Source organism: Pelodiscus sinensis, chromosome 3 (assembly GCF_052426305.1).
Source record: "Pelodiscus sinensis isolate ZL-2025 chromosome 3, ASM5242630v1, whole genome shotgun sequence".
In the NCBI taxonomy this organism is placed as follows: domain Eukaryota; kingdom Metazoa; phylum Chordata; order Testudines; family Trionychidae; genus Pelodiscus; species Pelodiscus sinensis.
In genome coordinates this window covers 9494047-9566135 of record NC_143054.1, presented here as the reverse complement: position 1 = coordinate 9566135, position 72089 = coordinate 9494047, and the positions used below count along the sequence as shown (strand labels likewise).

The 72089-nt window shown below is 45.1% G+C and overlaps 1 non-coding gene across 2 annotated transcripts; it reads left to right on the top strand.

Moving 5' to 3' along the window:
* Positions 1 to 22926: 22926 nt before the first annotated feature.
* LOC102455312 (uncharacterized) lies at positions 22927 to 67249 on the top strand. Of its 2 annotated transcripts, XR_016349091.1 has the most exons (7): positions 22927 to 23136; positions 47358 to 47418; positions 54486 to 54616; positions 57107 to 57178; positions 59210 to 59257; positions 63086 to 63120; positions 67197 to 67249. It is a non-coding gene; the product is annotated as an uncharacterized LOC102455312 (transcript). The 2 variants fall into 2 exon arrangements; XR_016349092.1 differs by lacking the exons at positions 22927 to 23136; positions 47358 to 47418 and adding an exon at positions 47693 to 52891.
* Positions 67250 to 72089: the final 4840 nt, after the last annotated feature.

The window sequence follows — 72089 nt, the reverse complement described above, 5'->3', positions numbered from 1 at the left end:
GCCATTACTTGACTTCTGCATGACCCCCGATCAACCAGTCGTCGAGGTGGGAAAACACTTGGATTCTGTGTCACCTCAGGAATGTGGCCACGGCCACCATACATTTGGTAAATACCCTTAGGGGGGCATAGAAAGACCGAATGGTAGCATCGTGAACTGAAAATGGTGTTTCCTACTACAAACTTGAGTAATTTCTTGTGGGCTAAGATGATTGAAATGTAGAAATACACATCCTTCAGGTTGAGGGCGGCGTACCAGTCTCCTCTTTCTAGGGATGAAATGATGGAGGCAAGGGTCACCATCCTGAACCTTACATTCCTCACAAAAGAATTTAGGTTCTTTAGGTCCAGAATGGGATGCAGACCTTCCTTGGACTTGGGAATCAACAGATATCAGGAGTAAAACCCCTTCCCTTCTAAACCCATTGGAACAGGCTCTATGGCCCCCAATGTCAACAGGGTCAACACCTCCTGCTCAAGCAGGGTCTGGTGAGAGGTGTCCCTGAAGAGGGATGGGGAGGAAGGGAAGTGGGACAGTCGGGACAAGAAGGGAATAGCATGTCCCTTTTCTATCAGGCCAAGAGCCCAATGGTCCAAGGTAATTTTGGACCAAGACAGGAGGAAATGGGAGAGCCGGGACTCAAACAGTGGAGTAATAATGGAGGCTGGGACACGGTCCTCGAGCATGTTTTCAAAATGACGCATTTGGTTGATGGTTAGTGGGCTGGGTGGGCCCTCTTTCAGGGTCTGACCTAGACCTCCTATGCCTATTCCTGTTGGCGTTGCCATTGAAGTTGTGTTCCCTCCTCCTGCCTTGGTCTGGTGTAAAGGGTTGTTGGAAGGATCTCTGGGCTGGCCTACAGGGAAGAGGCCTACGTTGAAAGGCTGTGGTATGAATCCTTAGAGATTTAAGAGTGTCCCTAGAAACTTTGAAGGTATGCAGCCATGAATCGGTTTGCTCTGAGAATAGTCCCGTGCCCTCAAATGGTATGTCCTGCAGGGTGGTCTGGATTTCAGGTGGTATCTCTGGGTATGTCTACACTACCACCCTAGTTCGAACTAGGGTGGTAATGTAGGCAACCGGAGTTGCAAATGAAGCCTGGGATTTGAATTTCCCGGGCTTCATTTGCATCTCGCCGGGCGCCGCCATTTTTAAATGTCCGCTAGTGCCGACTCTGTGCCGCCCGGCTACACGTGGCATGGACTAGGTAGTTCTATTTGTTCTATGTATGTGACTTGAAGTCTGGTTTCATTAACTAGTCACTGTTTCTCTTATAGGACCAAGCACGGTTCACAGATGTTTAATTGATAACCCATGCAATTCCATAATTCTTGAGGCCTTTTAAGGCATCAGGCATCAATGAGTAGCAGGGCAAGTAGCTGGTATTGCAATGGTGAGGTTACTAGTTTCCTCATTGTTGTGGGCATCTTTACTTAAATATGCTGATGTCCCACGTGCCTGTGTTGTTTCTTATAGATTTCTTATTATCTCTGGCCAAACCACTTTTATGGTTGGTGTGCAAATTTGCAGAAGCTAAATATTTCATTTGTGTAGCCATTAAAGCAAAATCAATCTAGTGGGGGAGAGGGCTGGTACCCCACTCCCAGTCCTTCTGTTCACGTGATGCACTCCTTGTTTTCTTCCACGAAACGAGGAGTAATGGTATTTCGGAATAGGAAGCCTAGTCCGAACTACCTAGTCCATGCCGCATGTAGCCGCGCGGCACGGAGTCTGCACTAACGGACATTTAAAAATGGCGGCACCCGGCGAGATGCAAATGAAGCCCGGGAAATTCAAATCCCAGGCTTCATTTGCAACTCCGGTTGCCTACATTACCACCCTAGTTCGAACTAGGGTGGTAGTGTAGACATACTCCTTGATACCTGCAGCCAATCACTGTGCTTCATGATCACCCCTATGGCCATCATACGGGCAGCCAAATTAGCAGCATCCAGTGCGGTCTGGAATGCTGTGCGGGATACCACTCTACCCTCTTTCAGCGAGGCCCCAAATTCTTGTCTCTCCTTCTGAGGAAGGCTGACCCTGAACTTGTCCACTGCTGATAGAGTGTTGTACTCATATTTGCTTAGCATAACTTGCTGGTTTGCGATTTGGAGTTGGAGCCCCCCTGTTGTGTAGGTTTTCCTGCCCAGTAGATCTAACTTTTTCAGTTCCTTGCTTTTCGGCATGGAACCTGGGGGGCCTTGTCTCTCCTTTTGGCCAGCTGCCTGGCATTGGATGGGAATAGATGTGTTCGTGATTTAGCTGTGGGATGAAGTAGGAAGTGGGAGGGATTGAGGCCAGGGTTTGCCATAGAGTCTTAGTTAACTTGGACACCGTCTTATTCAGCAGCAGTGCTACCTTCGCTGGAGTGTCTGCTGTAAGAATGTCTACCATGGGGTCCAGGTCCTCAGTCACCTCTTCCACCTGCGCCTAAAGATTAGTTGCCATCCGGCGGAGTAGGTCTTGATGCACCCTGGCATCCATGGCTGGCATTGCGGGGGCTGGGTTGGCCAGAGCTTCATCTGGTGACGACGATGAGGACTCCCATTGAGGGGGAGGGATCTGTTGCTGCTCGGTAGTTACCAGTGGGGGAACTTGTGGGACCCATTGTTGGCTTTCCACTGACCTGGACACCTCTTTGCAGGTTGAACGACCTGCTTCCGAGTCTGATGGTCTGGTTAGCGGGGTTGCTGATGGAGCATTCTGGGCTGTGTTGGGACCAAAATGTGTCCTATTTGCTATGGCCCTTGGGCCTGGTGGTATGCCCAGGTTGTCCAGAAGGGCCACTGTTGGTTAGGTTGCCACTGTGGCAGCCATGATTGTTGTGAAGTTGGGCTGTGATCAAGACCAGTGCTGGGATCTTGATCTGTAAGACGAGTGCCTTGAATGTGCTGATTTGGCCTCTGACTCAGAAGAGAAGTTTGAAGCCGACCACGGTGGTGCTGTCAACTGTACCGGTGAGCAGCGGGATGACATGTGCTTTGACATTGCTGCTAGCTTGCCCCTATGGGTCGGCACTGGACCTAGTGCCAGTGGTGGCATCGGTGCTGGTTGCATTAGTGGCACTGCAGGATAAGGCGCTCCCATGGTCATTGATGCCGGGACAAATGGAGCCATCATAGGTGTGTCAGGGTCAATAATATTTCTGCTGCTGGCAGGGTTGGTGCTGGCTGGATGTGCTGTACTGTGTACACCGGTGGTACCAATGTGAACAGTACCAATGAGAAATGTGGCACCATAAGTGGTGTCGAGACTAGTGTCGATGTCGGGATCATTGTCAGAGCCAGTGATGGTTTCGGTCTTGGTACCGGTGTCAGTACCAGTCTCGGAGCTGAAAACTATGTTGATACCAGTGTGGTCATCAAAGACAGAATCAGTACCAGTGTCAGGATTGGTATGGGTGCTGCTGTTGGTGTTAGTATTATCACCACAGATCAAAGCGACACCATGATGGGAGGCTGGATCAGCACCAAACTCGATACGGGCGCCACACTCAGGGTTGATCTTGGTTGCTCTGATGGTGCACTTGGTTCCCATGCAGGAAGTGGGACAGGTGACCTTCACCCACGATCAAACAAAGCTCCTGGGCCGTGGTCACCTCCATCAATTCCTGTGCCGTGTCGAAAGCCTCTGGTGTCAACAGCTGATGGAGGGCCTCGATTTCCAGCTTGGACACTGAACCCTATGTATGCTTCGTGCTCAACCGGTGCCAATGTGGCTTCGGAGCACTATGATGAGGATCCTTGGCCTGGTGCCCACCCTTATGGCACACCTTCAGGCCGCGTCTTACTGGGGACCTTCTTCTATGCTTCTTCCTTGAGTGCACCGGTAATTGCAAAAGGTTCCTTGATGACAAAGATCTCGTCGGTGCTGGTTGTCTCGGTGCCGCCGCTGGTTCTCTAAGTGACGCTGGTGCGCCACGGAAGCTCAGCTCCATGTCCGCTGCCGCCGGTTGGAGAGCTAACTCCATTAAGAGGAGCTTCAGACAGGAGTCATATTCCTGTTTCATTCTGGGCTTGAAGCTCCTACAGATCTGGCACCTGTCTGTGCAGTGACCCTCCCCCAAGCACTTCAAACAGGTGTCATGTGGGTCACCACAGGGCATCGGCTTCGCGCACTTCAAACATGGTTTGAAGACATGAGGCCCTGGCATTACTTCCCCTGAAGAAAGATAAGAGAAAGATGGTGGAATCCCCACTGAGAGTAACACTAAATTAATCACGATGAACTATTTACAAGTACTAATTAAGAGTTATGCAAACACTAAGGGAAGAACAATTAGACAGAGAAGCGCTCCTGCTACTGTCACGAGTGGTAAGAAGGAACTGAGGGAGTGGAGGGACAGCAGGGGTATATATGCATTGATATTCAGGCGCCACTCCAGGGAACTCCCCGGCTGGCCCGACGAGTACAGGCTGTCCCCGGGTTACATACAAGATAGGGATTGTAGGTTTGTTCTTAAGTTGAATTTGTATGTAAGTCGGAACTGGTACATATTGTAGGGGAAACTCTAGCCAAACATTTCTCCAGAGCTCAGTTTTATTCTCCCACATCTCACTTCCCTCAGTCCTTTATTCTCAAGCTGAGGTGTCTGCTGAGAAAAGCCGCTCCGCGTCTCCCTGGTCTGCTGGGGGGAAGCAGCTAGTGCGGGGTTGCCTCACGCCGTTTGTAAATAGGGATCCGATGTAAGTCGGATCCATGTAACCCGGGGACTGCCTGTACTGCTAAGGGAAAAAAGTTCCCAAGATCTGTGCACGCAGCGCACACATACCTAACTGGAATGTACATGAGCAAGCCCTCGAAGAAGAATCACAGCTGCCTTAGGCTATATCTACACTACTGAGCTTGTGTGCAAAAACAGCCGTTTTTGTGCAAAAACTCGTGGCGCATACACACCTCAAGCGCATTTTTGCACAAGAAAATTTACAGTGAATCGACAGAGCAGAGGGGTTTTGGTGGTGCAGGTATTCCTTTTTCTATGAGGAATAACTCCTTTTTGTGCAAGAGTTATTGCGCAAAAAGGTGTGTGTGGATAGGCAGCTGGGGTTTTTTGGAGCAAAACCATCGAAAGCAGCACAAGTGCCGTGGTGGCCATTCTGTGAATGGCAATCAGAGCTGTCTTCCGAGAGAGCGTCCATGAAGTCTGGACGCTCTCTTGCGCAAAAGCACATCGCTTTTCCGATGCGCTTTTGCAGTGTGGACGTGCTCTTGCGCAAGAAGTTTTTACGGAAGATCTCTTCTTGCACGAGCAGCCCGCAGTATAGACTGAGCCTTACAGACTAGTATGCAGATATTCCCCCATGGTCTTTGTGCGTTACGCAGCCCAGTCAGTAGAGGCTGTGTGGCTGTTACAGGCTCAAGCTGAAGGCTTTTGAGCATTTCGCTCTCATTCATTACACAGAGTGCTGGCCAAGAAGGTACAACAGCCCTTAAACCTTGTGCTCAAAAGCTCCTCTCCTCTGCCTTCCCCCTCCCCAGCTAACACCCACACAGGAAGAAATTTATGCTCAGTACAGCTCTTCATGTTTGCAGGATCTGGACTCACATGTTCAACAACTCAGCATTGCTGGATCTGCAGTGCTCATGCATTCATCATTTTCTCCATTTCCAATTTTTCATACTGGGCCATGCCTGGATGGAGAAAAAGGCCACACACTGAGAGGCACGACAGTTTACACGGAGTTGTTGTATCCATGCTTGGGGGTGCGGTTTCCTGCCTCATCAGATTTGATCGATGCCTCAATTTCCCCTCTTGGGTGGATGATTTAGCCCCCAGCTGAAAGCAAAACCTGCCTCATCCTGAGCAAACAAACCTCAGAAAAGATAAAGCAAAACTCTGAGCTAGAGATAGAATCATAGAATCATAGAATAATAGGACTGGAAGGGACCTCAAGAGGTCATCGAGTCCAGCCCCCTCGCCCTCAAGGCAGGACCAAGCTCCACCTACACCATCCCTGACAGATGTCTATCTAACCTGTTCTTAAATATCTCCAGAGAGGGAGATTCCACCACCTCCCTTGGCAATTTATTCCAATATTTGACCACCCTGACAGTTAGGAATTTTTTCCTAATGTCCAATCTAAACCTCCCTTGCTGCACTTTAAGCCCATTACTCCTTGTCCTGTCCTCAGAAACCAAGAGGAACAATTTTTCTCCTTCCTCCTTGTGACACCCTTTTAGATATTTGAAAACCGCTATCATGTCCCCCCTTAATCTTCTTTTTTCCAAACTAAACAAGCCCAGTTCATGAAGCCTGGCTTCATAGGTCATGTTCTCTAGACCTTTAATCATTCTTGTCGCTCTTCTCTGGACCCTTTCCAATTTCTCCACATCTTTCTTGAAATGTGGCGCCCAGAACTGGACACAGTACTCCAGCTGAGGCCTAACTAGTGCAGAGTAGAGCGGCAGAATGACTTCACGAGTTTTGCTTACAACACACCTGTTGATACAACCTAGAATCATATTTGCTTTTTTTGCAACAGCATCACACTGTTGACTCATATGCAACTTGTGGTCCACTATGACCCCTAGATCCCTTTCCGCCATGCTCCTTCCTAGACAGTCGCTTCCCATCTTGTATGTATGGAACTGATTGTTCCTTCCTAAGTGGAGCACTTTGCATTTCTCTTTATTAAACCTCATCCTGTTTACCACTGACCATTTCTCTAACTTGCTAAGGTCATTTTGAATTATGTCCCTATCCTCCAAAGAAGTCGCAACCCCACCCAGTTTGGTATCATCTGCAAACTTAATAAGCGTACTCTCTATCCCAATATCTACATCATTGATGAAGATATTGAACAGTACGGGTCCCAAAACAGACCCTTGCGGTACTCCACTTGTTATCCCTTTCCAGCAGGATTTAGAACCATTAACAACAACTCTCTGACTACGGTTATCCAGCCAATTATGCACCCACCTTATCGTGGCCCTATCTAAGTTATATTTGCCTAGTTTATCATGCGAGACCGTATCAAATGCCTTACTAAAGTCTAGGTATATGACATCCACCGCTTCTCCCTTATCCACAAGGCTCGTTATCTTATCAAAGAAAGCTATCAGATTAGTTTGGCATGACTTGTTCTTCACAAACCCATGCTGGCTATTCCCTATCACTTTATTACCTTCCAAGTGTTTGCATAGGATTTCCTTAATTACCTGCTCCATTATCTTCCCTGGGACAGATGTTAAACTGACCGGTCTGTAGTTTCCTGGGTTGTTCTTATTCCCCTTTTTATAGATGGGCACAATATTTGCCCTTTTCCAGTCTTCTGGTATCTCCCCTATCTTCCATGATTTTTCAAAGATCATAGCTAAAGGCTCAGATACCTCCTCTATCAGTTTCTTGAGTATCCTGGGATGCATTTCATCAGGACCTGGTGACTTGCTGACATCTAACTTTCCTAAGTGATTTTTAACTTGTTCTTTGTGTATCCTATCTTCTAAACTTACCCTCTCTCTGCTTGTATTCACTATGTTAGGCACACCTCCAGACTTCTCGGTGAAGACCGAAACAAAGAAGTCATTGAGCATCTCTGCCATTTCCACGTTTCCTGTTATTGAACAGAGCCGGTCCCAAAACAGACCCCTGCAGAACCCCACTTGTTATACCTTTCCAGCAGGATTGTGAACCCTTAATAACTACTCTGTGAGTACGGTTATCCAGCCAGTTATGCACCCACCTTATAGTAGGCCCATCTAAGTTGTATTTGCCTAGCTTATTAATAAAAATATCATGCGAGACCATATCAAACGCCTTACTAAAGTCTAGGTATATCACATCCACTGCTTCTCCCTTATCCACAAGATGCATTATCCTATCAAAGAAGGCTATCAGATTGGTTTGACATGATTTGTTCTCTAGAAATCTATTCTGGCTGTTCCCTACCATCTTGCCACCTTCCAAGTGTTTATAGATGATTTCCTTAATTACTTGCTCCATTATCTTCCATGGCACAGAAGTTAAACTAACCGATCTGTAGTTTCCCGGGTTGTAATAAGCAGGAAAAACTGGAAGTGCTAATAAATAGGTATAATTATGACATTGTTGGCATCACAGAAACTTGGTAGGATAATACACATGATTGGAATGTTTGTATGGAAGGGTACAGCTTGCTCAGAAAGGATAGAAAGGGGGAAAAGTGAGGAGCTGTTGCCTTGTATATTAAAAATGATCACATTTGGAGTGAGGTAGAGATGGATTTAGGAGACGGAAGTGTTGAGAGTCTCTGGGTTAGCCTAAAAGGGATTAAAAACAAAGGTGATGTCATGCTAGGAGTCTGCTACAGGCCACCTACCCAGCTGGAAGTAGTGGATGAGGGTTTTTTTAAACAACTAACAATATCATCTAAAGCCTGAGATTTGGTGGTGATGGGGGACTCCAACTATCCAGATATATGTTGGGAAAATAACACACAGGGCACAGACTATCCAGTAAGTTCTTGGACTGCGTTGGAGACAACATTTATTTCAAAAGGTTGAAAAAGCTACCAGAGGGAAAGCTGTTCTAGATTTGATCCTAACAAATAGGGAGGAACTGGTTGAGAATTTGAAAGTGGAAGGCAGCTTGGGTAAAAGTGATCATGAAACCATAGAGTTCACAATCCTAAGGAAGAGTAGATGGGAGAACAGCAAAATAGAGACAATGAATTTCAGGAAGATGGATTTTGGTAAGTTCAGATAGCTGATAGGTAAGGTCCCGTGGGGATCAAGACTGAAGAGAAAAATAGCTGTGGAGAGTTGGCAGTTTTTCAAAGGGACATTATTAAGGGCCCAAAAGCAAGTTATTCTGCTGTGTTGGAAAGATAGAAAATATGTCAAAAGACTGCCTTGGCTTAACCACAAGATCTTGCATGATCTAAAAATAAAAAAGGAATCCTACACAAAATGGAAACTAGGAAAAATTACATAGGATGAATATAGGCAAACAACACAGGAATGCAGGGGCAAGATTAGAAAGGCAAAAGCACAAAATGAGCTCAAACTAACTACGGAAATAATGAGAAACAAGAAGACTTTTTATAAATACATTAGAAGCAAGACGAAGACCAAGGACAGAGTAGACCCACTGGCCAGTGAGGAGGGAGAAACAGTAACAGGAAACTTGGAAATGGAAGAGATGCTTAATGCCGTATTTGTTTTGGTCTTCACCGAAAAGTCTGAAGGAATGCCTAACATAGTGAATACTAGTGGGAAAGAGGTAGGTTTAGAAGATAAAATAAAAACAGAACAATTTAAAAATCACCTAGAAAAGTTAAATGCCTGCAAGTAACCAAGGCTTGATGAAATGCATCCTAGAATATTCAAGGAGCTGATAGAGGAAGTATCAGAGCCTCTAGCTATCGTCTTTGGAAAATCATGGGAGACAGGAGAGATTCCAGAAGACTGGAAAAGGACAAATATAGTGCCCATTTATAAAAAGGAAACTAAGAACAACCCAGGAGACTACAGACCAGTTAGTTTAACTTCTGTGCCACAGAAGATAATAGAGCAAGTAATTAAGGAAATCATCAGTAAACACATGGAAGGTGGCAAGGTGATAGTGATCAGCCAGCATGGATTTTTAAAGAACAAATCATGTCAAACCAATCTGATAGCTTTCTTTAATAGGTTAACGAGTCTTATGAAGCTTAATAAAGACAAATGCCACCGCTGCTGGCTTGGAGCCTGGGGTGGGCCACGCCTGGCTGTGCAGGGCCCTGCGGCCATGGGGGGAAGGGCACTGCTGGCTGGTGCCGCAGGGATGGGGGGGCCGGCACTGTGGGAGCCAGACGTGCGGCACCTGATGGCAGCTATAAGGGATGCTGTGTGCTCCTTACAGCTGCCATCAGACACCCCCCATTGGTTGGCACCCCGGGCAGCTGCCCAGCGCACCCACCCCTTTGTCCGGCCCTGGTGGGACCCCTTGGTACCAAGTTCTTTTCTACTGTCCAGCAAAGATATGCTCCCTGCTCCAAAGAATTTATAATCCATATAAGACAAGAGAGGGACCACGGACAGATAGGTGGATCACAAGGAAGCAATGAACAATACAAGTTCGCTCTCTGCCTGATGTCTGTGAGCAGTGGAAACTTTTAGGATAGCAGAGCTCAAATTTCATTTAAAACATTCTAACCTTATGTATCTTAAAGGACATGTTGGCTGTGTCTACACTGGCCCCTTTTCCGAAAGGGGCATGGTAATTTTCAACTTCGTAATAGGGAAATCCGCGGGGGATTTAAATATCCCCCGCGGGATTTAAATAAAGATGTCCGCCGCTTTTTTCCGGCTTGTAGAAAAGCCGGAAAAGAGCGTCTAGACTGGCCCGATCCTCCGGAATAAAGCCCTATTCCAGAGGATCTCTTATTCCTATCTTCAGGAAAAGGGGCCAGTGTAGACACAGCCTTGGGCTACATTCTTAAAAGGAATGGCCTGCCAGTCTGACCAAACCTGGCCAATGATCATTTTAGAAAAATATCCCCAAGTGCTAAGTCTTCACAAAACATTTGTGCAGTCTCAAGAGACAGTCAGGTGTTCAGACAGGGAGGTTTGTTCAATAGTAGGTCAGTTCAGAATTCCACAAGGCAGCACAAGGTAATTCTATTGGGTTGCCTAGGGAGGGGGTGGAATCTCCATCTCTAGAGGTTTTTAAGTCCCGGCTTGACAAAGCCCTGACTGGCATAATTGAGTTGGAATTGGTCCTACTTTGGGCAGGGGGTTGGACTTGATGACTTCCTGAGTTCTCTTCCAGCCCTAGGATTTTATGATTCTAAGGGTATGTCTACACTTCATTCCTATCTCTTAAGATGAATGCAAATGCAGACTCCCAAAATTGTAAATGAATCAGGGATTTAAATATCCCATGCTTCATTTGCATAATTGCGTTATGGCGCTATTGCGAAATAGCGCTATTTCAAAAGAAAAAACGGGGTTATTTTGAGATAAAACCCTTCCCTCAAAATAACCCTTACTCCTCAAAAAATGAGGAGCCTCATAGCCCTCTGAAATATAGGCTTGTGAGGGGCTTCTGCTTCTTTTTGGGATGTCCTTTTGGTAGTCTAGACAGAGCCTCAGTTTGCAACCTGCTCGTTGTCACTTCCAGGTTCAACCAGAATGACTCAGTATGAAAAATTAGAAATGAATAAAATGATTAATAAGTGGGAACTGCAGATCCAGAAGGTGTAGCAGACCAGTGGTTATCAAACTTTTTTCTCATGATCCAGTTGAAGAAAATCATGGATGCCCGCGACCCAACGTAGTTTGACTGGCGTGTGGGCTCTGGGGTGGGACTGAGGATGTGAACTTTGGGCTGTAGGAGGGGGCTGTAACATTAGGGGTTGGCAGGACTGGGGCAGGAGGGTCTTAGCTTAAGCAGCGCCCAGTCAGCGGAACAGTGGGGTGTGCTAAGGCAGCTTCCGGCCTCTGCTGGCACCGGAGACCATTCTGCACCCCAGAAACAGCCAGCAGCAGATTCCCAGCCAGGGGGAGTGTGGCGATAATGCTCAGGAGAGGGCGGTGTATGGAGTCTTGTGCACTCTCTCCTCTCTCTCACCTAGGAGCCGGGGCCTGTTGCCAGTGTAGGGGAGCCTGGACGGCCTTCCCTTGACCAGAACAACGTCTGCCTTGTCAGGCCTTGCCCTGGCTGTGTCCAAAGTATGGAACTCTAAGAAAGCAAACCCAAGACCTGTCTCAAGTCTGGTGTACGTAAGCACACAGACAAGGCGGGGGAAGCTGTGAGAGGCAAAAATGCTTTGCACAATCATGCAGAGACTGCATAGTACTGCGAGACCAGGCTAAGAAGACCAGAAATAACCTGGGACTGGTGCATCCCATTTCTGATAAGCGAAAAATTCTAGCTACAGCCATAGAACTGTTAATTAAGCACTTCGTCTTGCAGCATCCTGGATGTACCCCAAATATGGGCATAATAGGCATTTTACACAATACAGCCACTCTCCGAGTCACGAACAAGTTACGGACCAACACTTGGTCCGTAACTCGAATTGTTCGTAACTCGGACCCCACTGAGTTACATGCGACCGCGCTGTTCGTAAGTCAGGGACTGCCTTTACAACCGCTCCATGGGAGCTTTGGTCGTAAGTGCGAATGGTCATAACTCGACCATTCGCAACTCGGGGTAGGCAGTTGATTGGTAGATATTATTAGAACGACCAATTCTCGCTTTGCTATAAAATGGGCTTAATAAAAAGAATCGATGGGAGGGTGGGAACAGGATTGACCCACAGGTTCTGCTCATTGTAACTAGAACTAATAGACCCCTTCACAATGGTGACCTCAGTGCATGCTCTTCCGACGCATGGGAATCAAAGGAACCACAACCTCCTGCCTGGTACTGTAGGTAGCATATAGGTGAAGTGTAAGTGAACTAGGTTTAATTATATTATATTATATTATATTATATTATATTATATTATATTATATTATATTATATTATATTATATTATATTATATTATATTATATTATATTATATTATATTATATTATATTATTATAACAATCTTCTATTAATTGCTTTTGCATTGTTTTACACTGTATTAACTGCTTTACAATTTAAACCGAAAATACTATACATTTTATAGTAATTGTTTTTAAGGCTTATAAAATTTAAACAACTATATTAACTGCTTAAAGGTCACAATGAATAAGTAAGTGGTTAAGACTCTCTGGAATGTCCTGCAAAAGTGGCGAGGAGTCCTGTGGCACCTTATAGACTAACTGAAGTGTAGGAGCATAAGCTTTTGTGGGCAAAGACCCACTTCGTCAGATGCATGTCTGCAGTCGGTCTTTGCCCACGAAAGCTTATGCTCCTACACTTCAGTTAGTCTATAAGGTGCCACAGGACTTCTCGCCGCTTTTTCAGATTCAGACTAACACGGCTACCCCTCTGATGGAATGTCCTGGTTTCCCTTGGATCTAAAAATTGAATCACACAACAGCTGGCTGCTTCTGGGGTGCAGCACAGTCTTCAGTGCCAGGACAGGAGGGTAGCTGCCATAGCACTCCCACTGATCACTTCATCCTGCTGCAGCAACAAGACCCAAGGCCTGACATTCCACGTCCCAGTGCTAGGTGGTGACCTCTAGTTTGAAAACCACTGGCCTAGAGCAGTGTTTCTCAATGCAACTACTCTTAGGGGTACTCGAGAGAAGTCTGGGGGGGCAGGGTATGTCAAAACAACTGAACTTAGGAGAAAACTACATTTTATTATTTGGGTATAACTTTTTACACTCAAAAATGTTATCGCCTGCCCAACTACGATTAAGCTGTTTGAACAAATGTGTTGCAACTGTAGAAACAAATTGTGTCTGAAAACTGTAGGTACTGGGGGTACTTATACTTTTTTTTTTAAAGGGGTACTTTAAACCAAAAAAAGGTTGAGAAACACTGTCCTAGAGCACTCACACAGCTGTGTTGCAGAACATCTGGGTCCAGATTCTGCAAACATGACACGCTGCATTGAGCATAAAATTGCTCCTGTGCCTGTGTGTGCACATGTTTGTCCCCTGCCAGCTGGTAGGGAAAGGACGTGTCCTATGGGCTGGAAGAGACTCTCTGCTCTGTCCTCATGAGGGAGCTGCTGTTGTTGCTGAGGGAGAAGTGATCCCCACCGCCCTCCAGCTAGGCAGCTCCATGTGCAAGCCCTGAGCTCCTGGTGGGGCTCATTAAGCAGCTGCTGAGATGTGCAGCTTAGATGGAACCTTGCTGGCCAGGTCCCCATCTGTGGCCCCTTACTGCCCCACTGTTGTCATTATACCATATAACTGTCCCTGCTTCCCCTGCCATAGCCTCTGCTGCCCCCATGTGGTCATTATATGGTATAACTCTCCCTGCTTTCTATCCCATAGCCCCTGCTGTCCCCACATGGTCATTGTATGGCAGAGCCCTCCCTTTCCATTTTATGAGACACGATCCCATTCCAGGCACATCCCGTGTTTCTGGCACAACCAAGCCTTTAACTTGATAGGAAGAAGCTGTATACCAAATTTGGTCATCCTAGCTATTTAGGAGGAGTTCTTGAAGGGACAGATAGATGGATGAATGGATGGAGTGACTCTCGCAAATCTATAGTAGATATATAAATCTGCCTTTCCTACTAGAAAGTAAGGTATAAAGAATGGAGAAATCCATGTTTTGAAGTTGAGGATATTTACCTGGTAAGCCAGGTAGGTTGCCCACTGAGCTCTATCTATCTTCATGAAAGCTCTGTAGAAGAATGATGCAGTACAGAAATCAATCCTGTGTTCCACATTTAAGCAGGGATATCTTCATTCACCATTCAGTGACTGCGAAATTCCTGCCCTGCCTATCATTTGGAAGTAAAGATAACAACGTCTTAGTTAATGGACATGAACACAGAATATGAGAGTTTCTTTTCCTTTTTTTTAGATGTGAGTGATGGTTAGATGTGAGTGATGCTGAGATTGACAATAAAGGATGGAAAGCAAATTGTTAGCTGGAAAATTATTCATGGGGAGCCCTTGAATCATGCATAATAATTTGTTATCATGCTTTTAATAAAAGGAACTAGTGTGTGGTAAACTGGCATGTTAGTGGTTTGATAGAGGCATGGGGGCTGTTTTGCTATTTCTTATCCTTAATATTCCCTTTCTTCTATTTTTTTAAGACAATGAATATACGTCATGCTCGTGTTATCTAAGTCTGTTTCTAGGTTTGGGGACATACATACATATTAGGGGACAAACATATGAGGGTAGTTTACATGGGTAAATTTTTACTTATTTGTTCCTCCTTTAACAAATCCATGTGGTTTGTGCCGTTGTCGCAGGAGTTGTTTTCACTCACAGTGTTCCTGCACAGTGTGTAAAATGCCCTTTTAAATATTCCACAGTATGTCGACACTGTCTCTGCCTCCATCTCTCCCAAACTCTTCCCTCCATGAGGTCCCCTCCTTTATACTTGACTTTCTATACATGACCATGTACCGCAGGTTCCTGTGACGAAATTAAGATGGCGGCACAAATCCCAAAGAATGGTGCTTCTAGAAACCTGGATAAATGTGCAAGTCTGTATTTCACTGAGACAGCAACATGGGATCCTCTCCTGTTACCTCCAGGTTTTCTCCACAAACCGGTTCCTTTTATCAGTGCCCCCTGACCTGCTCCCAGCTCTCCATCAGAGCCCTTTCCATAATCTCCGCAGGGACCAGCCATGGAGGGACTTGTCTTTACTGGGAAAAGGCATTGTGTTAGGAAAGCTGCTAATATTTCAACAGGGAAGGCAGTGCAGCCTATTGGCTAAAGCACTGGACTGGGACACAGGCAAGCTGGATTCTATGCCTATCTCCAGTGGTGCTGGAATAGTTTTTAGAGTGGGGGTGCTGAACTGTGCCCCCCTTAACCCTGTTGATGCCCCTAACCCCAATGGTGCTGGGGTTGGGAGCAGAGCAGTAGCTCTGGCAGGAGAGGGGGAGTATGCAAGGAAAGGTAAGGGGGGAGGGGAAGCTGGTGCCACAGCTGGGGGAGGAGTAAAACCGTGGGCTGGGGCCAGTGGTCAGGATCCACGCAAAACCAGGGGGTACTCAGAACCCATCACACTTCTAGTTCCCATGCCTGTGCCTTTCTCTGACCTGTTGGGTGACCCACGGTCCTGCCCCACATGTGAGGTCCAGTAGTTAGGGCAAGACTCAAGGGAGATATTGGCATGTACCCATAAGCAAGAGGTGTCATGTGATCTGCCCTAAGAGTTCCTCCCACTGCTCTTTGCCTATCAGAGTGGGGTTTAGCCATATTGCACTGCCCACAGAGTGGGTTGACTAGATGGTTCTGACTTGGGTTGACCAATAGGGAACAGAGTCACGTGACTCCTTCCAGGAACTTCTCCTTTCATTGTCTGCAAACTAGAATGGGCTTCAGTCCCATAAGACCACCCAAGAATCATCATCAGCATCATCATCAACAACCATGGGCTCAATGCCCATTGGTGTCTGATGTCTCCCTCACTATTTCCTTCCATCTTTCCCTGTGCAGTGCGGAGTGGCTTAGTTTCTGTAGACTAGCTCTGCACCAATCTACTATATCATCTACCCATTCTCTGTGGGATCTGCCTCTCCTATTCAGACCATCTATTATGCCAAATAACAGGGTCTTTATTTTTCGCTCATCGTTCATTTTGCAGATATTCCCAAATATTTATTTATTTATTATTTATTTAAATATGTTACCCCGTCTTTCTATTTAAAATATTCAAGGTAGCTTACAAGAACAACAACAAAAATACAAATATATATAAACATTTAAAATATGAGAATGTAAAATATGAGAACTCAGAGGGACATAACCAGCTAAAAACATAAGAGAGGAGGAATACACACATACAGACTCAAACATTAATAAAAGCATAAGTAAAAAGGGTGGCTTTAGCCTGACGCCGGAACAACACTAGCGTTGTTGCCATGCGAATATCCCGAGGAAGAGAATTCCACAGCCTGGGAACAAAAGCTGAGAATGCCCTGTTCCGCGTAGATGTTAATCTTATCTCTGCAAGTGGGGAAACATGAAGCAAAGCCTCCCAGCTGACCTCAATCCCCGGGCAGGTTCATATGGGAGAAGACGGTCCTTCAGATACCCTGGACCCAACTCATTTATGGCTTTATAGGTCATAACTAAAACCTTAAATTGTGCCTGGAAACATACTGGAAGTCAGTGCAGCTGCCGAAGCACTGGCATAATGTGCTCCGTATAACTAGTGTTAGTTAAGACTCGAGCAGCCGCATTCCGGACCAGTTGAAGTTTCTGAAGGCTCTTTAGAGGCAGCCTTACATAAAGTGCATTGCAGTAATCCAGTTGGGGTGTAACAAGAGCATGGATCACTGTGGCCAAGGCATGTTTGTTCAGTAAGGGTGTGTCTAAACTACATGCCTCCGTAGACGGAGGCATGTAGATTAGCCAGATCGGCAGAGGGAAATGAAGCCGCGATTAAAATAATCGCGGCTTCATTTAAATTTAAATGGCTGCCCCGCTCTGCCGATCAGCTGTTTGTCGGCAGATCGGGGCAGTCTGGATGCGACGCGCCGACAAACAAGCCTTTCTTGATCGGCACAGGTAAACCTGCTTTCATGAGGCATACCTGTGCCGATCAAGAAAGGCTTCTTTGTCGGCGCGTCGCGTCCAGACTGCCCCGATCTGCCGACAAACAGCTGATCGGCAGAGCGGGGCAGCCATTTAAATTTAAATGAAGCCGCGATTATTTTAATCGCGGCTTCATTTCCCTCTGCAGATCTGGCTAATCTACATGCCTCCGTCGACGGAGGCATGTAGTTTAGACACACCCTAAGGGTCGCAGCTGGTGGATTAAACAAAGTTGCCCAAAGGCACTCCTGGCCACCGAAGAAATCTGATTTTCAAATGTTAAAACAGGGTCCAGGAGGACTCCCAAGCTGCGTACCTGTTCTTTCAGGGGGAGAGTAACCCCGTCTAGAACAGGTGCCATGTCACATTCACGAACAGATGGCCTCCTGATCCACAGGACCTCAGTCTTATCTGGGTTCAACTTCAGCTTTTTTGACTTCATCCAAACCATCACTGCCTCCAGACACCGATTTAGATCAGTCATTGCCACACCTGGTTCTAATGTCACAGGGAAATAGAGTTGGGTGTCATCTGCATATTGGTGGCACCATCCTCCAAAACTCCTTATGACCTTTCCCAGCGGCTTCATGTAGATATTAAACAGCATAGGGGACAAGATGGAATCTTGCGGGACCCCATAGCACAATCACCACGGGATCGAATAGAAGCCCGCTAGCTCCACCTTCTGAAAGCATTCTGACAGGTAGGACTGGAACCATTGCAAAACAGTGCCTCCAATACCCAACTCCGCCACGCGTCCCAGAAGGATATCATGGTCAATGGTATCAAAAGCCACTGAGAGGTCTAGGAGAATCAATAAGGATGCACTCCCCTTGTCTATCTTCTGGTGTAAATCATCTACCAGGGCAACCAAGGCTGTTTCAGTTCCAAAACCAGGCCTAAAGCCAGACTGAAATTGATCTAAATAGTCTGTTTCTTCCAAGAAAGCTTGGAGTTGCAATGCCACCGCCCTCTCGAGTACCTTGCCCAAGAAGGGATTATTAGCAATTGGGCGATAGTTATTTAAGTCATGTGGGTCCAGAGAGGTCTTCTTGAGTAATGGTTTTATCACTGCCTCTTTCAAGGCAGCAGGAACCATACCAGATCTAAAAGACGCATTAATAATCCCCTGGACCCAGCCAGTTATCCCTTCCCAGCTAGATTTAATAATCCATAAAGGGCAGGGGTCAAGTAAGCACGTGGTTGGTCACACTCCTCCAAGCACCCTGTCCACATCCTCTCTGCTGAAACTGATCCAGAGAAAAAAGACTGGGTGTTGCACTCAGCACATTCTGTGCCCCACTTACACAGCAACCAGAGTCTAAATCCAACCAGATGCGGGCAATCTTATTAGCAAAATGTTTTGCAAACAAATTTCAGCCAGGGGCCAAAGGCTCCTCTATTTTGTCACGAGTGCCAGACTGCAACAGGCCCCACACTACTCGAAACAATTCCACTGGATGGCATTGTGCGGACGTGATACGGGTGGAGAAGTAGCTTTTCTTCGCTGTCAGCACCGCCACAGAGTAAGCTCACAGTTCAGCTCTAACCCGCAGTTGATCAGACTCAGCTCTAGTTCTCCTCCAGCGGCGTTCTTGCTGTCGCACAGACTGTTTTGCTGCCATCAGCTCCTTAGAAAACCAGGGAGCAAACGTGGCTCGACTGGTCTGAAGAGGGCGCTTAGGAACAATCATATCAACTGCCTGGGCTACCTCGGTGTTCCATATATCAATTAGGGTATCTACAGGACTATTTGCCATAATGGCTGAACAATCCCTCAGGGACCTCAGAAAACCCTCCAGATCCATCAGCCTCTGAGGACAGAGCATCTTAATTGGTCCTCCGCCTCTGTGGAGGGGAAGGTCAGCAGACCAAGTAGTGATCAGTCCATGACAAAGGGAGTGTAGCCACATCTCTTATCCCAAGAACTCTATCACCTTTAGTCCAAAAACCAAATCGAGCGTATGACCTGCAACATGTGTTGGGTCAGTTATTTCTTGGGATAATCCTAGGGTGGCCATGGTATCCATAAAATCTTGGGCCGGACCAGACAGAACAGCCTCAGCATGGATATTAAAGTCCCCCAAGACCAAAAGCCTCAATGCCACCTCCGAGACCACGTTGGCCAGCTCGAGCAGAGCATCTGCCATAGAGTGAGGTGGGCGCTACACAAGCAGCATACCCAACCTATCCCGGCCACCCAACATCAAGTACAGACACTCGAATTTGACACTTTGTTGGAACACAACCCTAGCCAGTGAGATAGTATCTCGATAGACAATTGCCACCCCACCTCCCTGACCATTAAGCTGTGGCTGATGCTGTACCGAGAACCCAGCCAGGCACAACTGGGAAAAGTCAAGGCCTCCCTCCACTCTCAGTGATACAACCCAGGTCAGCCCCTTCATTCAGAATTAAATCGTGGATGACAGCTGTCTTCTGGGATACTGACCTGGTATTGAGCAACAGCACCCTCAGGGCTGATGGCCAGGTATTAAAGTTCCCAAAATTTTTAAGGCTGGGAATAGAACTGGAAAAAGGAATAGCACATAACTGTCTAAACCTCATTCCCCTTGGCTGGCCAGTCCAGATCTTACTTCCATATCTTCCTCTACCTGTCACAACTGCCACGATGCCATCTGAGACCCTCCTCCTTAGGCACCCTATCTGTGCTAAACCACATATTGGCGGTGGGGGTGGGATGGGTAGCAGAACAAACACACACCTTCAATTTGGGTAGCTAAAGGGAACTTCCTCTCACCAAGAACCCTCACCTGCCCTCCCTGCTCTCTCCAGGGACTGAATAGGCCACCACACAACCAAATGTGTTGCTCTCACCAGCACACACAAACACACATGCAATTACAATCTACCACCACAGCATACACCCCTGCCCCTGAAGGACTCCCCCAAGAGGGTGGCCCGCCGGCAGCGGCCCGCCACCAGGGGCGGCCTCCTGGCTTTAAAGCTGCCCCTGGTAATGGCTGCAGGCAACACCTGCAGCTGAAAGGTCTGAGCCCTACCAGACAGGCCTCTCACTCAGGAGCTAGGTGGTAACAACTGTGCAGCAAGAGCTCTGCCTTCTGAGGTCTCGAATAGCTGTAACTTCCATTGTATAACCTTCTGCAGTAGGTTCTCTTTCGGCTGTATCTTCCTATATCATTCCTTGTTGGTGACTTTCTACATCCATCCTATTCTCAGGATCTTTCCAAAACAACTCCTCTCGAACACCAGTATCCTTCTTTTCAAATCTTTTGTTATCACCCATGTCGTGGACAAATTTGGTGAACTAACCCATTTGGAAAGGGACTTGTGACCTCTCTAAGAATTCCTCCTGCTACCCTCTATCAACCGCATTGCATTTTGACCTGTAGGACCTTCCAGAAAGTCACAGCAGGTTGAGCACACAATGAAATTCAGCAAACAACACTTCAAGGTTGTACATTTACAGAAGAAAAACCAAACACACGAACACTTGAATGGGGGGAAACTGACGTGGCAACAGCACTGCTCAGACAGATCTGGAAAAGGCGTGATGGACCACAAACTCAGCATCGGTCAAAGGTGAGATGATGCTGAAAAAAAAAATGTAATGTTGGGGTTCATTAGCAGATGCACAGCATTAACGTTACATGCAGTGATATTACTGCTATACTTGTTACCGATTTGGTCTCAGTGGGAATGTGGTATCCATTTTTGGCACCACTGTATAAAAAGGATGTAAAGAAACAAGAAACAACGCAGATGTAAGTGAGAAAGATAATAAAAGGGAGGAATCCAAGCCTTATGGGCAAAGTCTGTAGGAAATGGATATAATTAGTTTGGAGAAAAGAAATCATTGTCCACTATGTGCTTCCTCTGCTGTTTTTGAAATTCTGGGAGCAGCCCTGGGAAAATCTTACCCTATTTTAACCGCATGGGTGCGGTTAGTCATCAAATTCATGTCCTTCATGTCCCAGATACTGTCGACAAAGCTTTTGTCGACAAAGAGCGTCTAGACTACATCCAGGTCTGTCGACAAAGCAAGCTGCTTTGTCGACATAACAGTGTGGACGCAAAGGACAGTGTAGATGCAATAATGCCTTCTATCAACAGAACTCTGTCGACAAAAGGCGTTATTCCTCATAGAATGAGGTTTACATATGTCGACAAAACTGCTGAGTTATGTCGACATAACTCAAAGGCAGTGTGGACACAGGTATAGTTTTGTCGACAAAAGTCCACTTTTGTCACCAAAACCCTGTAGTCTAGACACACCCTTAGTCTCTAAATTGCCACAGGACTTCTCATTGTTGCTCCAAAAGTGAGGGCATTTAGCAAATCTCTCCCACTCTCTCTCATTTTCTTTGGTTAAGAAACACTCACACATCATAGCCCTCCTCCCTTGGATTCCTTTCTTGCAAATCCTTTGTACTGGGATAGTTTCCCACTGGGATTTTATGACTCTTGATATCTTCAGATAAATTTCCATCCTTATGCCATAGGACCAGATAGACAGACTCATACTTGGCGTGAAGGCCAGGATTTTAATAGAGTTTACAAAAGAGCTAGATAGATTCATGGAGGATGGATCCACCAATGGCTATTAGCCAGGATGGACAGGGAAGGTGTCCCTAGTCTCTGTTTGTCAGGAGCTGTGAATGTGTGACTGGATAGATCACTTGATGATTCCCTCTGGGGCACTATCAGAAGATAGGATATTGGGCTAGATGGACCTTTGGTTTGACCATGTATGGTCATTCATGTGTGTGTGTGTGTGTGTGTGTGTGTGTGTGTGTGTGCGTGCACGTGTTCAGTTTGAACACCACAAGAATCAAGAAAGAAATTAAAACAATCTGTTTATTGTTTTTATTATTAACAAATACTTTATCTTTTTAAATACTACACTAACTTGCATTAAACATCTACAACTTGGTGGAAAATGCCAGACCCGGCACTTTTAGAAAATATACAACTTCTTGCTGCTAAAGGAAGAGGGGGTCCTATTCTTTAGAAGAAATTGAGGGCCTCTGCAGATATGTCTAACTGCACACTTATTTAGGAATAAGCTATTTCAGAAGAAATACTCCAAAATAGTTTATTTAGAAATAGGGTTTCTACACTATTGGGAAGCCTCGAAATTAGTCCAAGATAGGCTCCCCTAATGTGGATGTGCTAACTCATTTTAGAGCTCAAGGAAGTATTGGGGAGTGATTACTAGGAATGGCTCTGGAGAGGAGCTATTTAGAAATAGTAGCAGTGGCGTGTCCACACTACCGCTATTTTGAAATAGCTATTTCAGAAGAGGGGTTATTCCTCGTGGAATGAGGTTGGAATAAGCCGTCTGTTCTTTTGAAATAACAGAATTGCTGTGTCGATGCTCACATTGTTACTTAGAAATAACATCAGTTATTTCAAAATAACTCTGCTGTGTAGATGCACACTACGAAGGACTAGCCAGACCTCTAAAATGGTGGGAGGAGGAGCAGGCTGCCAGCTACTTTCTGGAAAATCAGCCGAGCAATGTCCTGTCACCACAAAATACCAGAAGGGGGGATGGTAAGCAAAGAGGCCTTCCTTAACAACAGAGCACAAAGCAAAGGAGAAGCAAAAGGCTGTTGGGAGGGACACCAAAGGAATATTTAGACACCCGCCCCATCAGACTGACTGAGGAAGGCTGCTGCAGGATGGGTGGGTGCCACGGGGAGACAGAATCCTCTTCTAACTTCAGCCAAGGTTCACTCCAGCTTCCAGTAGGTTCTGAAAATAAGTCAAGGTGAGTGTGATGGGGCGGCCCAGCCCTGCACTATAAATCAACCTGTGGGCAGGGTCCAGCTGGCTGAGAGCGCCCCACCCCCACGGCCTTGCCAGACATGCTCCCTGGTGAGCCGCATTATAAAAGAGGCTCACTTGGGGCTGACGGCCGAAAGGGAAGGACCTGCAGAGCCAGCTCCTCACTCAGAGGAGTCCCCGCAGCCGGAACCAACGCCACAGCCATGACAACCTCAACAGCAACTGCCGCAGCCCCAGCCGTGGCCACAGTCGTGGCTCTGGAGACAGGGGAGAGGTACGACCGCAGGAGAACTGCGGGGAGGCAGGAAGCAGCCCAGGGCAGGGAGTGATAGTTCCTGGAGTGCTTGGCCGATTGAGGGGAAAAGCCCCCTGGCTGAGCAAGCAGTGGAGCGCTCTACTGTCAATAGGGCCCTGGGCTGGGACCTGGTGGCGTGGGAGGACCCGGGTCCCCCTATCCTCCCCTTCCCTGCTGAGGCACTCTGAAGCAGGGGAAGCAGGAGCGGCAATCCGTGCCCCCGCCTGCACGGCCATCAATGGCTGTGACATCATCATCAAGTGCCTGGGCCAGCGGCACTTTAGGCAACTGCCTAGTTCGCCTACGCTCATGGGCCGCCCCTGAGGGGAAGGCCGACTGCCAGAGGACTAGGCCACAAGGCCGTATGTATTCCAAGAGGGGAACCTGTAAAGACTGTACTGTAGGGCCGTAGTGACCCCCAAGTGGTGGAAACATATAAAGACTGAGACCCAGGGGCAGAAAGAGGGAATTCCCAACCAAAGGGCTGCACCCCTCGATAGTGAGGTTAACTCAAATTTGACAATAAGTGAGGTTGGCAGATGATGGGGAGGAGCCAGGTGCAGTCATCAGGGTGGTGGTGAGGCAGCAGTTAAGGCAGATCTATGGTTTTATTCAGCAGCTGGAATAGACCCAGCTGGAATGTTGTCAGCTGTGGGGAATGCAAGCTGTGTTGAACACTGTATGATAATTGTATGCCAACACATTAAATGCTACAGCTCCTGCTCACAAGGCTAGAGAAAGACTGATTTGATTATGAGCAGGGATTGAGAAACAGGGATGATCATGTGAGGTGATCATATTTCTTTACTTATTTTGGTACACAAAAGAGGTGAAATTCCCTTTATCCCCACACCTGGAAAATTCTAAAATCCAAAAAGATAGTAAGGAAGATTTTCTAACATTTCTGATTTACATTAGCAGTTCCTTGACTTAACAAGAAGCACAGGTCTCAGGTTTCAGTGGGGAAGTCTACATTAGATATTAGGAAAACCTATTTCACTAGAATGGTGGTGGAGTATTGCAATGGGTTGCCTAAGCAGCTGATGGAATCGCCATTCCTAAAGATGTTTAAGCCCTGAGTTGACAAAGTCCTGGCTGAGATGCTGTAGTTGGGATTGGTCCTGCTTTTGGCAGGGGGTTGGACTCAATGACCTCCTGAGGTCTCTTCCAAACCTAATCCTCTATGGCTTTGTCTACGCTGTGAGTTTTGCTAAAAGAGGCAATGCAAATGAAGCATGGATGAGCATTTTCTCATGCTTCATTTGCATACTCTCTTTTGGTCTGTTTTTGTGCAAAAACAAGCAGTGTGGCCGTGGCCGTTTTGCGCAACCCCCTCTTTTTGTGCAAGATCCTTATGCCTCTCCTTTGCGCAAAACAGACCAAAAGAGAGTATGCAAATGAAGCACGAGAAAATATTCCTCAGCACTTCATTTACATTATCTCTTTTGGCAAAACTCATAGGCTGTGTCTAGACTGGCAAGTTTTTCCGCAAAAGCAGCTGCTTTTGCAGAAAAACTTGCCAGCTGTCTACACTGGCCGCTTGAATTTCTGCAAGAACTCTTACTTCCTACTGTCTGAAATCTGTGCTTCTTGCAGAAATGCTATGCTGCTCCCGTTCGGGAAAAAGTCCTTTTGTGCAAAGCTTTTGTGCAGAAGGGCCAGTGTAGACAGCTCAGATTTGTTTTGCGCAAAAAAGCTCCGATCGCGAAAATGGCGATAGGGGCTTTTTTGCGGAAAAGCGCATCTAGATTGGCACGGACACTTTTCCGCTCTTTTCCGCAAATGCTATCAACGGAAAACTTTTCCATTAAAAGCATTTGCGGAAAATCATGCCAGTCTAGACTTAGCCATAGTGTAGATAAAGCCTAAGAGTTTATGATTGTAAGGAACTTTACAATATCTACCTTTACTAGCAATAGACTCTGTGTCTTGGAATCCCCTATTTGGGAATGTGCCTTACAAAAATGGGGATTTGATTACTCAGTATAGTCACTAATGGAAGGACCCTATTTTCCAATAACTAGCTGAAGTCAGATTCAGCCATGACATTTCTTTAGTAGTAACACTCACCTTAATGACAGCTGAGAACCTGATCCATTATGACCTCTCCTGAAATCCTTGTTCATATCTAAAAAGATTTCCTTTCTGGAGATCATTTCTGGATTTGAAAGGCCTGCTGTCCTCAGACGGATCAAAGAGAAATGCTTAAAAACAAAGCCTGAAAAAGTCCATACAAAACGATGCAGTGTGAAAAACAGGAAATGGAGAAAATGAATGAATCTGTAAGAAATGCAGATCCAGCAGATGTATTGCAGCATTTTGGACCCCTCTGAACACAGCCATGTAAATTTAAATGAAGCGGCGATTATTTAAATCGCCGCTTCATTTCCCTTTGCCCAATAAACAAATATACATGGATCTGTCGACGGAGCCATGTAGTGTAGACGTACCCCTAGTGCCCATGGGTATTGGCAGTAGCAACCTTGGGGACTGAGGCCTCAAACTCTGACATGGGCCATCCTGGGAATGAGAGGGACCCCACCATGGAGCAGGGGGCTGCTGCCTGAGGGTATGTCTGTCATACCTTGGTGTCTTTGTACCTCGGTACCTTCAGTGGTCTGAATTGTCAGTATCAGCATCGTCTGATCAGGGTCGTCCTGGCGTGCTCCTGACAGGACCTCTACTCCGTTGGTGATGATAAACTTTTGGCTGTGTGCATAACAATCAGCCCGCCCTTTATCTAGAATGTTAGACCCCGTGCACTTGGGTCAACACAAGAGATCTCTGAGAGGCCCCGGAAATGACAGATGCAGGCAAGGTTTGAAATCAGTCCAGCAGGTCTATTGTCAAATGCGAAGCTCTACCAGTTGGTAACAGAGATCAGTACAATGTTACACCACTGGGCACTATGGCCCGCGTTGACAAGGTACCAACACCGGGCAGGCCTATTGCCATATAACAGATATTAACAGCAGTCAGTCAAAGTTAAGCTACTGTGCACTCTGTAAGTTTAGGCAATGACACCTACAGTTTAGGTGCCTAGTGCGCCCCCTTTGGCTTACAGTTTGTTCTCGGTGGCTCCCTGTGTCCTAACTTACACAATCACACAGTTATCAGTAAGGCCTCTTTCTTGGCTCCTATGTTACTGAACCAAAGTCTTGCTCGCTAGATTGCTAGGCCTGTTGCTGTTTTCATGTTACAGGCCTCTATTCAGGCCTGCTGACTCCATGTTACTGACCCTCAACTTACTACAACGTCTAGACTGCAGAGTTTTTCCGGGATACCAGAGGTATCCCGGAAAAGCTCTTCCATGTCCAAAGAAAGCGTCTGCTTTTCCAGAAAAAAAAATTCGGAAAAGCAGACATGTTTTTTCAGCATCCCTGTAAACCTCATTTTACAAGGAAGAAGGGATGTTCCGAAAGAGGCATTTTTTCTGATATTTGGCCCCGTGTAGACAGGCCAATTGTCAAAAAAGCCTCTTTTGGAAGAAAAGTGGAAAAAGATATGCAAATTGAGGTTCGCAATTTGCGTATCTTTTACCAATAGAACTTTGTAGTCTCGACACAGCCTGAGGGAGCTGGGTGATTGGTTGGTATGGGAATGTGGATACTGGGGACTTGTGGGTAAAGAGGCTGACCCCTTGGTTGGGGGATATAGTGTGAAGCTGGTGCTTGAAAGGGGGAGATTTCTTTGAGCAGGGGGGGAAAAGCAACATTAGAACTGGGTGACCAGGTATTAAAGGGATTGGATGGCATGGGGACAAAGGCTGTGCTAATGTCTTTCAAAGAAACCGCGCCCTTTAAAAACTCCCCACACTTAATAATGAAAGGCGGGGTCCTGGTCTGTTTACTTGGGGAAATGGGAATTTCAGTGAACACATGGCATTGCTCCCCAGCTAGGCCGTAAATGCTAGCTCCTGTGGCTCTGGTCTGCCAGCCCAGGCATAGCTTGAATGCCCCTGTGTGGGAGGGCACATGTTCCCCAAATGAGGTGTTTACACAGAAGGAGAGGCACAGAGAGCGTGGGATGAATGGGGGTGGATATTTGGATAATGTGGTGTTTTGAGAGTGCTTGAAATGAGAGTGGGTGTGGGACGAATGCTAATGGGCTAGTTATCTACTAGTTTAATTAAGTACAGGTATGGCAGGATCTGCCTTTGTGTGGAAATGGAGTTATGTTGAAAGCCGCTCAGAACAGAGGTAGCTGTTAATTGGATTCTGTGTGTGGGAAGGGGTAAGCTACTCACATGTTGTATTTACCTAGATCAAGGTCTGGTGTTTTGTTAAAGAAATCCCAATGGATGTCTGGGAATTCTTCAGATCAGAGCAAGAGAAACCTTCAACAGTGAAGCTATTTACCTAACCTCTGCACTTAACTACATTTAAATATCCCCGGCTTCATTAAAATAAAAATGGCCGCCACATTGTGCCGGCTCAGCTGATCATCAGCACAGTGCATGAGTCAAGACGTGGATCAGTTGATAGGGGAAGCTTTTGTTGACTGTTCCTGTAAACCTTGTTCCACGAGGCATAAGGGAGCGGTCAACAAAGGCTTCCCCTGTCGACCAATCCACGTCTTGACTCACCGCTGTGCCGACGATCAGCAGAGCCTGCACAACGCGGTGGCCATTTTTATTTTAATGAAGCCGGGGATATTTAAATTCCCGTTTCATTGACTATATTGGGTAGCCTATTTTACATGCCTCTGTTGGCAGTGGCATGTAGTCTAGACATACCCAGAGAGAGAGAGAGACATTGAGAGAGAATGAGAAAGAGTGCAAGCAGTGACAAGATTAAGACATCATACTAAGGGAGAATTTGGAACTTTGTTTTGGTTTTTATTATGAACAAGTGATTCATTCAGACTATTTAATCAGGAGAAAAAAACTGATTAAAAATTCCACAACCTTTCCCCCCTCATTGCAGATTTGAGAAACGTCACAGACTTTTCTCTGGGGCCTGCAGAGCCTTCCAGTAAATGCAAAAAGTCAAGGCTTGATTTTCCTAATATTCTAAGGCAGAGAATAGGGAAGTGGAATACAAATAAAACAAAAATCCACACATGTTAAAAAGAAAAAAAAAAACACTTCTGGTCTTCTCCTAATAATAAAGAGTCAAAAAACTCTATTGCTAATACTATATTCTGATTTACAATTAACCTGCATTAACCAGGGTTGTATATCTATAGTGCATTAGAAAATGCCTGGTCTGGTGCAGAAAGAAGAATGGTCGTGTCCTGCTACTAAGGGATGAAGGTGCATATTCCTTTGAGAAAAATGGAGGCTCCAGTCTCTGCAATGGACTGACCAGAACCCTAGACAGCACAAGGAAGAGAGGACCACTAGCTGTGGTCTGGAAAGTCATCTTGCTGATGGGCCGTTTCCTCAACATAATAGAGGGGAGGGGTAGGAGGGAGGTGGAGCTCCCCTCAAGAACAGAACACAAAGCAAGGCAGAAGGGTAAGGATGTTAGTAGGTAGGGTTTCCTACAGAGCCTACTGAAAGGAAGATGGATGGGACACAAGGAGACTATTTTTACACCCCACATCTCCCACAGGGAGTTGGATGAAAGGTAGGTGGGAGACAGTGGGTAAGTGAATCTTCCTCAAACTTCAGCCAAGGTTAACTCCAACTTTCAGCTAGTTCAGAAACGCAGCCAAGGAGAGGTTTGTTGACAGCCAGGCTACGTCTACACTGCAGGCTTCTTGCACAAGAACTTTTTGCACAAGAGCTCTTCTTGCACAAGAAAACCCCTATCTGGTTGTGTCTACACTGCACCCCTTTTCCGGAAAAGGGATGCAGATGAGACAAGTCAGAATTGCAAATGCAGTGGGGGATTTAAATATCCCCTGCTTCATTTGTATAAACATGGCTGCCGCTTTTTTCCGGCTCGGGGCTTTGCCAGAGAAAAGCGCCAGTCTAGACGGGATCTTTTGGAAAATAAAGCCTTTTCTGAAAGATCCCTTATTCCTGATTTTAAGAGGAATGTCTACATTGAATTTATGTATGTATTTATGTATGAGTTGTTGCTTAATTTTGTAGAATTTAAAAACAAAATATGGAAATTGCTTTTGATTAGAGTAGGAGGTAAAGGGAGGGGAGATCTGTTTCCAAAGTGGAATATATTTACTTGGAAAACCAGGTAGTCAGAGAGCTTATAGAATCATAGAACACCAGAAATGGAAGGGACTTTATGAGGTCATCAAGACCAGTCCACTGCACTCATGGTAGGACCAAGTACCATCTAGATCAGCATTTCCCAAACTATGGGTCGTGGCCCGGTACCGGGCTGCAGGAAAAATATACTGGGCCTCAGTGTGGCTGCTGGGAGGGGAGCAGAGCAGGGTGGGCTGGGAGGAGGTGTGTGTGTGTGGGGGGGGGGAACCGGCTCCAGGAAGCAGGGCTGGGGGCAACAGGGCTGTCCCGCGGAGATGGGGGAAGGTGGGTGGGCGGCTGGCAGAAGCAGGGTTGGAGGCAGTGGGGCTGTCCCGTGGAGATTGGGGCAGGCGGCAGAAGCAGGGTTGGGGGCAGTGGGGCTGTCCGGTGGATATCGGGGAGGGCAGGCGGTGGAACCAGCGTTGGACGGGAGAGATCAGGAGGAGGAGGATGGGAGAACCAGCTGTCAGAAGCAGGGCAGGCCGGGAGCAGTGGGGCTGGTAGGGGAGGTTGTCGGGGGAGCAGGGCTGACCGGGGGAGATTGGTGGGGTGTGAGGTTTACCGCCGTCGACAAAACTGCCGAGTTCTGTTGACGTTATGTCACCAGAACTTGGTGGTAGTGTAGACACAGGTGTAGTTTTGTCGACAAAAGTCCACTTTTGTCGACAAAACTCTGTAGTCTACACATACCCATGGGGTCCTTCCCTCACAACAGCCTGACCATTTCTGTTGTCATTTTTTAGAGGCCTCACCCACGATGAGAGTCCCATAGTGTTAACTACAATAAAGGATGGTCTCTGCTGCAAAGTGTTTACCATTGAAATGACAAAGCAACTGCTATTAACTCCACTGTACAAATGAGGAGACAAGATCCAGAGAGATGAAATGATTTGCCCAGGGTCAGGCAAGAAGTCACTGGCAGAACTGGGAACTAAACTCAGATTTGTCAACCCTGTCTTGCAACTGAACCATAAGAGCATTCTTTCTGGTTCTGCTTTGCGGCTTTACGCTGATAGGTCAGCCAAGCGACAAGCAGCTCTCCGAGTTAGTCTCATTGATATTGCTCAGGTTTGCTGCTGATGTGAGGTTTCCTCATCATGCAGATGGGGAAATTCCTTGAGTAGAGAGGATGCTACGGGTAGAGATTCAGCACAGGTGAGGTCACATCTGGAGTATTGAGTCCAGTTCTGGGCCTCCCACTATAGAAAGGATGTGGACACATTGGAGAGGGTCCAGCAGAGGGCAACAAAAATGATTAGGGGGCTGGAGAAATGACCTACGAAGAGAGGCTGAGGGATTTGGGTTTATTTAGTCTGCAGAAGAGAAGAGTGAGGGGGGATTTCATAGCAGCCTTCAACTTCCTGGAGGGAGATTCCAAAGAGGATGGAGAGAGACTGTTCTTAGTAGTGACGGATGGCAGAACAAAGAACAATGGTCTCAAGTTACAGTGGGGGATGTCTAGGTTGGATATTAGGAAAAACTATTTCCTAATAGTGACGCACTGGAATGGGTTCCCTAGGGAGGTGGTGGAAGCTCCATCCCTAGAGGTTTTTAAGTCTCGTCTTGACAAAGCCCTGGCTGAGTTGATTTAGTTGGGATTGGTCCTGATTTGGGGAGGGGGCTGGACTTGATACCTCCTGAGGTCTCTTCCAGTTCTATGATTCTATGATTCTATGCCGCCTTACGGCCTGGGGACGGTTCTGTAGGCATCCTGACTCCACTTCCCTCTGACTCCCATAAGTAATTGGGGGGGAGGGCAATTTATTCAGATTACTTAGCCCCCTTTCTGGTGTTAGGGATGCACAGCCCTTACCCCACCCCTCCTTGCCTGTGACATGGCCTCCCTCATCCTTAGGCCCTTCCTTCAGGCGTGGGGTTTTCACAGCTCATCTTCTTGGGCCTATCTTCTGACTGAGTGCCTTCCTCAGCAGCTCCTTCAGCAACTCTCCTTGCCTGGGCTTGGAGTCTCCTGTTTGATTCACCCACCTTCAATCCTCTGACCAGACGGGGTGGATCTAATTTTCCCAAAATCCTGAGTGCGCGAGGTGGAGGGAGGATCCTGGTCCCAGGCTCTTAACTAGCTATCCCTGGGGCCATCATCCCCTCACTCAGGGGGTAGTTCCAGGATAAATGAAACAAAATAACAAGCCCTTGAGGCTGTACAAGTGGTCCGGTCCCCTACTGAACAATGCAAGCGGGTGGAGGAACTCCATGGCTAATAGGCCTGGAGCTGTGGGCCCGGACCTCGTCAGAAGGTGGACAGACGGCATCCCTTGCCCTCTCTCTGTGCATTGGGGGCTCTCAGAGACTGCAGACGGGGGTCAGACAAGAGACCGGAGGGCACAGGAGATCATTGTGGCTTTTCCTAGAAGGTTTCGGTGACAGGAGAAAAAAGCCAGAGTTTTTGCTCTCCAGGGATGGATGTAAAGGGGGCAGAGGCATCTGAGGGGTTATTGTGTTCCAAGGGAGCTGGGGCATGGAGGAAGGTGGTGTGGGATGGGGCGGGTAGAGGAGTATGGATGCAGAGGCATACAAAAGGAATCAGGGTTTGGGGTCCCCTGAGAACAGTCACCTTGGGATTGGCACAGGCCTCGCTGGCAGTGATCCAGACCTTTCTGTGGGATGGAGCAAAGATCTGTGGCCTGAGGGGGCTGGATGTTTGAGTGGTGTGGGGATATGTGTGCTGGGGATTTGGGGGGAATCAGGCTGAGCTGACTCCTTGGCTGAGAGAGATAGAGGGGAAGTTGGGACTTTGAAGGGGCTTTGTTTCTTTGACCCAGGAAAATGGAGCCAGGAATTAGAACAAGGATACTGGAGAGAACTGATTTTACAGGAATAGTGGCTGTGCTTAGTGTCTTGCCCAAGAAACCAGAAAAAGCAGTAAGTGGTGGTAGGTTATTGTGGCTTCTGTACTGGCACACAAGGGACTATTAATGAACATGTGGCAACTCCAGCTCTCCCTGGGCTTGGCTATAAATGAGAGATCCTGGTGGGAAGATATGGATGCCCAGAATGAGTGTGTAGGCAGAACGAGTGCATATGAGAGTATGCAATGAACGGAGGTAGGCAATGCATTAAGTTATATCTTGGGCAATCTACTGTAATGAGGGTGGAGAAGGAGGAAGTGAGCGTGAATATGGGATGAACGCTAAGGGGGATATCGGGTTTGAATACACTGAGTAGGCATGAACAGCTGAATCAAGCACTGTGCCACACATTTAGATATATCTTTATACAAATCAGTCTACTGGCTTGTTATTGCTGGGAGCTGGTACAGTTGGAACCTGATACAATCTTTTGGGATTGAATAAGTCTCTCAGACCAATATTTATCATCCTGGAAATTTTCAGGGGGAATTCTTTTCAGACCCTTTTTGTAGTTTCTCAAAAGTAAAAACGCATTGAATTTCCCCTCTTTCCAACCTTGTCTGGCTACGTCTAGACTTCAGTGCTTTTCTGGGATACCTCTGGTACCTCTGGTATCCTGGAAAAGCCATGCCCTGTCCAAGGAACACGTCCACTTTTTTGAAAAAAATTTCAAAAAAGCATATGCGCTCTTTCACCATCGCTGTAAACCTCGTTCTATGAGGAAGAAAGGGATGTGTCAAAAGAACATGGGGTTTTTTTTTCAAAATGTGGCAATGTATAGCTGCGCCAAATTTTAGAAAAGCCTTTTTCTGACTTACCTTTGTAGTCTAGATGTAGCCTCTATGGTGAAAGAATCAGCTGCTTTTCCGGAAAAACTTGCCAGCTGTCCACACTGGCCACTTGAATTTCTGCAAAAGCACTGACTTCCTACTGTAAGAAATCAGTGCTTTTTGCGGAAATACTATGCTGCTCCCGTGCTTTTGCAGAAAAGCATCTGTGCCAATCTAGACGCTCTTTTCCAAAAATGCTTTTAACAGAAAACTTTTCCGTTAAAAGCATTTCTGGAAAATCATGCCAGTCTAGACGTAGCCCTTGTGTTAGATAAGTTGCACCAATTGCTCTTGGGGGTGAATTCTGTGTGAAAAATATCAAAATTCTGCATATTTTATTTGTCAAGATAATGCCATATAACCTCTCGAATTAAAACTGTTTTGATAATTTTTTAAAGTACAATACAGAAAAAGGTAATAATAACTATTTAACATTATCTAAACACATGAAAGTTAAGTTACAAACACTTAGTAACTAATACCCTGCATGCCAGTGGTAATTCTGGATTTTCATTTAAATTAAATTACAATACAGAACACCATAAAACAACAACAGAGGAAGTAGAATGTCATTTTAAGTGGCTCAGACTTTCACTCATGAAAATCATACAGTATTGCTAATATTTATCCTACATTTCTATGCAATACAGTGCAGTGTTTTCATTTAAATTATGGTACAGAAAACAAAGAGCCTTCAAGTTTTTCTCATTGAGTGATTTCCTTATGTTATAAAACATCAAATTGTACAGTGAAAAACTTCTCCCTGCTTCTGGACGGGTTTAAGTTGGGGGCTATAGGTGATGATAAGTGGTGTTCTATTGTTGGTTCTCTTGGGTCTGTCTTGAAGTAGATGGTTTCTGGGTATTCGTCTGGCTCTTTCAATTTTTTTTTTTATTTTTCCAGGTGGGTAATTGAGGTTTATAAATGCTTGGTAGAGATCCTGAAGTTTCTGGTCTCTGACAGTGGGATTAGAACAGATGCGATTGTATCTAAGGGTTGGCTATAGACGATGGATCGTATGGTGTGTCCAGTAGTGAGCGTGCTGATACCTGAGATGATGGGGCATTTTTACATCCCAACATCAGTTTCAGCCTGGACATTCTATATGAGAGATCCATTTCCTGGACACCACAGTACAAATCACCAATGGTAAATTAGACACGACTCTCTACAGAAAACCCAGAAAATCCTATAGCCCCCAACTTAAACCCGTCCAACGCATTATCAATCAACTACAACCTATACTGGAACAGGATACTACACGCCGAGAGGCTCTGGGAGACAGACCCATAGTCTCCTCTAGACAACCACCTAACCTCAGGATAATTCTTACCAACAACCACAGGACATAGCACACTAATACCAACCCTGGAACTTTCCCTTGCAACAAACCCCGGTGCCAGCTTTGTCCACATATTTACTCTGCTGACACCATTATTGGACCTAACCATGCCTATTACAAGATCAAAAACACATATTCCTGTTCATCCAGAAATATAATTGATGCCATCATGTGCCTAAAGTGTCCGTCTGCCATGTACATAGGACAAATGTCTCAGACACTTTGCCAAAGAATCAAGGCACATAAAACAGATATCAGACTCTCTCACAGAGAGAAAGCTGTTGCTTGCCATTTCAGCCAGACTGACCATTCTGTCAATGACCTTAAAACATGCATATTGCTTCAGGGTGATTTTAACTCCTATCACCCCTAATGTCATTACCTCACAGACACTAACCTTCCCTCCCCCCTTCTTTGTTCTTAAACCTGATTCGTCATTTTTATATGTGTTCACATTTTTTTTGACTGTATCACTTTGGTATATATGGTCGTGCCAATTTTCTTCCACATATTGATCTGAGGAAGTGGGTCTGGCCCACGAAAGCTCATCACTAATAAACCATTTTATTAGTCTTTAAAGTGCTACAGAGTTCTGTCTTTTGTTTCAGCTAGACAAGACTAACACAGCTACATCTCTATCACCATCTATTCCTAATACACTAAGGGCATGTCTACACTACAAAGTTAATTCGAAATAACAGCAGTTATTTCGAATTAACTTTAATAGCGTCTACACAAGGCAAACCGCTATTTTGAAATAAATTCGAAATACTGGAGCCTTTATTTCAAATTTGGTAAACCTCATTCTACAAGGAATAACACCAAGTTCGAAATAGCTATTTCAAATTAAGTGCTATATAGACACTTAATTCGAAATAGGGAGCCTCCAGCCCTTCCCAGGGAGCCCTTGTTGCCACTCTGAGCACAACCAGGAAAGCTTACTCTCTTCTCCCCCAGCCCCGGAGCCCTTAAAGGGGTTGACTCTGGCCACAGTGCCTGTGCCAGCTCCAAGCCTGCCAGCCCAGAACCAGCAGTGGCCACTGGGGCCCCTGACCCAGAGGCCCCAAAACATGAGCCAGCAAGCCACTGGCAGCCAGCCCTCCACCGCTCCCCAGGAGCAATCTGCCTGCTCCAAGGAACCTGACAGGGGCCAGAGAAGGTGGGCGCCTTCCTGGTCCAGGGTAGAGATCATGGACCCTATTCAGGTTTGGGGGGGATGCCCCCAATGGCCATGATCTCCGCACTAGATGGAGGAATGTGGCCATCTATGGCAGGATAGCTGCCAGCCTGGTCACCAAAGGCCACATGTGAACCCAGGAGCAGGTTAGCATGAAAGTCAGGTTGGTCCGGCGAGACCCCTCAACCCTGAGCCCTGAGCTTCCCCTCCCCCTTCTTCCCCTTGCTTCCCCCTTCCAGCTCCCTCCTCCCAGGTTTCCTCCTCCCCTCTTCCACCCTCTCTCTTCCCCTCTCCCACCCTCTTTTCCCAGTCTCCCCAGAGGTTCATCCGCCCCCCCCCCTCAGTTTTGTTCAATAAACCCAGTTTCTATTTTTGAACATACGTGTCTTTTGTTTGACATCAGAAAGGTGGGCTAGGGAGAGGTAAGTGGAAGGATGTGAAGGAGGAATGGGGCAGGAGCCCCCGGTGGGGAGGACCAGGGAAGCTCTGAGGGCTTCTCTGGGTGGACGCTCTCCATCAGGGCCTCCTGGATCCTGACAGCCCCCCGATTAATCCCCCGGATGGCAGCCTGTAGCAAGTGTAGCTGGGCTGATGGCAACGACCCCACGAGATGCGTGCTCAGAGGCAGCTCTGGCTCCATGAGGCCAAGTGCTGTGGTGTCCCGAGTGCGGGCACTGAGGGCTCTCCAAGATATGTTACCAGATTTGCCCAATACTCTGGGGTATGCTCATTTATCAGAGTTACTCTTATGGGACTGGGGGGAGGTTAACAATTTGATCAGTGTGCTGTTTGTGCTTACGTGTGCTCTCATATGGAGCTGAATTCTCCCTGCTGCCAATTCCCCCTCCCACTGGAGATCTCCTGCAGGAACTAGGTTCCTCAGGATGGGGTTCTTACCACCTTAGGAACACACACAGACACTCAGACCCACTAACAGAGCACGTCTGAGAGGACTGGGTACTCAGCACTCACAAGCTGACCCCCTCATCTGTCCCTGGACTCAGATGGCTGGGTTTAACAGCAATGCCACACTGCACCCTCATGTGCCTTTGGACTCAGTGGGCTGGATTAAACAGCACTTTAAGCTGCCACCCTCATAAGCCCCCAGATTCAGCACCACAGTCATTCACAGGTAAACCACACGATGAGCAAACCCGACAGGATTTTGGGCACCTCAGGGATCTTTAGCTTGGGTACAAGAAGCGTTGTTGCAGAGCGAATGGGGAAACCAAAACAACACCCCTTAAGGAAGAGTGAGCAAAAGAGAAAGAAAGAGAGAGAGAAGCAACCAGCTTAACAATGAAAGTTATTTATTTCTGAGTAGTGAATAGATATCAGAAAGTTACAATATTAAATCTAAATTGAAACTGATTACAAATGTTAGGAAATCATATAACAGGGCAGGGTCAGGAGGCTATGCTTAGAGAGATAGTTGATGGGAGGGAGAGAGAGACCTCACCACTCCACAGAGCTTGCACTGATTGGGATTCCCAGATGATGATGCTAGCTGGGGGTCCAGAGGGCAGGAGACAAGCAGAACAGAGCCCGCAGCATGATCAGACAGGAGATGAAGAAGTCTCAATGGAACTGATGCAGTTTAAATCCAGGTATCAGAACAGTTTTTCTTGGGGCAAGGAGAGGAGTTTTTATAGGGATAGGACAATAGTTCAAAGAGAAAGAGGAGAGACAATAGAGACTGATCACCCCTGGTTATGGGTGATGTTCCTTGAACGAGCTCACAATGCAACTAGGCAGTTTCAGTATTTTAGATGTCAATAGGATCGTTACTAGAATTGGTCTGATAATGACTAATTTGGGTGTGAGCAGGCCTGGATTCATTAGCATCTGGAGCAGAGATTTCCAATCAGGCAGTGCTTCTCTGCTTTCGGTATCCGATAGTTCACTGCGGTTCCTGCCTTGGAAGAGCTGGTTTCCATTCTGTATGCTAATGTGTTCTATCTTCAATGCAGATGAGGCTGGGGTGTTTCCTTAATTTGTTTAGGTGTGTCTTCCCTGGCCTTTTCATTGCTTTGTCTGATTCCAGCAAAGGCTTAGGGGAAGGGGCGGGAGGATGGTTTTCCATGAATGTCACTCCCTGGCTCCCAAAAGCACAGGGCTGGTAGGTAACAGATAGGACTGCTTTGCTGTCCCTCATCAAGGTAGACAAGCAAGCGGGAAACCCTGAGAACTGTCTGTCCGGGGTGGCTGTAGGGACCCTTTAAGCACAGAGCTCAGTTAGCCTCATGCAGCAGCCCCACACACTAAGTCCTAACCTGATGCCCTGCCAGCACTGGTTCCAGCCTGCCTTAACTTCGGTTCAGGGTCCACTCAGTGTGGACGTGCTGTTTTGAAATAGCAAAATGCTATTTCGAAATACTTTTTGTATTATTTCGAATTAGCTTAATTCAAATTAAGTATTTCAAATTAAGTTAATTTGAAATAGCACGGTAGTGTAGACATACCCAAAGAAACTTATTACATGCAATTTCTTACCTTAACAGTTATTCTAATCAGCTCTTTCAGAAAGTAGGCAGCCTCTTTGCTTGGGCCCAGTCCTTATTTCTGTTCAATCATACATATTTTTCCCTCAGGCATCTTGGGTGGTAATTGGGAGTTTCCTGACATCTGGCTTCTGCTTCTATTGTATGATTGTATTATAAATTGTATTGTAAATACAGTGCCCATCTATAAAAAGTGAAATAAGAACAACCCAGGAAACTACAGACCAGTTAGTTTTACTTCTGTGCCAGGGAAGATAATGGAGCAAGTAATTAAGGAAATCATCTATAAACACTTGGAAAATGGCAAGGTGATAGGGAACAGCCAGGATGGATTTGTAAAGAACAAATCATGTCAAACCAATCTGATAGCTCTCTTTAATCGGATAACGAGTATTTTGGATAAGGGAGAAGTGATGGATGTGGTATACCTAGACTTTAGTAAGGCGTTTGATACAGTCTCACATGGTATTCTTATCAATAAACTAGGTAAATACAACTTAGATGGGGCTACTATAAGGTGGGTGCATAACTGGCTGGATAACCGTACTCAGAGAGTAGTTATTAATGGTTCACAATCCTGCTGGAAAGTCATAACAAGTGGGGTTCCACAGGGGTCTGTTTTGGGACCGGCTCTGTTCAATATCTTCATCAACGATTTAGATATTGGTATAAAAAGTACGCTTATTAAGTTTGAAGATGATACCAAGCTGGGAAGGATTGCGACTAATCTGGAGGATAGGGTCATAATTCAAAATGACCTGAACAAATTGGAGAAATGGTCTGAGGGAAATAGGATGAAGTTTAATAAAGACAAATGCAAAGTGCTCCACTTAGGAAGGAACAATCAGTTTCACACATACAGAATGGGAAGCGACAGTCTGAGAAGGAATATGGCAGAAAGGGATCTAGGGGTAATAGTGGACCACAAGTTGAATATGAGTCAGCAGTGTGATGCTGTTGCAAAGAAAGCAAACATGATTCTGGGATGTATTAACAGGTGTGTTGTGAGCAAGACACAAGAAGTCATTCTTCCGCTCTACACTGCGCTGGTTAGGCCTCAGTTGGAGTATTGTGTCCAGTTCTGGGCACCGCATTTCAAGAAAGATGTGGAAAAATTGGAGAGGGTCCAGAGAAGAGCAATGAGAATGATTAAAGGTCTAGAGAACATGACCTATGAGGGAAGGTTGAAGGAATTGGGTTTGTTTAGTTTAGAAAAGAGAAGATTGGGGGGGACATGATAGCAGTTTTCAGGTATCTAAAAGGGTGTCATAAGGAGGAGGGAGAAGACTTGTTCATCTTGGCCTCTGAGGATACAAGAAGAAGCAATGGGCTTAAACTGCAGCAAGGGAGGTTTAGGTTGGACATTAGGAAAATGTTCCTAACTGTCAGGATAGTCAAACACTGGAATCAATTGCCCAGGGAGGTTGTGGAATCCCCATCTGTGGAGATATTTAAGAGTAGGTTGGATAAATGGGATGGTCTAGACAGTATTTGGTCCTTCCATGAGGGCAGGGGCCTGGATTCGATGACCTTTCGAGGTCCCTTCCAGTCCAAGTATTCTATGATTTTATGATTTCCCCCTTTATATTCCTTTTGCACAAGACAGGAATTCTTTGTGCTCAAAAGGTTGAAAGTTCAAAGGGCTGCTTTTTTTTTTTACCTTGAGTGGAAAATTACCTGATCTAAAATATGTTTCAGCATCAGGTGGCCTTGCCATGTGATCTGGTCTAACTAACCACAGTCCAGGCTTGCAGGAAAAAACCAAAACCATTTACAAAGTGTTACCCTGAGCACTGGACCAAATTTACAGAGTACCAATAATAGCCCTCATTAGGACATTTAGAATTATAAACCGGTCCACGCAAGATCCCACACAAGGATGATACAGGCACACAAAAGGGTACATCTACATAGCAACATTATTTCAAAATAAGTTAGTCCGTGTATACATATCAGCAGGGCTCGCCGAACCACGGCGAGCCCCGCTCGCCAGCCACGCTGTCCGATGATCTGCCCATGCACAGATTGTACTGCGCATGCACAGATCGCCCGAACCCAGCTCTTCCAGGTTGCAATCTACTTGCTACAGGCGATTGCATTGTATTATTTGTCGAGCCCTGCACATCAGGCAGTTATTTCAAAATAATGTTGAAATATTTAAAGCTGCAGGACTTCTTACTCCAACTCCTGTAATCCTCATTTTACAAGAAGTAGGAGAAGTCAGAGGAAGAGGGCTCTATTTCGAAATAAGTGCTGTTTAGATGCTCTTTATTTTGAAATAAACTGTGCAATTGACATACCTCGAAATAAACTACGTAAATTGAGCTAAGCCCTGCTGTATAGATGCACCCAAATGGTTTGCCATTTCCGTGCAGCCACAAAAATATTCTTACCTGAAAGCATTCTCCTCAACCAACTCCTTTTCTCAACGCCTTCTGCCCTGGTCTCAGATCTCCCTCACCATCTTTCCCATGACTTCTATAGGGACCAGCCATGGAGTGACTTGTCTTTGCTGGGAAAAAGACGTTGTTTTGGAAAAAAAACAGTTTCTTGCCATTTCAACCAGAAAGGACATTTTCTCAACGACTTGATTACCTGCATCCTACTTCAAAGGCCTTTTAAGACTTCACTTCAAAGAGAATCCTCTGAACTGTCATTCATGCTTAAATTCGACACTTTACACTCAAGTTTGAATAAAGACGCTAATTATCTTACCGATTACAAAGATAGCTTCCCCAATTATCATCTCTAATATCATTAGCTCACAGACATTTACCTCCCCCCCCCCATCCGCCTTCTGTTCTGAAATTTGATTTGTCTTTTTCATATGTGTTCATTTTTTTAATTGTATCGTTTGGTATATATGGTTGTGACAATTTTCTTCCACTATTTGATCTGAGGAAGTGGGTCTGACCCACAAAAGCTCATCACCTATTAAACCATCTTGTTAGTCTTTAAAGTGCTACATAGTCCTGTTTTTTGTTTCAGCTACACCAGACTAACACGGCTACATTTCTATCACTATTGTTTTGGAAAAAGCTGTTTATGAACAGGAAGGCATTGCCACCTACTGGCTATAGCATTGAACTGGGACATAGTAATCCTGTGTTCTACAGCTGTCTCTGTCCAAGAGTGAGTTTGATCAATAGGATATATTCCAAGGTGGGAGTTGAGATGTAATTGAAAGTAAGAGATGGCATATATCCCTCAAAGACCTCGTCCTACCACCCTCTACCCACTGGAATACATATTTGAAAGTAGGAATAAGAAAGCCTCCGGAAAAGACTTTATTTTCCGGAGAATAACGTCTAGACTGGCGCTTTTCTCCGGCTTTTCCCTAAGCCGGAAAAAAGCGGCAGCCATGTTAATGCAAATGCTGCAGGGGATATTTAAATCCCCCGCGGATTTGCCTATTCCAACGTGCTACATTAGCATCCTTTTTCCGGAAGGGATGCCAATGTAGACGTAGCCACAATATATATTTTTTTGCACATATAAATACTTTCAACTGCTTTTCCTCCAAGGACATCACCCTCTGTATCAAACTGCAGTAACTGAAGACCAAAATGCCCATTCCTAAAGTATTGTTAGGAATTGAAGTGTGCTTATTAGGGTGCCCTCTTGTGGCCTAGGATGGCGGAGTTTCCCTCTAAATCCTAAACATATTTCACATACACTCAGTTTTCATCCCCATGTCTCTCCTCAGATTATTCTGCTTCCCTTTCTTTGACTCCCAGAAATGAACCCAAGCTAGCTGGTCCCAAGCCAGTATCCCTAGCCTTCATGCCAATGCTGTAATATTGAGCCGCTGCACCTCATGGACACACGTAATGTAAATGACCTACCGCCTCCCAGCAGCCACATGCATTGGCTAGACAGACAACATCTGCATTGCAGTCCGTGCTTATATAAAAACCTCAACAGGTAAGAAAGCCATCTGAGGAATAGGTCCAGCCCTTCCTCCCATTAGTACATTGCCTGACCTTGCTTCCATAGCCTTAACCTGGGACTTTGGACTGTATCTTCCAGGTACTGACCTCTGTGAGAACTCAGATGCCCAAGTGCCTAGAGCACCTCTGATCCTGATTGTCTTCCTGGCTGCCAGACCACTTGATACCAGATTCCTGCCCAAAAATCAGAAGACAGGGATAATGGAGCAGACAAGGCATGTGTTTATTATAATGTCCACTAACGAATAGCAACCACAGCCGTCTCTGGACTTCCCTATACATGCTAAATCATTTCTAAAGTGCAAAGTGGTGATGTGATGTGCGCAGAATGATTGTGCAGAGTAAGCATGTGAGTGTGGAGAGGGGGCATGGGTGTTCAGAGGAGTGTACCCATATCCCAATCTATTGAATTAGTGTACAGAGGATGAGTGCAGATCAGTGCATATGGCAGTGTGGAATGAGTGGAAAGGGAAAAAAGCCTCTTTCGAAAAAGAGCAACTAGACTGCAACCAGTACTTTCGAAAAAGCAAGCCGCTTTTTCGAAAGAGAGCACCCAGGCAGTCTAGATGTTCTCTTTCGAAAAAGCACAGTTTGCATTACATAGCGCCTTTTGTCGAAAGAGCACTTTCGAAAAAAGGCGTTATTCCTCGTGAAATGAGGAGTACCAACGTCGAAAGAAAAGTCGCGTTCTTTCGATTTAATTTCGAAAGAACGCGGCTGTAGTCTAGACGCAGGTGAAGTTTTCTCGAAAAAAGGCTACTTTTTAAAAAATAAAACCCTGCAGTCTAGACACAGCCAGTAAGTTTGGCGTTGTGGAGTAAGAAGTAATGAGTGTGTGGATGGAAAGACAGGTTGGAGTGAGTGTGTGTGTGAAATAAAGGCACTCAGTGGGTGTAAGCGGGACACACAAGTAATGGATACACAAATTCATAACACATTTATGGAAATTAACGTCTCCGGAATGTTGAGTGTACCTGCTGGTAGCAAATCATCCGGCAGTTGTCAGAGATGGAATGAGGTTCAGTCCATCAGGTTTACCTGCACACATCTGGGAATGAGACTCTTGATCCTTGAGGGCATAGTTACATTCCCCTCCACAGTGACTGTACACACCTCTGCTTTACCACCATTACAGTTGCCTCTGCTGCTGGTACAGAGACAAGTCTAGAGACTAGGGTGGGAGCACATATTTTCTGAAGAAATAAGTCCTGGCTAACCTTTCTTGAATATGGAGAGATACATGTGCAATGCACCCGGGGGCAGGGCCGGCCCCGATCACTCAGCAGGCGCACAGAAATGGCCTGGTGGGCGCCATGGCACCCGCAGGCACCGCATTGTGGACCACTGGTCTATATATTATGGAGTTGCAAGGTTGGGGTTCCATTTACAGGCAAGCTGTGACTTTGCGCATCTCCTCAGAGCACAACATGAACCAAAAGAATTTGTTTCATTTACGAAACAGATGAAAGTATCAATACTATCTCATTTCTCAGAGGGGTAGCCGTGTTAGTCTGAATCTGCAAACTACATGCATGACTACATGCATCTGACGAAGTGGGTCTTTGCCCACGAAAGCTTATGCTCCTACACTTCAGTTAGTCTATAAGGTGCCACAGGACTCTTCGTCGCCAATACTATCTCATTGTCACACAATCAGTTGCATAGAGGCTGGTGGTTTAAACATCCATGTATCGATTAACATGCCCTTGTGGTTTAGTATTCCCTTTAGTTTAGGTCTACTTTTAAAAATGAAAAAGTGGAATTTGATAGCAGAAAGTGATAGAAACAGAGCCCTGTCGTCACCAGAAGACACATGCTCACCTCTCTGCAAGGTGGTTTAACAATAGCTTGCTTTTGTTAAAAGGAGATATGCAGTCTGTTGTCGGTAACTGCTGTTTGCCTTTTGGAGTATTCCAGCAGACAGCTCTCTACAGACCAAATGTATGGTGCTTCAGGCTTCCATTGAAGCAGGAGCCAAAGATTTTAGAAACATGGGAACTTCTCCCAGATTCTCAGGGTATGTCTACACTACAGAGGTGTTTTTTTTTCAGAAAAACAGCATTTTTTCCAAAAAAACTTCAATTACGTCCACACTGCAATTGTGTTCTTTCAAAAAAAATCGAACAAACCGAGGTTTTTTTCTGATATTGGTAAACCTCTTTCTACAAGGAAGAAGCCTTTTTCTGAAAGAGCTCTTTCGGAAAAAAGCGTGAGTGGATGGGGAAGAGGAAGTTCTTTCGCAAGAAGAGGAAAGAGGAAAAAGCACAGGTGCCCTGGTGGCCATCCCACACATAGTAATATCAGCATACACATGAGAGAGCGTCCATTCAGTGTGGATGCTATTTGTCGAAAAAGCAGATCGCTTTTTTTATGCGCTTTCTCAGTGAGACATAGCCTCAGAGATGTGTCTTAGAAAATCAACAATCTGGAATACCTTCTTTCTTAAGCAAAGAGACCCTCAGATTGCATGTTTATATCCACAGAAATGGGAATTTGGGTTGATTGATTTCAGATCAAAAGTTGCGGGTGGAATTTCCCCATTGCTGAATGATGACTGACACAGTTTGGCTAATGTAATGTAGTTGTAGCCATGTCAGTTGCGGGATATTAAAGAGAGAAAGTGGCTGAGTAATTTGAAAGCTTGTCTCTCCTTTCTCCCACCAACAAAAGGCTGACCCAATAAAGATTTTATCTCACCTAAAAAACATTAACAAGCACCTTAAGTAGGACGCTTACCTTTCTCATCAGCAAAGTGATGACAATACTACTGCCCTGATTAAGAGGTGTGGTGACATGACAAAATAAATTAAGGTCTTTGATGTGCTCATGTGTTTCATGTGTGCGGGCCTCATATAAACTCTATATAAATCCAACACTGGGGGTTTATTTTGCCCATTGCAACAATGCACTGCAGCATTTTAATAGGAATAGTTGGATGTAGCTCAAGACAAGAGGGAAAAACTGGGTTAACAGGTAAAGGCTAGATTTTTAAACAAGGGCCAGGGGTGTAGCTTCACTTTACAATAGAGTAGAGGCACTAATAAAGAGGGAGCTGTAGAGTCCTTGTGTTATAGAGGTACAATAACCCCACTAAATATTATCCCTTCTTAGGTGAGACTGTCTCATATAACAGTTTTGCTGGTTATCTGCCACTTTAATTAAATCTTGGTGTGTCCAATTTCTGAGTGGTTCTCAACATAACTCCTGTGCGTGGAAGTGGAGTTGTGTGGAGAGTTACGTGTGTGGATTGGGGGAGGGAGGAGTTAAAACTATTTTCATATTTTTTTTCACTTAAATGAACATCTGCTGCTTGGTTAAGGAAATCCAAGTGGGTGCTAGCAGTTCTTTAAAGCACAGTAAGAAAAGCCTCCAAAAATCAGGCCATTTAATCCAGCTCTGCCTCTTTCTTTCACTTCCTTTGCCTGTGCTTTGAAATATCCCAAGTCTCTGCTTCCCAGAACATAGGAGTGGGTGGTAGGGGATGGGTCACTTGATCATTCCCTGTTCTGTTCATTCTCTCGGATGCACCTGGCTGCCATTGGCCACTGTTGGATGACAGGTTACTGGGCTAAATGGAACATTGGTCTGACCTTGTATGGCCAGGGCTGGCCCTACCATGAGGTGAACTGAGGCGGCCGCCTCAGGTGCCAGATTGTGGGGAGGCGCCACTAGGACCCAGAGTGTAGACAATTGTGTCTGCTGCTGGTGCATATGTAGGTAGCAGAGCAGTGCCGTGAGAGGAGTAGAACAGGAAGAAGGCAGAATTAAGATCTTTCAAGGTTTTGGCCCAAACGAGGAGCCTGGGGGCGTCATTTGAGCTCCCCGTCTCAGGTGCCAAAATGTTGTAGGCCAGCCCTGTGTATGGCTGTTCTGGTGTTTCTTAAGAAATACATACACAAGAAATAATAATCTCCAACAAGAGGCCGGAATTCCTTCTGTCCATGTACTTTCCATTTATTTTGAGTTGTAATAGGGACAATTGGGCTTTTCTGCCTTCTGACATCTTCAGATAAACAACCCTCTATAAGTGATAGGACCAGACCAATAGACACATACTCTGGTTTGGAGGAGGAGGGAGGAGAAAGATAGGAGGGGCTTGTTAAGGGAAGGATACAACATGTACTAAGGAAGAATTTTAAACCATTTTCATTTTTAACAGTATCAATTATTAAAAGTATTTTCAGGGAAAATTTCTCTGGTTATAGATTCAGAGACCCCTTGGCTTTTCAGCTCTGTGGTTGAAAAGTCTTCTAGCAAGTGTGCCTACCAGCAAAAGAAAGAAGATAGGACTTGATTTTCCTGATGTTCCTAAGGAGCACAATCAACAATACATGAGTAAATGAATAAAAACAAGCCCTCCCCAAAAGATCATGCTTAAAATACCCTTCCAATCTTCTCCTCACTGTAAAGAGGCAGAAAAGAGCACAGCCCCAATGTAATTTTCTCCTTGAGAACTTTCCTGCACTGTCTTGGGTTAAATATCTACAGGGAATTAGAAAATATGTGACCTCATGCATAAAGAAGTGCCATGTCAATCTACTAATGGAAAGGGGCTCCTATTCGTAAGAAGATATCAAAGGCTTAACTCTCTAAGGGGGGCTGTCCAGGCCTCTTTGAGAGTCAGAGGAGGAATTGTCTACCAGCCACCCCATGGAAACTTTGCAGAACCCATCTCCTCAGGATACTGTGAGAGAAGGGTGGGAGGTTTTTCCAAGGATGGGAATCCTTTGTGTTTAGTTTAATTTTTTTTCACAATTCCAGTGGAAAAATGCAAGATCCAAAATGGATTCCAGCATCAGGGGACCTGGCCACACATGGTTTGGCAGGACCAACTTCAGGCTTACAGGAGAAGCAAGACTGTTTACAGATCCTTGTCTCAAATACGGGGCCCATCGTGTTCCTAGTGGCTCTCATTTAGCAAGTCTAGATTAGTGAACAGGTTTCATATTACGAATTTCTAACTTCCAGTATAGGAATGATACATGCAGTTTCAAGTTTTCCTGTGATATTTTACGTGAAATATTTTGCATAGAGAGTTCTCCAATTATGTATATTCATAAGCATATTTTCATAAAGCATGGAGAGTGGGCATGACGGGAGGTATGTTTGATTTTTGTGTAGGAGAGTGTTTATTTTTTCTGAAGCACTTCACACAGACACACACACACACACACATATTCTCCAGCTTCTCTCAAAGTCAAGCCAGGTCCTCAATCGGTCAACTAGGCACCAATTAAGACAGATCCTTGGGTTCTAGTCAGCAGCTGGGGAGCGATCCAATTGAAGCATCACAAGCAGTGGGGATTGTGTGGTCTACTAAAACCATTATTACAATTGTAAACTTTCACTGTAAATACTCTTCGTCTGCCTACAACCCAGGAAAGAGCATTATCTGGACTAATCAGCCGGTCAGCATACTGCCTGACTACAGTGAGGTGGGGTGAGTTGTATCTGTTATTACATTGCCACCACCCTGCAATTAAATGTAATCTGATTTTAAATGGTTTTTGTGAATGCACAAAGAAACATGTTAATTAAACCAACCACATCCATGTTGTCCATTAAAATACATATCAGACCCTAATAAAACACTTCGGGCACGTCTACACTACCACCCTAGTTTGAACTAGGGTGGTAATGTAGGCATACCACATTTGCAAATGAAGCCTGGGAAATTCAAATCCCGGGCTTCATTTGCAAGTGCGGTATGCCTACATTACCCCGCTAGTTCGAACTAGCGGGGTAGTGTAGACATACCCTTCTTCAGCACTAGTCTTAAACGGTAAAAATTGCCATCAAATTGATTATGACCAAGGGTTGAGAAAAAAACTAGAAATGTGGTGATACCCACTGGCTGAAAAATTCTAAAATCTAAAAGGGTACTTCTACACAGCGGGGCTATTTTGGGATGCTGGAACTATCCCAAAATAGCTACCCTATGTTTTTTGAACGCGCCCACTATTTTGAGATAGGTCTTGAAATGGCAGGCATGCTATTTTAGCATCCCTGTAACCCTCATTCCACAAGGGTTAAGGGATTTCTCAAAATAGCAAGTTATTTCAAATTTTGGCGCTGTGTAGACTGGCCAGATTTCAAAATATGCTATTTTGTAATTAAATTGAAATAAGATACACTATTTGCATAACACAAATTGTGTATTTTATTTCAAGTTTAGGGGAGTGTGTAGAAGCACGTAGAGAGAATGAGGTAGATTTTCTAACAATTCTGATTGAAACTGGAGGGTGGGGGGAGAAGGGAAAGGTGAAGGAACTTCCCTGAATTAATTCTCAGAGGGTATCTTTAGGGGGAAAAGTCAATCTTCATTTAAAATTTGTCATGAATGGGAACCCACCACAATCTTTATTAAGTTGTTCCGTTGGTTAATTATTGTTATAGTTCAAAATATGCACCTTGTTTCCAGTCTGAATTTGTCTATATTTAACTTACAGCCATTAGATTACATCATGTCATTTGCTATTAGATTGAAGAGTTGATGGTAAAATAATTGTTCCTCACATAAGCATTTATGAATTGTGATTACATCAACCCTTAACCTTGTTTAGCATGAGGAAACCTTTTGAGCTCTTTGAATGAATCACTTTATGGCATGTCTTCAAATTTGTTAATGATTTTCATGATTTCTCCAGCTGACTAATGTCTTTCTTGACTTATAAACACTGTAAATCCTTATGTAATTTTATGGAAGATGGGCCTTAAGATTTGCAATTCTAATTAAGTGCCTTGCAGAAATGAGTCTTTGATAACCCATTCAAGTATCATTCAAAAACATGAGCTGTCTTTGAAATAGAGTATCCAGCTAAAATTAATGAATCTTCATTTGCCTTTTGATTTTCTATTTGGATATCTGTCTCTCTCTGGCTGAGTAGTTGATTATATAATGTGTTGACAAGAAATGAATAGTAGATAAACACCTTCTAGCTATAATAAACTGGGGGTTCTTCTGCTGTGGAAATAGACTGCACACATAGTTCCTCCATCCCCTGATAGAAAAGTTAGAGTAATCTAGAATCCAGTAGAGTGCAGATTTCAAACCAAAATTTAAGAAAAGTAATACAAACTCTACTAGCAACACAAATTAACGCCTGTCTTGGCTTGTGAAAATGAGGCATAATAGAACTTATGAGCCGTAAAAAGCTCCTCATAAATTAAGCTGGATGATCTCATAAGAACATAAGAACATAAGAACGGCCGTACTGGGTCAGACCAAAGGTCCATCTAGCCCAGTATCCTGTCTACCGACAGTGGCCAGCACCAGGTGCCCCAGAGAGGGTGAACCGAAGACAATGATCAAGCGATTTGTCTCCTGCCATCCCTCTCCAGCCTCTGACAAACAGAGGCCAAGGACACCATTTTATCCCCTGGGTAATAGCCTTTTATGGACCTAACCTCCATGAATTTATCCAGCTTCTCTTTAAACTCTATTATAGTCCTAGCCTTCACAGCCTCCTCTGGCAAGGAGTTCCACAGGTTGACAACACGCTGTGTGAAGAAGAACTTCCTTTTATTAGTTTTAAACCTGCTACCCATTAATTTCATTTGGTGTCCTCTAGTTCTTCTATTATGGGAACTAATAAATAACTTTTCTTTATCAGCCCTCTCCACACCACTCATGATTTTATAGACCTCTATCATATCCCCCCTCAGTCTCCTCTTTTCTAAACTGAAAAGTCCCAGTCTCTTTAGCCTCTCCTCATATGGGACCCGTTCCAAACCCCTAATCATTTTAGTTGCCCTTTTCTGAACCCTTTCCAAGGCCAAAATATCTTTTTTGAGGTGAGGAGGCCACATCTGTACACAGTATTCAAGATATGGGTGTACCATAGTTTTATACAGAGGCAGCAAGATATTCTGGGTCTTATTTTCTATCCCTTTCCTAATAATTCCTAGCATCCTATTTGCCTTTTTGACCGCCGCTGCACTCTGTGTGGAAGTTTTCAGAGAACTGTCCACGATAACTCCAAGATCTCTTTCCTGATTTGTCGTAGCCAAATTAGCCCCCATCATACTGTACGTATAGTTGGGGTTATTTTTCCCGATGTGCATTACTTTACACTTATCCACATTAAATTTCATTTGCCATTTTGTTGCCCAATCACTCAGTTTGGTGAGATCTTCTTGGAGTCCCTCACAGTCTGCTTGTGTCTTGACTATCCTAAACAGTTTGGTATCATCTGCAAACTTTACTACCTCACTGCTTACCCCTTTCTCCAGATCATTTATGAATAAGTTGAAAAGGATTGGTCCCAGGACAGACCCTTGGGGTACACCACTAGTTACTCCTCTCCAATCTGAAAATTTACCATTTATTCCTACCCTTTGTTTCCTGTCTTTTAACCAGTTCTCAATCCAAGAAAGGACCTTCCCTCTTATCCCATGGCCATGTAATTTACACAAGAGCCTTTGGTGAGGGACCTTGTCAAAGGCTTTCTGAAAATCCAAGTATACTATATCTACTGGATCCCCCTTGTCCGCATGTTTGTTAACCCCTTCAAAGAACTCTAATAGATTAGTAAGACAGGATTTCCCTTTACAGAAGCCATGTTGACTTTTGTCCAACAAATTATGTTCTTCTACATGCTTCACAATTTTATTCTTTACTATTGTTTCGACTAATTTACCCGGTACTGAAGTTAGACTTACCGGTCTGTAATTGCCAGGATCGCCTCTAGAGCCCTTTTTAAATATTGGTGCCACGTTGGCTACCTTCCAGTCATTAGGTACGGAAGCCGATTTAAAGGATAGGTTACAAACCACAGATAATAGCTCAGCAATTTCCCATTTAAGTTCTTTTAGAACCCTTGGATGAATGCCATCCGGTCCTGGAGATTTGTTAACATTAAGTTTTTCTATTTGTTCCAAAACCTCACTTCAATCTGGGACAGTTCCTCAGATTCTATGTCAGTATCGCTGTCCTGGTCAGGTGGTCGGTAATATATCCCTACTGCTAATTTCTTATTATTGGAGCATGGAATTTCTATCCATAGCGATTCTATGGAACATGTTGATTCACTTAATATTTTTATTTCATTTGATTCTACATTATTTTTCACATACAGTGCCACTCCGCCACCCACCCGGCCAGCTCTATCCTTTCTATATATTATAGACTTTATACTAGGACTCTTAGATATTTAAAAAACAATTTCCTGGCAGCGATTTAAGCTGCATCACTTCTTCTCTCTTTCCTGAGAGAAATCGAGTAAGGGCATTAGAAACTTGAAATGCCACCGGCTTCCAGTTCTTTGATTCATCAACATTTGATGTCTGTTCTTTAGACAGGTAAGGTAAAGGCTAATGTTTTTGGTGGAGGAAAAGAAAGAGAAAACTCCTTTCACTAACTGTGAAATTCCTCAGTTTAGATATACATGAAAAACAAGCAAAGAAAAATACCCGTTCCTGGCTTAAAGTGTTTACAATGTTATTTCGTTCGTTTCTCATTTTAAAAAGGATGTTTACAATTTTATATGTTGGCAAAATAGTAACATTAACTATATACGAGTAAAATATCGATAAACATACAAAACAGATACACAAATGCCAACCCCTTCTGCCAACGTCTCACATTACACGTGTGTTCTCCAATTGCAGTCTGTACTAGGGACCTCATTTCAATGTGATAGGTATCTTTCCTTTGACTTCAAAGTGCTTTTGACCAGGGAGTTGTAAATACTCATATTGTAACACCGTAAGCCAATTGTTAATATTAATATTTGATTAATGTTTATAATTATTAATATTAATATTTAGGTCACTTTCTTATTACCAGATGGCAACATACACTTAATAAATTGGATATGTTTCAAAACAAAATTTCACCAGATCTGAATTTCACAATCCCCAGCAGCCCATAAATAGAGACTCTGCATCACCCGTGTATCTTGGAGTCTCTTCTCTCTGGTGACGTTGAGTTCCCAGCCAAACATCAGTCATGAAGATGCTCCACCTTCTCTTTGCTGTCTTCTTGCTGGTTCTGCAAAGCGCTCCAGGTAAGAGCATAATGATATGAAGAGACTGTCCTGAGATATCCTTATATTTTGTATGATATTTTTTCAACTGCCCCCCCCCCCCCCTCGCCCATTGAAGGGCTGTAGGGCTTACACGTTTTGCAGCAGAAAAAGTCTTGGGATCAGAAAGGTGATCCAGATCAATTCTGTTTGGCTGAACTATAACCAGCAATAATACCCCCAACAGTTGACCTAGCGGAGTTCCATTGGGATTGGTTCTTGCTGCTACAATATTCAACCTTCTTATCAAGGACCTTAACCCCTCCCCCCCCCAAAAAAATCATCAACTATAAAGTTTGCAGGTGACAAAAATGAAGGAAAAGGTCAGTGATTCAGATTTTTCTCAGCTGGTAAACTTGACATAGGGAAATAATATGTGTTTTCATATAGCTGAATATAAATATTTGTGTAAGGGGACTGTTACCCCTTACTAAAACTCTGTGGGAGTTTTTTGGTTTGCCAGCTTCAGAAGGGGAAGGATTCATGAGACTGACAGACCCCAGAGACAATGGAAAGCAGTCAACACTCCAGCTCAGCCTGACTGACAGGTTGTACGCGGGGATTGTTCTGGCTCTCTCTGAGCAAACAGAGAGCTGAAATAGTAGTGCAAGCTGTGTGAAGAAGTCCTGCAGCGACAGAACCAGACACAGACAGCCCAAGGAGTGCAAGCTGTGTGCAGAAGAAGTTCTGCAAAAACAGAGAGCTGAAAGAGTAGTGCAAGCTGTGTGGAGAGACAGTCTTGCAACAGTAGAGCCAGGCATACACAGCTCAAGGAGTGCAGACCCTGTGTTGAGCAGCAGACTGGCAGTGTTCAGAGAGCCAAAAGGAACAGAGAAGCAACACAAGGAGCTGGAACTGGCCAAGCAGCACAGCCTGCAGCTGGATGTGGTGAGCAGCTGGGAACTGCAAAGTGTGGGGAGAGGCTCTGGACTGGGAGAGGGGTCTGGCCACTTAGAGTTTGAGGCTGTGTGGTCACTGCCAGAGCAAGCGTGTACAGCCTGCAGCCCCCTCCCCTGCAGCACATCCAAGGCCTCTAAGGGGCCTCTAAGGAAGAGACTGTGGACTGTCCTTACACTCTGCAGGCTGCTGTTTTGATGTCCCTGTGCTACAGAGCAGGGCTGTGTATTCTCATTTAACCATTCTCATTTTTTCTTATTCTATTCTCTTTAATCAGTTGGGCTACGTCTACACTGGCCCCTTTTCCGTAAGGGGCATGTAAATTTCACCTATCGTCGCAGGGAAATCCGCGGGGGATTTAAATATCCCCCGCGGCATTTAAATAAAAATGGCCGCCGCTTTTTTCCGGCTTTTAAAAAAGCCGGAAAAGAGCGTCTAGACTGGCCCCGATCCTCCGGAAAAAGCGCCCTTTTCCGGAGGGTCTTATTCTTACTTCAAAGTAAGAATAAGACCCTCCGGAAAAGGGCGCTTTTTCCGGAGGATCGGGGCCAGTCTAGACGCTCTTTTCCGGCTTTTTTAAAAGCCGGAAAAAAGCGGCGGCCATTTTTATTTAAATGCCGCGGGGGATTTTTAAATCCCCCGCGGATTTCCCTGCGACGATAGGTGAAATTTACATGCCCCTTACGGAAAAGGGGCCAGTGTAGACGTAGCCTTGATGTTTAATAAATTGTATTTGCTTTGAACCTTATGAAGTGATCACTGGGCCAAGAAGGCCTGCAGTGTAAAGAGAGCACCTCGGAGTGGGGACACCCTAACTCCTGCCCCTAGTGACTACAAGGTCGGGGATTAAGCCCCAGGAAACCTGGGCCCAGCCTTGTTGGGGTTTCGAGGGCTCTGCTACTCAGGAGAGTGGAGGGGGAGCCCTCAGGATCAGGGAGGCCATGGGGTAAAGGAAGTGGGAGCGGGGACTCAGATCCTTTCGCTGGTCCATTTCACCAGGGTGGTATAGAAGCCAGGAAAGTTCCCCACAATAGCGGGACCATTCCCCCGCTTACATTTGAATATTGGGGGGAAAGCATATCACATGCATTTACAGGATGAGACACTGCAAAGATTTGGGGGCTGGGGATAGATAATCAACTGAACATGAGCTCCCAGTACAATGCTGTGACCAAAGGATTAATTCAAATTTTGGCTGTATAAAGAGGGAAATCTTAAGTTGGGGTAGGATACTTTTCCATAGCAGGATGTGTATTTGCCACATCCTATTATGACTACTTCGAGAATACTGTCTCCATTTCTGGTGTCCACAAGCCAAGAAGGATGTTGATCAGCCGGAGAGGATTTAGAGAAGAGCCATGAAAATTATTAAAGAATTAGTATATATGTCACATAGTTATTAATTCAAAGAGCTCAAAATGTTTACATCAACCATTAACCTTGCCTTTCATAAGGTAATCACAATTAATAATGCTTATGTGAGGAACAATAATTTTACCACCAATTCTTCTAGAGTTAATGGGAAATCTGTCTCTTATTTACCCTGCTGTGGGAATGAAAATCAAAAGTCTTTCTCTCTCCACAGGGTGCACCCACTGTCCTCCTGTGAATGTCAAGCAATGTGTACATTCTGGGGGCATTTGCTACGGAGTATGTTCTCCTCCATTTACAGATTTTGGAAGCTGCGGTATGGGGATCTCTTGCTGTAAATGGTTGGTAAGTGCAGGACCCACCAGGTGGCTAACATGGAGCATAGAGAACATTTGGGTCTCTAATCTTGACAGCTGTTTAGTGAGCTTGAAGGCTCAGAATAGAGAACCCTGGGGCAAAGGAAAATGTTATGCTGTGCTGATTCTGATCCATCCGGGATTCACATATTAGAATGACCTCCCAGCTGCTTTACCTTTGCTGTCTATGGCCTGCGCGCTTCTAGAAAAAGTCACCACAATTCTCACCCTATAACACCCAGCCTCGCCCCTGGACAGTGCTTACACGGAGAGTAGCATACAAACAATTATGCATGCCACATGCATCCATGTATTGCTGTTGCTCTCCTCCATGTGCTTTTAAAGCGCTCTCTGTTACCAGCTTGCCATCACGTGAACAAGGTCTATGAACAGATTCTGCCATATGGAGACATTGGCGTTTCATTTTAGAATGGGCAAATCAACAGGGAAGGACAAAAGCAAAGCCCCCAGGAGAGAGCGTGAAGGGTGTGTCTCCTTTCTAGCAGGCTGTGTCTACACTGGCATGAATTTCCGGAAATGCTTAAAACGGAATACTATTCCGTTTTCAGTTATTCCGGAAAAGGAGCATCTACATTGGCAGGCTGCTTTTCCGGAAAAGCGTCTGTGGCCAATGTAGACGCGCTTTTCCGGAAAAGAGCCCCGATCGCCATTTTCGTGATCGGGGCTTTTTTCTGGAAAAGACTACTGGGCTGTCTACACTGGCCCTTTTCTGGAACAGTGTTTCGGAATAAGGACTTATGCCCGAGCGGGAGCAGAATAGTTTTTCCGGAATAGCGGCTGATTTTGTACAGTAGAGCATCGTTGCTTTTCCGGAAATTCAAGGGCCAGTGTAGACAGCTCGCAGCTTATTCCGGAAAAGCGGCTGATTTTCTGGAATAAGTGGCCCAGTGTAGACACAGTCTCACTGTGTAGCACCTTTCTAACACTGTGTAGAGTGTCTGGTGTTGAAATGCGAATGAGTTTGCAGCTTTGTTACACTGGGAACTAGCAGATTTACCCAGCGTTGCTCGGGTATCTAACTCGAGAAATAGTTAGTTGGATTTTGTTGGGATATCAAAGGAGGAGGGAAGGAGGGCACAGCCTGGTCCCATCAGGAGCTGCATGGGGGCGGGGGGGGGGGGGAAGGGAACCCCCAGGCCTCAAGAAGAGTGGGGCAGGAGGAGAGGAGGGAAGGAGGACATCACTAGGCCCTGTGAGGAGCCAGCCACACAGGAGGGTGAAGGGAATCTCCATGCTCCAGGTGACGTGTCAGGGAGAGAAGGGAGACATTGCTAGGCCCTGTTGGAGCCTCATTGCAGGGGTGCGGCTCTCCCCAGTGCTCACTCTGCAGTATCCCAGCCCGGCACACTGCCCCCAGTGGTGAGTGTGAGGATCACGCCCAGGGCTGGCCCGAGCCATTCTTGTGCCCTGGGCAGCAGGCACATGCATGGCCCCGCCCCGGGCATGCGGCACCTAATTGACGTGTATGGGGCGCCGTACCTCCAGGTGTACGGTGCATGTGTGGCCCCACCCTCGGGCAGCAACCTATGGGAGGTGCCTGATGCGGCGCCCAGTACTACTTCAAGCAGGCGCTCCCCATAGGCAACAGCCCTGTTGCCCCGGGCAGCTGCCCGGCTAGCTCCCCCCTCTTAATCCGGCCCTGATCATGCCCCTCCTCTCTCTGCCCCTCCCTTTCCATGTTGGGGGGAAAAGCCTCCTTCCTGCCACATCCCTTGTTCCCAGCACAACCAAATGCTGGCTTTGCATTAAGCAAGGGTAAGAGAAAGCTGCCTACCAAAGCTAGGTGGCCCTAGCTGTTACTGTTTAGGAGGAGTTCTTGGACAGACAGAGAGACAGACAGATAGACAGACGTTTCGTTTCTAATATACATATAGATGGTTGTGTTTAGGGGGTGTATGATCTGTCATAGTTCAATATGAAACAACTGAGTCTATCAAAATAAAGCTAGAATATCTAGTGGCACATTGGCTTTTGGTTGACACTTCTATTATTAAAACTTTCAGGTTTTGTATATCATTGACAGAAGGATCCTATTTTCAAAAAATATCTAGACACAGACTCAATCATGGTATTTTCTTAGTGCCCTCACCATATTAATAGAAGCCAATCTGAGTCCATTATAACCCCTTCTTCTCACAGGCTTGTCCATCCCTGGAGAGGACTCCTTTCTGGATACCATTTCTGGATATGAAAGGCCTCTTGGCCTCAGACTGAGGGGAGTTGGTAGGACCTGTTGTTGAGTTTCTCTGGCAAGAGACAAAAGTATGGAAGAGCAAGAGAAATGACCTTGACAGAAATAAATGGCTCAGAAATGAACCCTGCAATGGAGTTTGGTAGAGAAGATTTTGAAAGTCCTGTATAAAAACAGCCAAGGGGGAGAAATGGTCATTTAGCCCCAAAAGAAGTAGCTTTAGGCCAGAAGGATTTGGGTTTTTATTTTGACTTCTTTTCTCCTTAGATTCAAGAGGTTTCTGATCAAACGGGAAAAAAAGTCCCACCTCAGTCACCTTGCAAATCTGATCCAGAGAAGGTAAACTGCACCCTCTCAATGTGCATATCACAACTTCACTAAAACAAACGGGTGGGAGGGGGCAGCACATTGAAAATCAATTTCTGGCATGGTCTTCACTACAAACTCCATTGAGAATGATGTAGTGGGAAAAAATGGAAATCAGCAGAATGCTGAATATGTGAGAACCACTGATCCAACAGGTGCCGGGCACCATTCCCACAACTGGGCTACCGAAAATGTGGGACCAGATCCTGAAAACACAATGAGCTTCCTTGAGCATAAAGTTGCTCTGATGTGTGTTTGTGGGATAGAGGTATAATCCAGGCACGTAGTGTGGTTCACTGTCCCATGTAAAAGCAGTGAGGAGTCCTGTGGCACTTTATAGACTAACCGAAGTGTTGGAGCATAAGCTTTCGTGGGCAAAGACCCACTTTGTCAGATGCATCTGACGAAGTGGGTCTTTGCCCACGAAAGCTTATGCTCCAACACTTCGGTTAGTCTATAAGGTGCCACAGGACTCCTCGCCACTTTTGCAGATTCAGACTAACACGGCTACCCCTCTGATACTTGTCACATGTCGTGGCACTTGGGCTATGTCTAGACTGCAGGCTTCCTTTGGAAGAAGCTTTTCTGGAAGAGATCTTCCGGAAATTTTTTTTTTGAAAAAGCATCTACACAGCAAAAGCACAATGAAAAAGCGATCTGCTTTTCCGAAAGATAGTGTCCACGTTGATTGGACGCTATCTCGCTTTTCAGTTGTGATTACTGTGGACCGAGTGGCCACCAGGGCACCTGTGCTTTTTCCTGGAGGCCTCTTCTTTTGAAAAAACATTCTCTTCCGAATCCACACACGCCTTTTTCCAAAAAAGCTTTTTTTTTTGTTGCTCTTCGTACCTGCCCACAGCTGGCGACAGACTTTGATGGGCCATGGGTGGGGAGGTCTTGCTTCCAGGCTCCCAAAAGAGGCAGGACCTCAGGTGGAAGGGGCAGGCCCAGCCAACCCTCAGCGCCACCCGGACAGCACTGTGTGGGGCTCCGGTGGTGATTTAAAGGGCATGGAGTTTTTAATTCACAGGGGGTATGTCTAGACTGCATCCCTCTGTCAGCAGAGGGATGCAGATTAGGCAGGTCGACATTGCAAATGAGGCAGGGATTTAAATATCCCGTGCCTAATTTGCATGAAAATGGCCACCGCGTTTTGCCGACTCAGCACTGCAAACCTCCTTGCAGGAGGCATATGGGATCTGTTGAAAAAGTCTTTCTTTCTCGACAGATCCCCCTCTAGACTGCCGCTTTCTGCGGACAAAGTGCTGGGTCAGCAAAAAGGTGGTGGCCATTTTAATGCAAATTAAGCACAGGATATTTAAATCTCTGCCTCATTTGCAATGTCGACCTACCTAATCTGCATCCCTCTGCTGACAGAAGGATGCAGTCTAGACATACCCACAGTGTCGAGACAACTTCTCCCTTTGCTCCCACCGCACTCCATTGGCAACCTTGCACCTGCTGGATCTATCCTTAAATGATGCATGTCCAGCCCAGTCAAATTCATGTTACAGGAGGGACAGGACTCAGAGGAGAAGTTGGGAGGAGTGAGACACTTTCCCAGACATTGTGGGCTTGTCTTCACATAAAACCCCTAGTATAGCACGGGGCATTGCGGCTGCTTTCCCAAATTGCTTCAGTGAAGAGGTTGTCTACAGCAACCGAAGACTTTCTTCCACCTTTGTTGGTATTCTATCTCCCAGATAGGCAATAGTTAGGTCCAGGGGAGAATTCTCCCATCCACCTAGTGCTCTCTGCTCTATTCGTGAGTTTGTCGGAATTCTGACAATCAGGGGTGTCAATTTTTCTCACTCCTGAGTGACAAAGATATACAGATATAATCTCCTACCGTGGACAGAGTCATATACCACGGAGACATGCTGAAGTCAGGGGATGCGAGTCTGGGATCTCTAGGCTAACAACTACAGTGTTCCTCAAGGCAAAGTTTAAGGCATTCTTTAAACGTAATGCATGGATTATGTAATTATGTATTTCTTGTTTTAGTTTTGCTACCAAGAAAAGAAGTGTTGAATAGAAAAGCTGGAGATGGAAGTGAGTCACATTGTTCTATACTTTCAGGACTCTTGGTACTACTCTTATAGGTCATGAAGTTAATCACATTTGGTATAGCTCACAATTTTGGTTAAAGTGTGCAGGACACTTTAAAATGTGACACTTGAAAAGTTTTCATGCATGTCGGAGTGAAAAATTGGTACAGTAGTTAGCACAGTTCATACATTCATGAATCATATGGCCTTCCCTTTAAATGTATCTAATTAATTTGGTTGTTGCTTAACTTTTTAGAATGTTAACAGGAAGGGTTTTGTAAATTAATCTGGCTGTGTGACAAGAGAGGAAAGTGTAAAGGGATAGGTGGTGGATGTTCTGAACTTGACAACACTTACCATTTCAACCAGGAAATGAACTCTCTCAAAGATTTAGCAATATCCAAATATCTTGACTAAATCTCTGTAGAAAAATGTTGTAGGAGAGAAATGAATCTCCTACTCTAGAGTTAACCAGAGTTATCTGGTTACTGGGGGGCTTTGCTTTTTATTTGAAATGGCTGACCATATTTTCCTTGTTTTCATGGATACAGATAGTCCCCGACTTACAAACAAGTTATGTTCCAAGCACTTGGTCATAACTTGATCTGTTCATAAGTCAGACCCCATTCATTTACATGTGACTGCACTGTTCGTAAGCGCGGATCGTGTACATAACTCAGGGACGTGCTTAATGGGAGGTTGGTGGTAAGGACGAACGGTCGTAAATCGATGTGTTCGTAACCCAGAGACTACCTGTATAAACATAGAGCATGAGAATCTGTTCCCTTTTCACAGTTCAGTGAGTGATGAACATAAGAACGGCTGTACTGGGTCAGACCAAAGGTCCTTCTAGCCCAGTATCCTGTCTACCGACAGTGGCCAGCACCAGGTGCCCCAGAGAGGGTGGACCGAAGACAACAATCAAGCGATTTGTCTCCTGCCATCTCTCTCCAGCCTCTGACAAACAGAGGCCAAGGACACCATTTTATCCCCTAGCTAATAGCCTTTTATGGACCTAACCTCCATGAAATTATCTAGCTTCTCTTTAAACTCTGTTATAGTCCTAGCCTTCACAGCCTCCTCTGGCAAGGAGTTCCACAGGTTGACTACACGCTGTGTGAAGAAGAACTTTCTTTTATTAGTTTTAAACCTGCTACCCATTAAATGGTAGCAGCAGTTGTCCATGCAGGATTTCTGGGAATCTTGGAGATGATGCCTTGCTTCTTAAATCCTTTGTATCCTTTTCATCTGGACTGTGAAGAATCTTGAGAGCTGGAAAAAAACCCACAAGGGAGCCCTTGTATCACCCATAATAGCTTGTTCTTCACCTTTTAATAAAAGTAACTGGCTGTGGTGGGGTGTTGCAAACATGTGAGGGAGTGTTTTGATTTACATGCAGTGGCTGTTTTGCTATTTCTTTCCCATACAAATTCCTTTACTCTTTTATTTTAAATTAAATATAAATGTAACCCTTCTGCCAGGGAATGCCAGCAGCAGCCAGGGCCGGGTTCAATGTCTAGGGATCCCTTTCCATCCACCTCACACAGAACTGGTTCGAGCCCCCACCCAGTAGCCTGGGAAATTCACACACCCCTTGGCGCCTCTGAGAGGCAATGCTTCCTCACTGACAAGCACAGAGTCTGAGGGTAGAAAATTTAATGAAAGAGGGAGAGAGGTTACATGGCATTAACTTGGGAAAATACCACAAACTTAGTTCCTAACCCCCCATGAGTAACCATCCCAGCTCAAATGGATTGAGCAATGTCCTTTGCTCCTCAGGCTTACTAGTCCAACAAGGTAAGGGTTCCATTCATTTACTCAAACTTTCTCTGTACCCCACTTCAAACACCCCACTTACAGCTCTGTCCAGTCAGTGTGGACCCTGACACATCACCCGGATGACTCCACTCATTGAGCCTGAGGCCATGCCACCTTTGTGCTGCTCCTGTGGTCTGCTGGTGCCGCCTGCCGCCACTCTTACCAGCTGCCCACCGGTCGTTCCCACCAGCTGCTCCACTGGCCGCCTGGCACCGCTCCGACTGCCTGCCTGATGGTTGTTCCTACCAGCTGCTCCACTGGCCGCCTGCTGCTGCTCCTACAGGCCGCCTGCCAGTCCTTCCCGCCAGCCACTCCGCTGGCCACCTTCTGGTCATTCCCGCCAGCCTCTCTGCTGGCCACCACTCCTACCGGCCACCTGCCGGTCGCTCCTGACAGCAATCTTGCTGGCTGTAATGGGTCTGTCTCCAGGCCAAACAAGAGACTTCAGCTCTTAGGGTATGTCTACACTACCACCCTAGTTCGAACTAGGGTGGTTAATGTAAGCAACCGAAGTTGCAAATGAAGCCCGGGATTTGAATTTCCCGGGCTTCATTTGCATCTTGCCGGGCGCCGCCATTTTTAAATCCCGGCTAGTTCGGACTCCGTGCCCGCGGCTACACGCGGCACGGACTAGGTAGTTCGGATTAGGCTTCCTATTCTGAACTACCGGTACACCTCGTGCCAAGCCTAATCCGAACTACCTAGTCCGTGCCGCATGTAGCAGCGGGCACAGAGTCCAAACTAGCGGGGATTTAAAAATGGCGGCGCCCGGCAAGATGCAAATGAAGCCCGGGAAATTCAAATCCCGGGCTTCATTTGCAACTTCGGTTGCCTACATTAACCACCCTAGTTCGAACTAGGGTGGTAGTGTAGACATACCCTTAGTGATTTCAACTTATTAGCCACCACCTAGGCTGGCAAAAGATTCTAGCTTCCACTGGACTAGCAAAAAGACTTCTGATTGAGTCTGCTTCAGGTCTGTTTTTAAAACAAGGGGGACAGTGGCAAGTTGAACTAGGCTTATAGCTCACACCTAACAGGCATGAAGCAGGCTGACTCAAGCCCTTTCCCCCACAACTCAGTTCACTCAATTCTGGAAGGGGGAGGCTTGTTCATCTGAGACCTCTTACAATGGTGGTGTCTCTCCTGCAAGCACTGGTGTCATATTTTACAGTTCCCACATTTAGGGGTAGCATGACTTGTGACCCCCACCACAGCCCAAATTAGATACAATACATCACATTCCATTCTAACAACGGATCCTCCATCAGCCCTGGCTGAATTGGATTTACATAACCACACCTCAGATTCCTCCCCCCTCCTGGCATGAGCTGTATTTACATATCAACAGTTAATTATCTTGCAAAGCTAAACAATTGGAGTGAGCACACCCATGCTCAGGGCAGCCCTCTCCTTTTAGCTGGCTGATAACAAGCAGTAGTTCAGCCCCTGCTTACATAAATAAAAGAAAAATGTTACATGTTTAAATCTGCTCAGAGCTGTTCCTAGATGCTCTTTTTCGAAAGAGGCTTGCAGTCTAGATGTAGCCTTGGTGATTAATTGGCACAGCTCTACTGAGGACACTCACTGCAATAAGATACCTAGGATTTTTGCCTAAAGGGAATCTGGACAACTGGAATTATCTGTGTACTCAAGCAGCTCTAAAATAACTATGTTTTCATTTGGATAACTAAAATGCATGCATTCCTGGGACTTATATTTTAAAACTGATGGGATGGATTGTTCTCCAGCATAGCTTCACTGGAGTCCTGAGTGGTTTCTTAAAACAGCTAGAATGGTAATTCAGGGAGTTCATTGACCCAGAAGTTATTAAAGCTGTGTCAGTCTTCCCTTTCTGGATTTCACAGGCATCACCGTAGATCAAACTTTAAAGGAAGAGTTAATGGGGAGTGTTGGGATATATAAAAAATTATTAGGGGTCTGGGATAGTGGTAAGGGGTCAGCCACAATTAGCATTGCCTTTAAACATGTTTTTTTCCTTTTGTTTCTGCAGTTTAGAAAGATAGATTAAGAATCCGACCAAAGCAGGTATTATCCTTTCTGATGTATAAATATGCTTTTCCCCTTCATTTTTGCAGCCTAGAAAGATAGATAAGCATGCAGCTGCTCTTCTTTGTTGTGTCTTTTACTTACTGGCCTATATAAAATATTTCAGGGTTACTTTTCTTGTAATCTCTGTAACCTGTTGATTCAGAAAGTTTGTAGCGTAGAAAAGTGTTGATTTAATTAGAAATGTTGTAAATAGTAATCAGGGTGGGTATAATAATATTCATCACCTGCCTGTTAATATTCATGGGATGGGAGTTAACATACCAAATAAGGTTTTAGGGAAAGTAGTGATAGACTGTGAATTAACATACTAAAATAGATAAAAGGATGTAATTGGTGCCACATTGTTGCCACTAGGAATGATGTGTTCAGAGTCCAAGGTTAACATGCATAGGCAATAAAGCAGTTCCATTTACTGCATCCACACATGGGTCTCCTGTTTCTTCTCTAATGGGGATTATTTGAGATGTGACTTGAGCAGTTGCCACATTGGGGGTGGGGTAAGGTATGGTTCTTAGTAGCCACACAATAGTCCCACTTGCTATCTCTCACCAACAGATATTTTAACTTCAGGGACTGTCACTATGACCAAAATAGTCCATTTTATACACACTCTAAAGATTGGTTTCTTCTTGGCAAAACTGCTGGGAGCCAGTCAGAAAAGGAGCCACGGTTCTAGTGAAGATTTGAAATGTCCACCCACAATAAATTCTTGCATCTTGTGCCAACCCCTCTTGTGCCATCCCAGACCCGTTAGGCCACAGTGGTTTGTGCAAAATGTCTTGGGACATATAACGAATTGGGTTAGCTCCAGTCAGCAACTTACTTCTGCAGGACACTTCCCATCGCCCTCCCCACATTGTGATCTTTGACCAACTTGATAGGATGTTGGGTCATTGCCCATGTGGCAATTTCTTTGCCAGCACTTAGGGCAGCTGCAGAAAGATCAAATTTTGAAGTCAGGAGAGACTCTTTGGCTGTGTCTAGACTGCACCCCTTTTGCGGAAAAGGGATGCAGATTAGACACATCGCAATTGCAAATGAAGTGGGGATTTAAATCTTCCCTGCTTCATTTGCATGAACATGGCTGCTTTTTTCCGACTTGGGGGCTTTGCCGGCAAAAAGCGCCAATCTAGACGGGGATCTTTCAGAAAATAAAGCCTTTTCCGAAAGATCCCTTATTTCTGATTTTAAGAGGAATAAGGGATCTTTCGGAAAAGGCTTTATTTTCAGAAAGATCCTCGTCTAGACTGGTGCTTTTTACTGGCAAAGCCCCAAGCCGGAAAAAAGCGGCAGCCATGTTCATGCAAATGAAGCGGGGAAGATTTAAATCCCCGCTTCATTTGCAATTGTGATGTGCCTAATCTGCATCCCTTTTCCGCAAAAGGGGTGCAGTCTAGACACAGCCTTTATGTGAAGTCTGTTAGAATAACAGTGGTAGAAAGGTAGGGCTGACTGGGACCACCAAGGGTGATCCAGCCCAGCCCTCTATGTGGGGGCTGGACCAAGTAAACGTAGACCATACTTGACAAGTGTTCTCCCACCCTGTTCTTAAAACTTCCAGTGACAGGGATTCAACAACGTCTCTGGGAACCACCTTACACAGTCTAATTGCCCTTTTAATTAGAAAGTTTTGCTTATATCTCCCTGTGACAGGGCATCTGCCCCACACTGGCCCTTTAAGGGGTTAAAACCCAGCCCTAGGTAAGGGCTGGAGCCATAGAGCAAGCAGATAGCTTCCAGTTAGGGCCCTGCTATGGGCTGTATAAATAAGGGCTCCAGGAGGATGGAAGGGAGAGACACTCTTGCTCCGACTGGGGAGCAAAAGGGACCTGGCTGTCAGGGAAGCTGGAAGCTTCCTGATTTAGAACAGGGTTGGGGAAGTCAGGCTGGGGAAGCTCTGGCCAGGCAAGCTCCCAGGCTGCAGGGCCTGAAGCAAGACCTGAAGGTACTAGGGCTTCAGGGAGGCAGCCAGGATAGGCAAAAGCAGCAGGTCCACATCCCTTTGCAAATGAGGAATGGCCATTTCTCATTGCAGTTTGCCCCTGTGGCAGGGGCTAGATGACAACTGGCAGAGGGTCACTGAGGCAAGGTGGACATAGGGGAATTGGGGGTCCCCAGAAGGAGAGGACTCCAAAGTGTGAGGGCACTATGGCAGGGCAATACCCTGGTAGAAGGGTGCCATGGTCTGAGAGAGACGTGGGCCCTGACCTAGAGTGGGGGAGAATAACAAGTAACAGTGGATGAAATATCAGCCAGAAGGGGGCATTCTAGCACCAAAAAGGCTAATTACCTGAGTGACCAGCAGGAGGCGCTCTTGGTGATGAGGCCCACCCTGTTACACTCCCCTAAATCCCTCTTGCTAAAATTTAATTATTTCTTGCACAACCTTCAGTGGACCTAAAAATCAAACAGTCTTTATCATCTTTATATCAACCCTTTCCATATTTGGAGGCTGTTCTCAGGCCCCCATCAGTCTTCTTTCCAGCAGACTACACATTCACAGGGTTGGGTTTTCTCATCCTTTGACATTTTAGCTGCTCCCCTCTGGAAACTTTCCAATTTGTCCACCTCATCCTGAAGTGTGGTCTCCAGAACTGCACACCAGCAGGGTCCTTCCCAGTGTTCAGTAGAGTGGGGCAATTTTGTCCCATGTCTTACATACAATCGGTGCCGAATACCTCCCAGAAGGATATTAACCTTTTTGCAACTACATCACATTGTTGATTCTTCTTCACTTTGGGCATGTCTAGACTACAAGCTTTTGTCGACAGAGGCTTTGTCGACAGATACTGTCAACAAAGCTTCTGTTGACAAAGAGCGTCTAGACTATATCCAGTTCTGTTGACAAAGCAAGCTGCTTTGTTGACATGAGAATGTAGACGCAAAGGACAGTGTAGATGCAATAACGCCTCCTGTCGACAGAACTCTGTCGACAAAAGGCATTATTCCCCAAGTTTTGCTGCTATTTTTTTTTGTGGGGGGGTGTGAGGGTTTCTCAAAAATCAAAAAGGGGGAGCGCGATGCCAAAAAGTTTGGGAACCACTGGAGGGGGTATAGCGGATGACAAAGGGTGTGTTTAGACTACAGGGTTTTGTCGACAAAAGTGGACTTTTGTCGACAAAACTATACCTGCGTCTACACTACCGCTGGGTTCTATATAGCAAGCCCGTTATTTCTAAATAAATTCAAAATAACCGGCTTCTTGCTCCAGCTTCTATAAACCTCATTGTACAAGGAGTAAGGGAAGTCGGAGGAAGAGTGCTCTATTTCAGAGTATGTGTAGGGGCACATCTAGATTACGTTTATTTTTCAGAAGGAGATATGCAAATTTGGTGCTAATTTGCATATCTTCTTCCACTCACTTTTTTACAGTGATTTTTTTTCAAAAGTGAAGGTAGTTTAGATGCGGTTCTTTCAGAAAAAAAAAAACCTTTTTCAAAAGAACCCTTCTTCCTCAAAAAATGAGGTCTAGTCTAGACATACCCTAGATGTGCCCAAATTCGAAATAAGCTATTTCAACTTAAGCTACGCAATTAGCGTAGCTCAAGTAGCGTAGTTTATTTCAAATCTAGCCCTGCTGTTTAGAGGGCTAGATTAATATTATAGGGTATGTCTACACTACCACCCTAGTTCGAACTACGGTGGTAGTATAGACATACCCATACTGATTAATATTATACAAAACAAATACACAAATGCACACACCCTAGAGCCAATAGTTCCCAGGTACAGCTGTGTTCTGGAATTATTTGATGCACAAGGACCCTCATTTAAATTTAATGGGAGGCATTCCATACTCTTCTGTGAAGTTTTGACTGGGTGGGAAACATTTGCTAGATTCATACCGGAACTTCCTCTAGGCAGGGACTTGTCGACTATTTCCCTGAAATTTTCCACAAGTTTTTTAATGTACATATTATAATAATTGTTAATAACAGATTGCACCATAAACTTGTTAAATGCGAACTGTTTCAAAACCAGATTTCAACAGTTCAGCATTTCACAATCCCCAGCAGTCCATAAATACTCTCCTTCTCCTGTCTATCTACCAGTCTCTTCTTTCTGGCAGCAATAAGATCCCAGGAAAACTTCAGCTATGAGGATTCTTTACCTTCTCTTTGCTGTTTTCTTCCTGGTGCTGCAAAGCTCTGCAGGTAAGATCATAATAAAATGAAGGGACAATATAGAAGCTTTTTTCTTCTTAAGTTTTTTTTTATGGTGTGTAGAAGAGACTTGATATTTAGTTGGAAAATAGTCCTGGGATCAGAAAAGCACTTTAAAGTGCCTATTAGGATCCATTCAGATTTGACTGAGGTATGACCTGTAGTAGGATCCCCAACAGGGACTGGTTCTTGCTAGTCAATATTTTTCTCAAGGGCTTGAAAGAAAGCATAAAATCATCACCTTTAAATTTTGTGTAACCCACATACTTACTGGGTTAATTCACTGGCTCATCTAGTGGCACTTAGACCACTTACAGGGACAATAATGTGTCTTCTACACAGCCTTAGCTGAGAGCCAGCAGGCTTTTAGCTCATGCATGGAAGTTCATACACTAAGCTCCAGAGTTCCCAGGTTCTGTTCCACCTGTCAGCGTTACATTTGCAGGTGTCAAAAATTAAGGGCGGGTCACTGATGCAGAGGACTTTGTATCACGAGGTAAGCTGGGCAAAAGTGAACAGTCATGCAGCTAGATATAAATATATAGACCTAGGAACAAAGCTCTACTATAGCCATAGGACAGACTGACTCCATTCTGGGAAGCAGTGACCCTGAAACACCAGATTTGAGGATTGTGGGTGGACAATGAGTTGAAAGTGAGCTTCCAGTGCAAACCTGTGGCTAAAAGGGTTAATGCAAAATCCTTGCATATGTACAGAGGAGAATCTCAAATAGGAACAGAGAGGTTATTTTATTTCTCTAGTTGTCACCTCCAGTTGTGACCACTTCTTAAACATTGTGTCCAGGTCTGGTGTCTGCACATCAGGGAGGATGCTGACAAATTGGAGAGGGTTGAGAGAAAAGCCACAGGAACAAATAAAGGATTAGAAGACAAGGCTTACAGTGATAGACTCAGAAAACTCAATCTCTTTAGCTTAGCAAAGAGAAGGTTAGGGGGTGAGTTGATCACAGTGTCTGAGTATGTAAGCAAGGGATAAATGTTTTATAATAGGCTCTTCAATCTAGTAAATAAAAGTACTAAGTGATCCAATAGTTTTATATTGAAGCTAGACAAATTCAGACTGGGAAGAAGGCGAACATTTTGAACAGTGACAGTAATGAACCATTGGAACAACTGAAGATGCTCTGCTGTGGGAATAAAAATCAAGATTGTTTTCTCTCTGTTTAGGCCGGAGTGATCCCAGATATTGTATAGGTCGGAGAGAATTCTGCTCCCCTGCATGCCGCTGGCCTTCTGTACAGATTGGAGTGTGCGCTATTGGTATCCCTTGCTGTAGAAGGAAGGTAAGTTCCAGATTCCATAAGGCAGACATCTCTGTGTAAACGGAACATTTATGTGTCTCTTTTCTACAGTTGCTGTTTCCTGACCTTGTAGGCTTAGAACACAGGGCACTTCCCTAGCACATGGGAAAAAGGAGACTATAATACTGCCCTGAATCTGAACTATCTGGGATTGCCACATATGAATAAGTTTACAGGCGCCTTACCCAGGACTTGTCCAGAATCTCCAGTGCTCAGTGATACAGAGATTGCCCCTCTCAGACCTAGTAACACCCAGCTTCACCCCCAGGCCAGTGTTTGCATGAAGAATAGCAGAGAGGCAATTAAGTGAACCATGTATGGGCAATTTGGCATCACATAGAGCCATAGAATCATAGAACCATAGAACTGGAAAAGACATCAGAAGGTCATCATGTCCAGCCCCCTGCTCTAAGCAGGACTAATCCCAACTATTTATGGCCACTCTGTCCATAAATAGGATCTGCAGCCAAAATCACCCCTAAGTCTACAGAGCTGTTTCATTTTAGAGCATAGGAAATAATAAAACAGGACAAAAGTAAAGACCATAGGAGAGAGCATGGGGAATGTGTCTTCTTGATATCATTGTGCAGTGCTTACCAGAGCAAGAGGGCTGCCATTTAACACGTTAATCCTTGATAATCAAAAAAGCAACGGATATAAGTTTTGAGTGGTGTGTGTGTGTGAAAGAGAGAACGAGCGAGGAGAGAGACCATAGGGTCTGTCATACTCAATCTCTTTATCTTAGCAAAGAGAAGATTGGGGGTGAGCTGATCACAATTTTTGAGTATGCAAGGGAGGAATAAATATTTAATAATAATTAAATAAAGTCACTGAGGGTATGTCTCAGCTGTTTTTCTGACAAAACTCGAGGAACGTCCACACCGCAATCATGTTCTTTCGCAAGAAAATCAAAAGAACAGAGGGGTTTTTCCGGCATTGGTAATCCTCGTTCTATGAGGAAGAAGCCTTTTTGTGAAAGAGCTCTTTTGCAAAATGGCATGTATAGACGGGGAAGAGGGAGTTCTTTCAGAAAAAGAGGAAAAAGGAAAAAGCGCGGGTGCCCTGGTGGCCACTCAGTCCATAGCAAACACAGCTTACATGTGAGAGAGCATCCATTCAGTGTGGACACTCTCTTTCGAAAAAGCAGATTGCTTTTTTGATGCACTTTTGCAGTGTGGATGCTGTCTTTTGGAAGAAGTTTTTTCAGAAGATCTCTTCCAAAAAAAGCTTCTTCCGAAAGACGCTTGTAGTCTGATGTAGCTTGAGTGACTCTAAAATGATTGACATGTTGTCCTCTTTTTTTTTTAAATGGTCAGGATTTGTGTATTTCACTCTTCATAATCATGGACAGAAGGACAATATTGTCAATAAACAGATGAGGACAGATTCAATCACAGAATTTTCTTGGTAGTAGCACTCACCATGACAGCTGCCAATTTGATTCCATTATAATTCCTTCTCGCCTGCTTGCCCATTTCTGGACAAGTCTCCTTTCTGGATCTCATTTCAGGATTTGGAAGGCTTCCTGGCCTCTGGATATGTCTAGACTACAGAGCTTTTCTGGTGTACTGGAGGTATCCTGGAAAAGCTCTGCCGCATCCAAAGTACACACCTGTTTTTCCAAAATAAATTTCAGAAAAGCAGACATGGTTTTTTCAGCATCCTTGTAAAACTTGTTTTACGAGGAAGAAGGGATGCTCCAAAAGAAAGTGTTTTTCTGACATTTGGCCCCAGGTAGAAGGGCCGAATGTCAGAAAAGCTTCTTTTGGAAAAAAGCTGAAAAAGAGACGCAAATTGCGACTTTTCTTTGTAATGTAGACACAAGACTGAGGGGAGCTGGTGGGACCCATTGTGAGTCTCTCCGGTAAGAAAGAGATCAGAGAAGACTAGGAGGGCAGAACTTAACAAGAAGAAATGGCTGAAAAATGAGGTCTGCAAAAGCAAGCTGGGAGGAACTCAGAGAAGAGCCGAGGAGAGGAGAAAATGGTGTCCCAACATGAAAACAGCTAAAAAGAAGAAATGTTCACTCGGCTCTGGAGGAAGCATCACTAGCCCAGTTTTCCTGTTGACATTGTTTTGCCCCAGGTGGGAGGAGAGGCCTGGTTCAGCTAGAGCTGAGTCACACACACACCCAACAAGGGAAACTGAGGCGTTGTCTGAGTCTGATGAGAAGATAAGCCACAATCTCACAACATTGATATTGTTTTTATTTTTAAATATGCTCAAAATGAGTTTGAAAGAGAAACTATCTGTGGAAGTAAGTCACGTTCTTCTACACCTTATATATTTTTGGTTTATTTTTCTGTGTATCATAGAGATCGTCAAGATTTGTAAAGTTCACAATTTTGATTAAATCCTTCCAGGGCATTTCAAATTTAGACTTATATTTTACACTTTTGATGAACATTTCAGTGACATTTTTGTATCATATTTCCAGCAGTTTTAATGTTTACTTTGCTGTGGCACTTTTTTGGTAATAAGCTCATTTGTTGTGGTTGTCACTTTAAGTGTGTCGAATGTTAATTGGAAGGTCATTTGTAAGAAAACGAGACTTTGCCTGCTTTACTAGAGAGCTAGGGGAGAAGGGAAGGCAGATCCATGTTCAAAAATCAGGCATGTTTATTTGCTAAGCCAGATGGGAGCAAGTTTAGATATACCGGACTATCTTCATTAAAAGTCCCTAAAATAATGTTGCAGGATTGCAATTCATCCTCTGCATTGGAGTTCACCAGGAATATCTGCTTTCACCAGTCAGTGATGTTTTTTGATGTGAAAGGCATTGCCATATTTTCCTTGTTTTAATGGCTATCATGCAGAATGTGAGAGTTTCCTCTCTTTTTGTAGTTCTAGTGAATGATGGCGACAGAAGTTGTTAATGCCGGACCTCTGGCTATCTGGGAAATGACGCCTTTTTTCCAAAATCCTTGGATCCTTTCCACCTGGGCTGTAAAGAATTTCTTGAGCTGGAAAATATCTTCAAGGGAGCCCGTGTATCACCCATAATAACTTGTTCTTATCCTTTTAATAAAAGTAACTGGCTGTAGCGGAGAATTACAAAAATTCTTGGAAGTGTTTTGATTGATTTATAGGGGTTACTTTTCTTCCCCTAAACTTTCCTTTCTTCTTTTTTTCATAAAATAAAATAAACTCACTGAGATAAACTGCTGCAAGTTCACAGAGCTAACAGCCTTGACAGCCCCTTGGGCAATAGGGCAATGGGGCTAGGGGACTAGCTCCATGTTCCTGGAAGGGATGGGGTCTTGGGTAGAAGGTGCGGGGATGGGAGCAGCCAGCCCTCAGTGCTGCCCAGGTGGTAGCAACCCCTCCAGGCAAGCCTACGGAGCAGCTTTGAGAGCGTGGCTTGGCCCTGCCCCCCACCCCAGGCAACCCTAGGTGCCTCTCTAAGCATGCCACATGGGGGCTCCCCCTGCGATTTAAAAGGGCAAGGGATCCAGGTGCCA